Raw genomic sequence first — 72,089 nt, forward strand, 5'->3', positions numbered from 1 at the left:
AATTTTACACTGTTTCTTCAATTTCTCGGTGATTTGCTTCTTTAAAGGTTCCGGCCTTCACTGCTTCTGCTGCGCCACTCTGATGCTCCAATTCCCCTCCAAAGCTAACTCTGATTTTCACTAGGATTCAATGATTCCTCGTGATTCATCTTTGAGCATGTTACGCCCTTGCGTACTACAGAACTCTGCCTGCAATTCGTTACAGAACCTACAAGTTCATAATTCACATGAAATCAAATCATAAACACTCAATTCACGCATATGCACACTCAAAATCGAATTCCTACTCTGTATTAACACATAAAAGTAATTGATTACAATTGAGACTCTCGGTCTCTCTCACAGGCCTGATTCTCAACACTTGTGGCCTCTCCCTGCCCGTAGGCTTACATACATATATATATGAAAACATTGGATCAGATCGTTGAAGGTCCAATCAATCCTCTTACAAAAGCCTAAAGCTCTACATGCATGCATACATGGCAGAAAAGCCTCCTTGAGACGTTATTCTATCTTTTCTCTGTTTGAAAACAGAAAAGCCTCCTTATCGCTCAATGGTCCACATCTATTCTCCATTTTATGCCTAAAAGCTCTCCCTTGCTCCTAGGATCATGGAGCTACTCATGTTCTCATTTATTTGTTTTGAGAGCCTCTAATTAAATCACACTTAAGGCCTAAACATTAAATTGACTTGAGACTTAGGAAACTAATTTCCAAAAAACACATGACCCCCTATGTCTACTAATTACAATGGTTTTCCTTGGGCTGAATGCTCCTGCATCATAGTACAGGTATAGGTACAGGTGATAGTATATGTACATGTACATGTGGTAGTATAGGTATAGGTATAAGTGATAGTACAAGTACAGGTACAGGTGCAAGTGCACAAGATGTGGACTATTGTATTACACCAAATGGATTGGTTAGATTCAGTGACATGATATGTGCACCAGACAATAGTGAGCTCAAGAAGGTGATCTTAAGGGAGTTTCATGCGAAACCATATTCGGGTCACCCAGGTTACTAGAAGACACTTACAACAGTGAAGAGATTTTATTATTGGCCAAACCTGAAGAGGGATGTAGCAGAGTTCGTGGCTAGGTGTTTTGATTGCCAGCGTGTGAAGGAATAGTGTAAGCATCCAGGTGGACTGCTATAGTCGATTGCGATTCCAGAGTGGAAATGGGGGGTCATTTCCATGGACTTCATCACAGGTTTGTAGAGGACAGTGAGACAACACAATTCCATCATGGTTGTTGTGGACAAGTTGACAAAGGTTGCACACTTCGTTCCAATGAAGTCTACATTCTCAGCTAGTGATGTAGCACAGTTATTCATCATAGTTTTGGTTAGACTGCATGGTGTGTTGAAAAGTGTGCAACAAGAAATGCTTGTTGAGAATGCAACAAGATGATGGAGCTTAGTGGAAAGGAGTCGCCTTCACTAAGTGGGCCCGCAGGCAAATTATGGCGCAAGTTCTATTTTTGGATCCCAGCAGGGATGATCACAGCAGGAGTGACCACAGCAGGGATGATCACAGCAGGAGTGACCACAGCAGGAGTGATCACAGTATGAGTGATCACAGTATGGGTGATCACAGTATGAGTGATCACAGTATGAGTGATCAAAGTCTATTTTTAGATTGGCTGTCAAAAATAGAAAAGTCAAATATTATTGTCTCATAATAATATTTAGACTATAAACTTTGTCTTATTCTCTTGGAGCACTTCAGGATGAGCTACGGATGTGGTACATGCAGATCCCATAAGGAAATACGTGGTTACCTATGGGATGACTAATATTTGCATGCAAGACTTCAGTTAGAACTCAAGTGAGTTGAATTTAGTGGACTGGAGGTGCAGTTGATGGAGTTGTGTTCAGTTTAGCTTTGTTAAACTAATTGTATTAGTCTAACTGATCAATAGACTAGAGATGAGTTGGGTGAATTAGTTATTAATTAATTCACAAGTTATTAACTCATAATGCAACTATAGAATACATCAGTTAACTCAGTTGCATGTCAGTGCATGTTCAGTTCAGCAGGGACAGGTGTTAGAGGATCAGATTGCTATCAGTTGTGACTATAGCTGTGCATGATGATTTGCACAATCAGAGGGATTGAGTATGCCAATGAATTGGCCAATACCAAGAATTGTAGCTTGTGCTCACATCCAACACAGTGTGAGTGATTATTTGCAGGTCAAATACGAGTTTGGTAAACCATTCTCATCAATTCTTGAGCAGGTATTGAGCTGTGGAGGCAGGCAAGCAGTGGAATAGATTTGGAGATCAAATCTGAGTTGTATTGTGTGTAACAGGTGGAGCTGGTACTGGATTGCTTGTGATAAGCATTGTAATTTGTAATGTTACATGATTCAATCAATATAATATACAGATAGTTGGGGTTTTTGGTGAGATGCTTTCCCCGGGATACATACTGTGTTAATGAGTTTGATTGATGCTTCTATGTGCGCCTGTGAATGTTTATGCTTCTGTAAATTGATGATCAACGTAGAGGAGGTTATGTATTATGCATGTTCCGCTTATAAGTGTATAATCAGGATAATCTCTGTGAATATGTGCCATATTATTCAAAATTTCTACATGGTATCGGAGCGAGCTGATTTGTAGAAGAAGTTCTACATGATATCAGCGCTGTATTGATCATCATATCTATTATTCAGGAAGTGTTTACATTTTATTTCTTCAGGCAGAGTCTGTGATCGGGCCAAGTAGCCGCTGGATTCATCCTTCTTTTGGAAGGTGAGATATCCGGTGAATGCCCATACAGTCGATCTCTGTACAAGAAATACTTTGTTCTCACGAATTCTAGATCGGAAGCGGTTGAGTTTTGAGCTGGTGGAATTCGAATTTAATTCCAAAGCAAGAGATAAAACTCAGAAACATTAAGTGTGAGAATGGAGACAGTATGCCCCAGTATCTCACGAAGTTCACCCAATGCCGGGATGAGCTGGGAAGTGTGGGGGTGACTGTCGGATGAGGATGGTGAGTTTAACACTCCATGACCTTCCTAAGAGTTGGCATAACTACCAGGACTCGGTGAATGGAAGGGAGAAACTGCCAAATTGGGAACGATTATGGTCGGACTTGATGCAGGAGGAGATTAGACGGCGCACCAGAGACAATTCTTCATCTATGCGTGATGAGGAGAACTGTGCCTTAGCGAGTAAGGTGAAGAAGGGGAAGGAGAAGGGTTCTCTTTCCGAATCCAGTTCTTCCAGTGGTGGGAAGAAGGTTGACAAATCGAAAGTGCGATGCTTTCGTTGTCATGCGGAGGGTTCACGGGTCAAGAACCTGTATGCTCTTAAGGTTCAAGATGCATGCAAAGCCTTGAGCAGCGAGGCAATTGATGGAGAATTGGTGGTTGAGAGGGAGGGTATATTACCTCTCAACATGCAGAGCCAGAAGAAGTCTCAGACGATTGTGGAGGAGCCACGATTGGTGCCGCAGCTTCAGGAGGTTGTGGAGGAGCCACAATAGGGGAAGCTGAGAGGAGATCGAGTAGAGACATCTACTCATCCAGAGACCTCCAGTAGGGGGAAACTTCGAGCCAGGTGGGCTGAGGGATCGCATGCAGCCATACCTCCAGGTAGGAGGTGGGGCGATGTGTATTGATCGTCCCAAGGAGGAGGGGCAGGATCCTTGAGGTACCCAACCTCTTGGATGAGACCTTGCTACGGGAGCCCAGATGTGTAGTAGTAGGAACTGACTGATTGGGTAGAGACAGATGCGGATGGAGCGGCAGAGAGAGCGACAATGCAGGGAATCCCAAGACAGCGCATAACTAGCAGGCTGCAATAATGTGAGAGGCACAAGTGTTTTGCATAGTGCTAGGTGGCACAGAAAGGTGTGCAATGGTGCGAGATGCATGGAGATGTTGCAGTAGCGCAGATGTCAAAGAGGGAGCACTTGTCAGCAACAGGTAGAGCTTCAGCATCAGAGGGTGTTTCTAGCCCAACAGGGAGGTCAGTTGGGAGGTGCAGTGCGGATGCAATGCTGGGAGATAGAACCAGCAGCAGCACGAATGCAGTCAGAGATCAAAGTGACAGAGGCTAGAGCAGTCAGATACTGAAGAGCACAAAGATGCAAAGCCTTCAGTCGACAGAGGCAATAGCAATCAGAGACTTTGATGACAGAGCAAGTGGATCGGCCAAATGTGTTGCATGGAGAACATTCCAGAGTTACAGGATCGGGTTTGAGAGGAAGCCTTTCTTGTTGAGAGGGAGTGTTGAAAAGTGTGCAACAAGAAATGCTTGTTGAGAATGCAACAAGATGATGGAGCTTAGTGGAAAGGAGTTGCCTTCACTAAGTGGGCCCGCAGGCAAATTATGGCGCAAGTTCTATTTTTGGATCCCAGCAGGGACGATCACGGCAGTAGTGACCACAACAGGGATGATCACAACAGGAGTGACCACAGCAGGGATGATCACAGCAGGAGTGACCACAGCAGGGATGATCACAGCAGGAGTGACCACAGCAGGAGTGATCACAGTATGAGTGATCACAGTATGGGTGATCACAGTATGAGTGATCAAAGTCTATTTTTAGACTGGCTGTCAAAAATAGAAAAGTCAAATATTATTGTCTCATAATAATATTTAGACTATAAACTTTGTCTTATTCTCTTGGAGCACTTCAGGATGAGCTACGGATGTGGTACATGCAGATCCCAGAAGGAAATACGTGGTTACCTATGGGATGACTAATATTTGCATGCAGGACTTCAGTTAGAACTCAAGTGAGTTGAGTTTAGTGGACTGGAGGTGCAGTTGGTGGAGTTGTGTTCAGTTTAACTTTGTTAAACTAGTTGTATTTAGTCTAATTGATCAATAGACTAGAGATGAGTTGGGTGAATTAGTTATTAATTAATTCACAAGTTATTAACTCATAATGCAACTATAGAATACATCAGTTAACTCAGTTGCATGTCAGTGCATGTTCAGTTCAGCAGGGACAGGTGTTAGAGGATCAGATTGCTATCAGTTGTGACTATAGTTGTGCATGATGATTTGCATAATCAGAGGGATTGAGTATGCCAATGAATTGGCCAATACCAAGAATTGTAGCCTGTGCTCACGTCCAACACAGTGTGAGTGATTATTTGCAGGTCAAATACGAGTTTGGTAAACCATTCTCATCAATTCTTGAGCAGGTATTGAGCTGTGGAGGCAGGCAAGTAGTGGAATAGATTTGGAGATCAAATCTGAGCTGTATTGTGTGTAACAGGTGGAGCTGGTACTGGATTGCTTGTGATAAGCATTGTACTTTGTAATGTTACATGATTCAATCAATATAATATACAGATATTTGGGGTTTTTGGTGAGATGCTTTCCCCGGGATACATACTGTGTTAATGAGTTTGATTGGTGCTTCTACGTGCGCCTGTGAATGTTTCTGCTTCTGTAAATTGATGATCAACATAGAGGAGGTTATGTATTATGCATGTTCTGCTTATAAGTGTATAATCAGGATAATCTCTGTGAATATGTGTCATATTATTCAAAATTTCTACATGGTGTTCCGAAGAAGATTGTGTTAGACATCGATGCAAAGTTCACTTCCAAGTTTTGGAAGGATTTATTTGCAGGTTTGGGCACAAAGTTGGCCTTCATTACAGATTATCATTGGCAGAGAGATGGACAGACAGAGAGGGTCAATAGGATATTGGAGGACATGTTGAGGATGTATGTGATGCATCAGTAGCAGAAGTGGGAAGAGTACCTTCCATTGGTAGAGTTCACTTACAACAATGGGTATCAGGAATCTTTGAAGATGAGTATGCTTGAGGCATTATATGGGCAAAGTTGCAATACTCCCATCAATTCGAGTGATCCAGTTAAAAGGGTGTTGATTGGACCAGACATGTTGGTGGACATGGAACTAGAAATGCAGGTGATCAAGAAGAATCTAAAGACAGCTCAGGATAGGCATAAGAGCCATGCAAATTGGAACAAGTTGTTCAAGAAGTTCTAGGTTGGGGAATAGGTGTACTTGCATATCAAACCAAAGAAAATCTCCTTACGGATTGTATCATGTGCCAAGTCGGCACCACAGTTTTGTGGACCCTTTAGTATTGTTGAGAGGATTAGGCCAGCAGCCTATCAACTTGCACTGCCTCTGACAGTAAAAGTCCATGATATTTTCGGTGTCATTGCTTAAGAAGTATGTTAAAGATGTTGATCATGTGATTGACTAGTCGGTATTGTAGGTGACACCAGATAGAGAATTCCAGTCAAAACCTCAATGTATATTGCAGAAAAAGATGCTCATGATTCAAAATCCGAGCAATCGAGAAATTTAAAGTGCAATGGAAGCACTTTGTGCCCGATGAAGTTGCATGGGAGATGGCGGATCAAATGTGGGCTATGTATCCTTCCTTGTTTGTTGGTTGAGGCAAAGCAATTTTGGCATGGTTTTTTGGTATGGTGTTTTGGTATATGTCTTTGTATATGCTTTGGTATATGTTTTGGTGATGTTGGTTTTTGTACATATGTATATGGATGTAACTACTGCCATGAGCTATGCTATAAAGCTCCAATAAGCGGTATGGGTGTCATGTCATTATGATGTTATGTTTTCATGTTGTCTTAGTAGGATGATCATTGTAAATACTACAACAAACTAAGTTATAAGGCTCCATGGGCAGTATGTTTTACTTACAACAATCTTGTGGTTATAGGTGTTGTTGAACACTGAGGACGTAACAACTCTAGTGAAAATTTCATGTAATAAAAGTTAATAAAGGAAAAATAATAACCACGGTTGATGGGACACGTATTCCAAGCTGAATGTTGGGAAAAATCTTAGTGATTGGGATCACTTGTGATTGATTAATGGGTAAGGAAAATCGCAAAGGCAATGGCTAAGGCTTTGGAAAGGCAAAATGACATTTTTGGCACATTTATTTATGAAAACAATGGAAATTAGGAGAAAAGGGAGGTGAAAGGTCATAGGTTGCATGTGACGAGGAAAATGAAGGAAAATAATGGAAAATGGACAAAATAGAGGCCTAGTTCATAAATAGGCTTTTGACGATTAGTTGGTAACCTTTTGTCAATTCAATTTTGGAGCTCTCTCATTATTCTTTCTCTCTCTCTCATACTCTTGAGGACTTAGAGTTTTCTTGGAGCACTCTCAGAGGGTGTGACATACTTGGAATTTTGGAGCAAGAAAGCAAAGGAAGAGCAGAAAAGCACAAGAGGACATCGAGATCAGTAGCTACAACGAGATTTTCTTGCGGGTACCGAGTTGCATGTATGTTTTCCTCACTAGTTTTGGCATGCATGGCATATGCATGTGGATTTTTGGTCATGATCTGTCACTGGCATGGAGGATTTCCTGGATTGACAATGGATTGCCTAGCCTTGCCATTTCCTGGATAGCCATGGATATTGTGGGTTTATTTCCTTGTTTTGTTTTGGTTGGTTCTCATGTTTCCTTAGCTTGGGTTGAGTTACTAGTTCTTAGAGCCTTGGTTGGACAAATGCTCTAGAGCCCTGTAACAACTTGGGTTTAGTTACTAGCCCCATAACCTTGGTTGGAAAAACGATGTGGATCCCTTGGTGGGTTGAGTTACTAGTCTTAGAGCCTTGGTCGAACAAACGCTCTGGAGCCCGGTGATAGTTGTGGGTTGGGTTATTAGTCTGGAAGCCTCGGTTGGAACAAACACTCTAGAAGACCTGGAAGGCTTGGATGGAGACCAATTCGATGATCATTTTTGTGATGTCCGGCCGTGAGGTGGAATCATTTTTTTATGGGTTGAGGTGGATGGCCTCTAGAAGCCCTGGATGGTTTTGTTTTATTGATGTGTTCTACGAGATCCCACATTCATGCTTGGAATATGGCACGGGGGTGAATGGCTTAAGAGAGATTTGGCTTGACCATTCTACGGTCGGGTCGAACGTGCAAGTCCCACCTCGAGTTTGGATTTTGCATCATCAATATGAGGTTATTTCTCCTTGTAAATATATGAGTATTATAGTGGCTTATATGAGATTTATATGGTTGTGATTTCATGAGTATTTATGTTGCTATTATGTTGGTTATTTATATGTCTTATGACAATATCTATGTATGTCTCTCATCATGTTTTTACTTGTAAATGAATGATTAGTGTATCTACGACCTAATGGATGAAATGGCATTTGATGTGTTGAGGCATCAATGTTTCTTAGCGATTCTCAGTTAAGTACGAGACCCCTATGCTCAGATTTGTTGTTTACACCTATAGATTACATATTCGTGATATGTTTGACGAAGTGCCTGTCATGGTTAGTAGGGGTCCAGTCAAGGTCTCATTCAATTGATTGCTTTTGGACTGTCATTTCCATGTTAATTTCTCGTTCTGGAGGTATCATGCAATTCTGGGAAGTGACCTGGGTTCTGGGCCTGAAATGTGGCCTAATTCCCAGGGATGCTGGCACAGAATTGAGAAAAAGAATCCCTAGACGCTGGCTTGCCTAGCATGCCCATAGAATGAGAGCATCCAAAGGTCGAGTTGTCCAAAAGTTCAGTGGGACCCAAGCGCAAGCTGCCTGAAGTGGTGGATTAGTTCTTGAGGGTTCTGAGGCTGACGCTGAATGTTTGTATGGTGTGTTTTCGTCGGTTCCACTTCCTTAATGTGACTTAGGAGGTCGAATCATATCATAGTGGCCTCTCGTTGCATGTTTACCTCAACTGTTCGGTTAGTTGGGTAGATGTGGGAGGAGGGTGTTACATCTTGTTTGGAACAATACCTCCCATAATAAGTAATAATTTGAAAGAAGGCCTAGAATCAATAGGTGACTGGTTTGTTGAGGAACTATTTTCCTACGTCAATTTTTTTGGAAGTGAAGTTGGTCCCCATCTTCAGCCCCATTAATTCTCAGAAATACTTGCTTTGAGAGAAGTGGCTAATCAAGTTGTTTTGAATGGGCAAGCCAAAAATTTGAGTAAGCTGCAAAAGAAACTCTGGCCTAATTTTCCAATCAAGTTTGGTGACATTAATATCCAAGACAAAGGGCACATATTCAAAAAATCTGAAGAGCTTTAGAAAGTTTGGTTATTTCCTTTGCCTCATTATGACTATGATCCTAGAGGTCTCATTTGCATTCATTATATAACATTCAATTATATAAAAAATGTATTCATCAAAAACCCCCCTTCGATGAGATTTTATAAATTTTGATGATTTTCAGCAGGTTGTTGAAAGAGGCGAACTCTTAAATAGTCGAATAAGACAACAATTGCAAGAATTTAGGGAGAAACTATTTGAAATTTTCCAAAAGGAAAAGGATCTCCACCTCAACACTTCATTTGAACAGTTAAATTCTACTGAATTTTTGCAGTTTAATTTCAACGAACTCACTTCAAAACCTTCTATTGTTTCTCAAAAGGAAAAGGGGTGGAAATTGAAAAAACAGAAGATTTTGCTGTCACGGATAAAGAAGCTAAAGTCACAACAATAAACAATCTAAAAGAGAATCAAGAAAGTACAACAACAAAAAAGACTCCAGAAAAAGAAAAAAACAACTGAACATGAGATTATTGTGATTAATTCTCCTAAGAAAACAGAGCAAAAGAAACCAGAAACTACATAAGTCAAAGAAATGGAAGTAGATAAGGAGAAATGAAGACATGTATCTACTGAAACCAACACCAAGGAAAATGAGGAAAAAATGGAATCATATAACAAGATGGATACTATATCTAGCCCCAAGGGTTAGCTTAGTTGGTTGAGTTCTTGTTGCTAAGTACCTCGCTAATTGGGAGGTCACGGGATCAAATCTCCTCGACGCCCTTGGGGTTAGGCCTTGCTTGTTTGGCCGACAGGTAGATCCCTTCGGGTTGATCTGCCTAGATTTTTCCTGTGGATGTAGTAGCCACCTAGTGTCCGTGAACCACCCTTGAAAAAAAGATGGATACTATATCTATTGTATCTCCTCAAGCATCAGTAACACTAATTTCTACTAAGGTTCCTTGGGAATCATTTTTGTTTAAACTGATTTCTGACTTAGAGCCAATTGCAATATTGTCCCTTCTTTGACAGATTATTATTTTAATACTCAAACAAAATCAGTAGTTAGAAGAAAAAAGAAAAGGAAACATGATACTCTGGAGACTGTATCTGACTTCAGCTGGCAGGCTTAAGAAGACGTAAAAGAAAAAGCTCATGAATCCTCTCAAACTTTAGGTGCTTTTGTTGATTATGATTGATATCATTTGAATGGGCTTGCAACTTCATATAATAACAATTTACAAAAAAATAAAGTTTTGGAGGAAAAATTGATGAGAAATGAATTGTTCAATGATGAAAGCTGGTAGAGGAATTCTACCACTTTAGTTCAAGGATTTGTTGTAGAAAAGGAAAACCTACAGAAGAATTTTCAGAAAGAATTGAAAGAAGCAAATGAAAAACATGAACAAGAGATTCAGGAATTGAGAAAATTACATGAAGATCAAACCCGCATCTAGAAGCAACAAGCGGAATTTTTTTTTATCACATTATGGTCACAACTTTGAAAGAGAAAATTAAATCTCTTAAATATCAACTCAATGAGAATCAACAGGAAACACAGAGTCTCAAAGTTTTCAAGGATCAAGCTTTACAAATTTGTCTAATTTTAAGGAAGAATCAATCAAACTTTTATAAAAAGATGGATAAAATCTCAAGATTTTATCAAGAAATTACATATTTAAATGAAAGAATTGATTCATTGGTAGAAGAAGACAAATAAATTAAAAACAATTTTTTTTCTATTGTTGACTGGGAAAACGAATTTCAATCTAAAGAAATTCCAAAAGTTTCTAAGAGAGATAAAAGATTGATGCTTGCATCCTTAAGTTGCAGGGAGAAAGAGGAAAAAGAAATCAGAGCATGCATACAAACATCATATGAGCAATGTTTAACAATTTGGGAAAAAGGAACAAACTTTATAGAAGAATTTGACCTATCAGGTGCCAAGTCATTAAAGGAAGCAGTTCCAGGAGAATTAAAACAGTCTACAGAAGATCTTGTTGCCAAGGACCAGGTAGAAATAAAAAACATTAAAGTTTGGAAACAACAAAGTTTCCAAAAATTTATGCAATTGCCTTTTGAACAAATCAATCTTATTGCCAAGTTTGAGGTCAAATATTAGAAGAAAAAAAAAAGGTACAAGAATTAATTGCCAGCTGCCAGATAAACATCAATCAATTTCCTTCCATTTATTACTCTGAAGTGTACCAGATATATTCACAATGGGAAACTTTTATCCAAGTACATGCACCTAACTCGCTACTTAGTATCAATATTGAAGTTTCTGAAGATGAGGAAAGGATGCCTACTTGTTTGCCAAATATCAATTGAACAAACATATTTTTAGAATTGAGTATTTACTTTAAGAAAATATGTTGATTTTCTTGTTTCAAGACCTATTTTATTATTTTTTAGTATTTATAGACCTTTATGCGTTGGTGCAGAGGGTCCATAATCACTGAAGACTACAGACTTGGATGTTTTTAATCAATTTTGAAGTACCAACATTTTTGAAAACCATTTTCAGTGTTCATGTGTCATGAGCTATGGGATTTATGATAGTACATAATTTTAATTACTTAATAAATGCCTCTGATATTACTCTATGACTTATGTTGTTTGATTATGAATGAATATTTGATAATTCTGTTTAAGATTCCTTATGACAATCTTGCGATTTACATCTTTTTATCATCAACAATTAAAAATTTGTCAATTTACTTACTACTAGTTGATCATTGCAATCTAGTATTCAAATATAGGCACATTTCCTCTTGTCTACAAGATGGAATCTGTTATTTATTTGCTTTCAATTGTGCATGCGTAGATATTCCAGAAAATACCAAAAAAATTGTTTGAATAGGATGAAACCCTGGAAATATTTATAAAGTTTCTATTTAAATCTTCAACCAAAACTTATCTGTTCGATTTTTCTGAATTCAATTCTAATTAGGATTTTAAATCTTGTGATATTATACGTAGTGTTATGCTCATTTAAATCCTTTAATTGTTGCTATTTAGATTGGTTAAATCATTGTAGCAGACTGTGTTCATATTTTGTAAATTATTAGAATATATTACATATTTTTTCTTAAATTAATTATAGTTTTTCTTAGTTTAATTTTAGTTTTAGATATGCAACCAGACCTTTGTTACAGGGGGTATACGACCATACCAAATGAAAAAGAAAAAATATAATTGGAACTTTGATTGGCCAAATACTCACTTGTTCCAAGAGGATTTTTTCCACTTGTCAACAATTCCTTATGTAAATTGGATGCAAGCATAGTGGTTCTTGTAGTCATAATTGTCCCTTGATCCTTGTTGACATTGGTAATGCTTATAATATAGCAGACTCATCTATTTCTTATTATAATGTTTATCATTGTATATGGCGCAATGGAGTTACTATTATTTTTAGCACTGTTCTACAAGTTTCCCCAAGAGGGTACATTCCATTAGTTTTTGTTGCAATATTGTTTCTTGTAATGTATGTGTGTCATTATGTCCATGAAAACAATTATGCCTATGATATGAAGCAGAACATGACACCTGATTTCATGTTGAACCTGGGTTCGACATTGCGTGTGCCCAAAGTTCTAGGAGAAGAGTTATTATATACAAAATTAACACAAGGAGTTGGGACAATATTTGCACATTTCGGCAAAAACTTCTCTACCATTTACTATGTTATTGTATTCATCTGTGTCAAGTATTTAGCTCTGAATACAACTGCAACTAGAGAACTCTTCTTATTTAGTTGCATTGATACCAAAGGGAAAAAATGTAGAAATGTATTGCTAGGTATGGATGTAGACACAAACAGACAGGAAATGTGGGCTTTGAGAATTAGTTAGTGAAATTCTAGAAAGACTTTATAGTGTCACATAACATATACACTCATGATATCAATAATTGACCTGAGACTCAAGAAAATAATTGCAATTGTGCACATAGTATAGTATTTTGATAGCCTCTTGGACAGAGCCAAATCTAGTCTTCTTTATTTTTTTTTTTTTTTTTTTTTTGAGTCAGTTCAATATCAAGTTTCTTAATCTTCTTAAACTACACATTTCATTGTTTCAAATAGGTTAAATATGTAACAATAATGGAAACAAGCAATTACGTGAGCTTATTCTTCAGTTATTTTCCAAACCAATTAAAAAAATTATCTTAAAGTCTGGACAATAATCTTGAACTTTTCACCAAATCAATGAAAAATAATAGCTTACACTCTGGGCAGCAGCTTGAAGCGTTGGAAGAGGAGGCCTGTGATCTATATTTTCCTTAAAGTTAAACACAGTCAATAGCTTCTATGGTACATAAAATTCATTTCAATCCTTACCTTTCTTGCTCATAGAGAATGTCGATCGCCAATTGTAAACTGCCACGTGGCAATACACCACAAGCCTGCCAATACAACAGATAGGCGAATGGTCGGGGCATACACGTCTATTACTTCACGGGGTCATGTTGCTCTCGACTCCCAACTTCTCGACTTAGTCGCGATTGGTTCATCTTGAAGATTGTAACTTGCGCTCCCTTCGACCACTCGACCTTCTCGCGACCTCTTGTCCTCCGACTAAGTAGCAGTTGGCACCACTTTTCTTATGCTATTATCCAAGTATTACTTTGTCCTTCGATCTCTCGGTTGTCCATCTGACTGCGTGGTCCCCATAGATAATCCACGTCCAGTGTCCAATCATACAAGAGGGGAATCCCGCTACTCCATTCATAGGCTTTCCCGCCTATGGTCCTGACTACAATAGGATAAGCCTTATCCAATCCTTTCTTTAAATTTGGTGTTTTGCCCCTTTGCTCCACATTAAACACCCTTTTTCTTATTATTCAAGAATGGTTGCGTCATGGCTCTTTAGCTCTGCACCACGAAGAGCCTTCACTAGATATTTCTGCACTCTCCCCAAAGACTAGGTCTACTATTGCGCGAACTACCTCGAGCTAATCCTCTATATTGTGGCCTGCTCTTAGGGATCCATTCAGCGTCTAGATCTATATCAAGCCCTTGTCACTCTGTCGAAGTCATACTAAGGCGTTCCATGATGTTACCCCTTATGAGCTTGGGTGATATCTACATTGAGGGATTACTATCCCGTGGCACTTCTTTGCCTTTAGATAGGGAATTCCTCGCATGGCAGCTTAGATGCTCCTGCATCTCTTATCTGACAAAAGCCTGGCACCACCTTATAGCGGGCTTCCACCTTACCTGCCATACACCAATTATTCCAGAATCCTCACGAACTCTCTCAGCAGCTCCTCAAGATTGCTCATGGGTAGCTGGAGCATTTGGCTATTGGTAGGGGCTTGTGACTCTCATTGCCAAATTCCCTGTGGCGGGAATGGAGGCTTGTGCACAACAAAGGTTAAACCCTATGGAAGTACGACAATATGACATGACTGACCCGATGACATTCCCTTGATCTTTCACATATTGTTCACCTGTTCGCACAACACTTTGTAAACAAATATCTTGATGTACACATTGACTGACTCTAGCAAATAAAGGGTCTCTCTTATAAATTTGTACATTAATACAAAGGGTCTCAGAACCCAATTCTTCTAATTTATCATGGTTTGCAATTGGAATAGATCATTGAGCTCCTTAACTTCAATTATTGAATTATTTATGATACCATTAAGCATTTAGGCAACACTGTTATGGGACTCTTCTCCACTCTCAACATCAGACACTTTGTGATTACTATTGTTTACTATATTAACTTATTTATTTTTTCATGTAAGCATAGGACACATGTACCCATGCATAATCATAGCCACAATCAATATACAAATCAGGAAAATATCCCTTCACAATTGCATCACAGATATATACACAACAACACATATTGCAGTCGTTGTTTATCCATATCTATTACAATGATAATGCAACATAACCCATTAATTGCAAATAGTAATCATACAATATTTATCTTTTTGTCTGCAATGAAACTGAGTCTGGCCCTTTATCCACGTCCTCTTTTCCAAATGCCTCTCTTTCTTTAGGGGCAAGTTTCTTGTCCCTCCATTATTGTTGCATCCTTGCTGTTGCAATCCCTCCATAAATTATGTCCTCTTTTGCTCTTTGTATTATCTCAAGCAAGCATGGGCCTGAATACTTTCCTTAGACCATTTAATTTTAGGAACCAACCTCTTTACTTCATGCACCACTCAGCCTTTAATGTTTGTCGTCAAGTTTAGGTCTCTTCTTTGCACAATAAACTGTATCATCCATAGCAGGAATTCTCCATCCCTAGCTCTAGAATCCATGTCCCAAGACTCAGTCCTTTTTTTTTGTTATTTCAAATATTGCAACATATGTACATTCTTTTTACAATGTGGTTCATACCAGAACCTTGGGTCAGACTATCACATAGATAATAAAATTTTATTCAAATCCTGAAAACTAATAATCACCACAACCCATTTTCTGTTGTTTATTCTTGTTCCCTGATCTGATGTAAAGTGGAGCAAATGTCAAAGTGCTCCAACTATTTTCTTATTTGTTATAAGAAATAAAATTTGTACTAAAATAATAACTGAAAATATCAGTAAACAACCAAACAAAGAAGTGCAATTTTTGTTGTCTATTTAAATAAAAAAAACAAAGACACAAATGTCATTTTGGAAAGAGCTAGGTAAACGTCGTTTTTTGCAACAACAACAAAAAACTTGTTTTTCCATCCCATATAAATAAATACCCAAAAAAATAGGTTTAGTATGATAAAAAAATGACATTATTGAAAGTTGATGTTTTTCTTGAATTAAGAATAATCTATAAAATTACACTTAGAAATTAAAATTCAATATTTTGAAATTAGAAATTAAAATCAAATAGTTTGGAATTAGTTTCAAAATACTTAGGCTTATTTTATCTTTGTTTTTAGGAATTAGTTAGGCCTAAGCTTTCCATTTATTGTAATTGATTTCTTATTAAATTTAGTTATATGTTTTTTTGTATGCATTTAATTGTTTTTCAATCTGTGTTCTCAATTTGACATCAAAGGTATAGCTGAAACAAAGTTCTGTAACTTGTGTGAGTGAGCTTGAGCTATATCTGATGTGTTCAAGACTTATGTTGATATATGAGCTTTCATTAAGCATTTACAATGTAGGTTGTAGTCATGTAGGTGATATGATAATCACCCCCACTATATTCAACATGTTTCATAAATTACCCACTAAAGATATATACAATTCTTGGTAACACTTTTTGTATATGCTATTCATGTTCAAAATTGAGACTTGTGAATATTTTGAGAGGAAAGTAACTTCAAGATGTTACCTCTAAATATTTATGATGAAGTATGGAGGCAACATGTGACAAAAAAATCATATGAAATTAACACTTGACATTGCGTTTCACTGATCATGATGTTCTTCTAGTTGGGACCCTAACTACTAACGTTTTTATTCAAATTTTCTTGTTCTTCTTTGAATTTTTTGTTTTTTTGTTAGGGAGATGAATTTTAATTGGGGGACATTGCAATCGTTTGCGAAATTAACAAATGATGCGCTCCTATATGCCAAAAAAAAAAAAAACAAGTGGGAGAATACTTTCCATGTCTTTTGACAAGTATCCCTCTTTAACCTTTGTCCACTCCCATGATACACTTTAAATTTCCTTCTCTATTCTTCCTTGAGAATACTCTAAACCACAACTTATCTTCAAAATTCTCATTTTCCTCAACTTTTGACAAAACTAATGGATAAAACATGGAAATAAACTATAAGAGATCCCCACTAAAATAATAGCATAGATTCCAAATTTGCTCGAAGTAATCATAACACACGATAATATGATTTGCATCTTCTTCCTCCCAAATGCATCCATTAAATCTCGATGGCCTTATTGTAACATTTTCCTCAAGTCTTTTTCAACAAGATTTTTTCATTGCTAGCTAGCCATAAAAAAGGAGACAAGTTTTTACCAAAATATAGAGATTATAGATGAGAATCTGTGAAGATTATCACTAGCTTTCTTGAAGGAGATTTTATGAATATTATCATTAAGTTTCCTGAATGAGACTTTATGAAGGTCATGATCTTCTCTAATTTTGTAAATTTGTTTACCCACATAATTCCAAAGTACAATATCATTAACAACTTTCGAGGGGAAAAACATTTTAGCAAGTTTTGATTGAATGGTTTGCTTCTCCTTGTCCTAGGAACCAAGCCTTTGTATTATTTAGAGAGATGGAATTCACTGACCCTTAGGAATAATTCATAAAAGGATTCAATCTTAATTACTTTGTTAAACCTTTTTTCCAAGCTTATTCAAATTTGGGGCTGAATCCTTGCCTCATGCCTTGAGTTTAGGAAAGAAAATCCAAAATATTTTGTTGGGGATTTTTTAACACTTTATATTTCTTTTATTATCATTTATAAGTTAGGACCAACTTTACTAGCTAAAAATAACAATAATAGTTTTGTCCTTCTCGATTTCCTACCATGAGGATTCTTTAAAGAAGATTAGAACCTTCAAAATGTTCCCTACTTCTCTTGTACTTCACCCCACCAATTAAGAATATATAATCAACCAACTATCCATGTGCAAGGGATCTAGAGTAAAAAGACATGATATTTATTCATGTTATCTTTTTAAAGTTCTTGACTTTGTCAATACCCATCTCAAGATATCTATTCATGAAGATAAACAAAAAAGAGACTCAAGCTTCTATAGGATTGAAACAAAACTACAAAGACCACCATCAATAAGAACAAAAAAGGAAGGTAACTAACATTTCTCTAGGTAGGAGTTTTTCTGTGGTTACCGTTTTTTGGCGAGGTCTCTATCTTAGGGTTCTAGACAATTCAATAATTGAATGGACTTAAGAAGCTTTTAACGCTACTTGTAGTAGACTTTATGAAGGAAGAGGAGGTAGACTACAATGATGATGTTTCTGGTACTTTTACAATCTTTTACTCTCATTCTAATTTTGTTATTCTACAACAACCTAAGAGGTCTCGTTCCTTGGAGTAATCTAATTTGTTAGTTGTGCCATCCAACTCTCATTTGTCTGCTATTGTTTCTTTAGTTTTTTAAAATTTTAATACTATATAGGATCACGAGTTAGGGAGCCATGTAGAATTACTTGTGATGTGGCCCCCCAATCCTCATTATTTCTTGCAAAATACTCTCGATTACCCTCTCCTAGCCCTCTTGGGTTTGGCATGTCTCCTCCCCCAACAATGTCATGACACTTTTTCCCCAAAAATAACACGATACTCAAAGCCTTTTTCTGTGAATTTTGGCACCAAGTGAAACAAATAGTGTGTTAATGCCAAGAGAGAGACACTTCAAATGGCCTCGAGTGAATAATTTAAATTGGAGAATGTCCCTGTTCCGATGGGTAAAAATGCAATTTATAAATTCTATGGAAAGATTGTATGCCATGAAACACTAAGGAGATGGCTTGAAGATAAATGGCTCCCCAAATTAGGTTATTCCTCAAAAGTTCATGTTTTGTCCAATGGTTGGTTGTGTTTTTAATTTAGAACTAGTGAGGACTTGATTTCTATATTGAAGCATGATTAGAGTTGGAGTTGTTTTAGTTTGGTTTTAAAGGAATGGGAGGTCCGTTTCTACCCTATAAGGCAATTGTCGTCTTTAGTATAGATTATTGAATCATAATTAGAGTTGGGGTCCTTTTCGTTTGGTCTTAAAGGGATGGGAGGTCAATTTTGACCCTAGAAGGCAATTATTTTCTTTAGGATAGTTTTGGTCCATTCTTATGGGTCTCCCTCTTCTTTTTTGGCATGTGGATATTTTGGAGTTTATAGGTAATACAATTGGATGATTCATCGACTATAATAGGATTTGGATACCAAGTGCAACCGCTAATGGCCTTGGGTCCATGTTGAAGTTAATTTGAAGGAAGGTTTGTTGGAAGAAATTGAGTTGGTAAGTGGTAGCTTATCTCAAGCCATGAAGATATATTATTGGATAATACTCATGGCACCCGAAGGTTTGATGATTTATACTTCTATTATGTTATCATTCCATTATTATTTTTTCTTTTTCTTTTGATGAATAAAATTAGTGAACCATGCTCCTCTGAAGCCCAATAGCTCGAGGAGTCTTCCCTTGTGCCTGATGTTGAGCATGTTTAATGCCTCTCTTCCTCTAAGCTCCCTATTCCCCCTCCAAAAGAATTTTCCACCTCAGGAGTGAATGTCCCGACATTACTCCCCATTACTCAGTCTAAGGTGATGCCCATGGTAGAGGATTGGACTAAGATGGTATCCCGTCCTCCAATCTCCTTACCTAGCTCCTTAAATGGTAGCATGGAAAAGCCCTGTTTAAAGTTCTAATATCATCTCTATTTTCACTAGAAACCAAAAGAAGAAGTGGCAATTGTTGGAGGTTTAATTGCAAAGAAAACATAAGGGTCAGGCAAGACATAACTCCCACCCCGTTTTCTCAAATTCAAGAAAAAGGAAGACATTTGATATAGAAAATAGTCCACCATTTTCATGTTTGTGTCCATATCCATACGTAGCAATACATTTCTATAATTTAGACAAGACATAACTCCCACCCCCTTTTCTCAAATTCAAGAAAAAAAAAGACATTTGATATAAAAAATAGTCCACCATTTTCATGTTTGTGTCTATATCCATACCTAGCAATACATTTCTACCATATTTCCCTTTAGTATCATTGCAACTAAATTTTAACAACACGGTACGTAAAATTTGCAAATTTTCCAAATTTACAATAATTACAAAATAAGGCTTAATTTTTTTCAACTAATAAAATTATAATTAACGAAAAATAAAATTAAAATCAACTTAAAAAATAATTTTTATCAGGTAAACATTTTAGAGTGACTAGTAATTTTTTTATTATCAAACCTAAACTAATTTACAGTCAACGCATTACTGGATGCGTTATACCTGAGGGTTCTACCTGCGGCAGGGATAATAATGACAGGGTTCAGCAAAACTGCAATGGGTACAAAACTTGAAATGTGAGAATGACGAAAACCCTAACGCTAACACAAGCCATATCGGTCGCAGGCGTTTTCTCTGCTGTTTCCTTCTGGTACACATGCGATCGTGGAACCCATACAATGCCTTTCGTTTTATTCTTAATTTTGGATCTCCACACATTATTTCGTTCAATATTTGTAGAGTTTGCATATTGTAGTGAACCTTGTCAGTTAATGTCAATACCCTGAAATTTGCAGGTATGGGTTCATGTTCGGAAGGGAATCTGCAAGGAAGGAGCTCGGAAGCAAAATCGAGGAGCTCAGAAATATCGCCGAGGACCGCCAGAATCCATGAATCAATTAATCAATAATGTAGGTCAGGATTTGTATTTTCTCTTTCAAAAATCGCTGCGAAGAAGTTGAAGTTGTTTTCAGTATTTATTCGTATTTATAATGTCTCAGGTGTGAAAGTGTTTATTGTGGAACAAAAGATTATTATGGTGGCAAGTCGCCTGACTAATAGAGGGCAGAAACCCATGCAGTTCATAAACCAAAACGCCAGCACATATTATCCTTCTAAACCCTAAAAACTCCAGAACAAATTTATCGTTCTAAACCGTGAAATCCGCACATAGTTATTCTCCCAAACCCCAAAAATTCCAGCACGGGCTTATCCTTTCCCAAAGTGTTTTGGCAAACCCATAAACACTATTGGGCGACTTCTGCTGCGGAGTGCGTTTATAGTGGATTGAATGTGGTTGTCAAATTAATATATGGGTTCAGGAGCTGCGATAGATGTAACGCACCCGACCTCCTATATGGTCATGTCCATTGGATGGGGTGCTTAAAGGAACGTCAATTACATGACTGATACTAAGGCGGAATCAATTCAATCAGAGAGAATTAATTTAATTACAACCAAATAAAACGAAGCGCAATGCGCATTACGTGCACATATACATACAAACAACCCTTCCATGGATTCCAGAAAAATTCCTATGCATACCAATCTGCCAAATTACTCATTGCTACCAAAGAACTTATAACATAAATACATAACCCAGTGAGCAACAACAACAACATGGATGATACTCTATCTTATATCAATTCACCACCAATTTCCTACAAGTGCAAGCGTTTCCACCCAACATTAGGCACTCTTTCAGCGAGGCCAATCCCTTGTTGGGGTTACAGGGCCAGATGGGAAAATTTCTATGGGCTGGCTCAAATCTCTCTCATTCAACTCAACCAAGAGATCTTAGACAGGGAATTAAAACTATGGTTTTCCTAGGCACAACAACCCCCTTTCAACTAATTACACTCTTGAGTCTTCCTTCTCAATGTGCACAATACAAAGAAAAGAATCCCTTTCTTTGCCACATTGTCCCATTGGCAATCCCCTTTCCCTTGTGTTATGGCGAATTCTCACACTTCTTGAGATAAAGTCCAAAAGCTCAATTGCAAGACCTTGTGTGCTCAGGAGGGGGCCACTTTCACCCCACCAACCCTCTTCCTTTTGTTAGTTGACTCTCCTCCAACTCAAGGGGGGTTCTCCCTTTAGATCATTGGGTTCTAAATTTCTAATGGCCTAGTCAAACCAAGTCAAGAGGCCCCTAAAGCTTCTACTTGCATTACTACTAGTTAAAGGATTGAACTTTAAGGTGGAAGATAGGATTGCTAGTGTTCTTCAAGGTAAATTCCATATTTGAGTTCAAAGAGAAGATCCCCAAAACACACAAAATTTGGAGGCCATATATTGTGCAATATATTCATTAGATTGGAGGTCCGAGTTTAGTTGAAGCTGGTGAAGTTGATCAAAATTTTGAAGCTGATCCAAAAATCCTAAGAAGTCTAAGGCTCCAAGGTTTCCTGAGGTATCAAGATCTTTTGTAAGTACTACAATCTTTGAATTCTAGTCTTGTAGTGAATATGGACATGCTTTGTGTAACTCGTTTTGGCATTAAGGGCATCTTTGTTACTTCATGATCTTCTGTTTAAAAAAGGTTAAGTTGAAGATGCTTTGTATGTGCTAGTATTGGCCTGAGATATGGTGCCATTACTTATATGGCAAAGTTTTTAGAAATATGGTAAGGGTATTCATAAGTTTACAATAAAGATGAGGCATCAAGTTTGGAGACCAAAGTTTTCTTGGAAAGGCCAAGTCATTTTCAGAAATGGAGTTTGTAAAGGATAATTTGTTGCTATTGCTACAATGATTGTTTGTAAAATCTGTTGGTGGAAGAAGAACTCAACAACAAAAGTTATGAAGTAGTCCCACAGTGAACAACTAAAAGAAGCCCCTGCATAAGAATTGGAGGATAGTCTTATTGAATCAGGGTATGCAACCATTAGGGCTTATTATGGTTTGAAGATTTTCAAGCCCATAATCTATCTAGTTTTGTTGATAACAGAGAATGCTAAGAGTCTACTCTTATTGATCATGGTTTAGACTACCATATTCCTTGTCATCTTACTTTTATAAAGCAGTCTTTATTGAAGATCTTGTTGGTAATCACAAGGGTGTTTTAGAGGAACCTAGAAGATTTATAAATATGGCTTGACCTATAGTGCTAGAGGTAGAATACAAGCCCTACAAAAGCTATAATGGACCATTAATATTGATACATTTGCTTGGACTGATATCAAGATGGAACATCCTTGATTGTTTGATGACATGATGGATTTCATCACATATGTTGAGGCATGGGGACTCTATGGTTTTGGACATTTGGATATGGAAAGAAAATTTGCATATGAAAAATTCTGTTGGACTTACAAAAGGTGTAAATGAAAATTGTAAATCTAGGGTTTGTAAACCCTAGAAGACTTGAAGTCTTGGATGTGAAAGCCCTAGGGTTTGTGGATAAAATCCTAGAGCTAGAACTAGATCAATGATTCCCTTGAATGGAGAAACCCTAGCTCATGCAAGGAAGCAAGGAAAGCAAGATGTTGATGAACGAGAACGATGAGTTTGTAGAAGGAAGTAAATGATTTCTACAAGAAGGCAAGAATCCAGAGGGAGCTGACAATCCCCTTCAATCCTCAAAAGATAAGTACTTTATGTCTGTCGTCCTTGATTATTATTGTTTTGCTATTATTCAACGTCTTGCTTTTGTTTCTTTTGCTGGGTTTTAATCATTCTTCCATGGTCTCCTAGTGAGGATTGCAGGTACATTGTGAAGGATGCCAAGGCTCTGGCAACAAATGGAAGTATTGGATGAATGAAGCAAAGTATGTGGCAAGAGGACTCTCCCAGGAGTGATTCGTGTTCAAAAGGAAGAAATTGTACCGATATCTAGAAGGGCTCCTAGTTCAGAGGGAGCAGGCAAACCAACAAGTTTGAAGGAGCTCATTGTACCAAGAGTTCTGGAAAGTCAGCAATGACTTCAAGATAGATTCACAAGATCAAGCATTTGTTGGTAGCATAGAAAAGTGCAAAGCGAAGATTCTTCCAGGAAGGGGGAGGGGGCGTTGAGAAGACATTTGCTCCAATTGCAGTTTGGCAAAGTTGTGAAGCAATGAAGCTTCAGGATTGTTTGATCATGTACAATCATGATGATAAATGATCATGGTATAAAAGGAGTAGTGAGGCTCCTATGCATTTCTATGGCTGAGTCGTTTGTTGAGATTCTCACTGCCCCTGGATGAAGTGGGACAAGCTTGGAGTAGTTGAGAATGCTTCCCTCGGTTAGAGGGAGTGTTGATGTTGTAGCATCAAGGGGCAAAGATTCTCCCTCGGTCAAGGGTATTGACCTGGTCATGGGTAGTGACGGGAGCCATGTAATGTGGCTAGGGAGATTGGCCCAGTGAGCATCAAGGCCCTGAGTGCTCCCCCGGTCAGGGGTTACTTGACCATATTGCCAAGGGTTACTTGGCTAGTGGGTTGAGTGAGTGCCTCATAACATCGGGCAAGTATTTTTACCATTCAATGACATGTGGGAATGGTAAATGGGCCTAGGGTTTCACCATGGGTCAGGGGGTACCTGACATGACTCTAAGTGACGACTTGGTAGATTGGTGATCCAAGGACTAGTCTTGTGTCAGGGGGTACTTGACTAGCCAAAGGGTATTTGGCTTATGGATTACTAGATACCTTTCATGATGTTGATGCGGGGATGCTTTCCACATGGTTCTTGCATAGAACATGAGGTGGATGGATTCATCAACATAACTGAGCTTAATCAACCTTTTGGGATAGAGAAATTTTTTATTCAACAAGAGAACATATGGAAAAGTCATTATGAATACCTCCCTAGCTAAGAGGGAGTGTTGAATTTTGTAGCTATGGCCAGTCTTCATAATACACAAGAAATGATAAATATATATGGATTCCAAGTTAGCTTTAAAAGAAGAAAAAATTGAATTTTTAAATTTTAAATTTTTTCCTCCAAATATAAGGCCAGCCTCAAGTCGGCCCCAGTGAAGGGACACACCAATTCAGAGCTTTCAACATCTATATATTGGCATTCATCCTCTCCATTTGGACATCAATTCAGATCACTTTTGTTCACATGTGGGAGACTAAAGAGGACGAATGTGAGGCAAAATAAGAGGATGAATCTGAGGTAGTCAGTTTGACTTTGTTTTTCACTGGGAAATGCAATTGTATCTCTTGTTGAATTGGACAATTTCTCTAAGAGAAAGTTGCTTGGATTTTCCTTAGTTAGGGTTTTCCCATGATAAATTTTGTGTCTCATGTTTGGCTGTCTTTGTATGATCCTGGCTTTATTGTTTTACTGTTGACGATTTTCTATATATAATTGCTTAATGATGAATGTGACACAAGATAAATTAATGACGAAATCGTTGGAAGTAATTATCAGTCTAGAAAATCTTGAAAAATTAACATTTTAGAGTCCATAACCTCCCACGACATGTGTCTTCCATCATCTTTAGTTATTAACAACCCCTTTAAAAGACCTCGTGTATAAATGGTAACACAAGGAATCTTCCCACCAAGCTGATGTTGCACCACTCTAATTTCAACTGGAATGCGCTTATACTGAAGCTCTATCTCATGACCGTGGTTAACTTGTAAAAGCAATCTGAAAGAGTTGGCTCCTTCTTCCTCGTACCAACTCACCTCCCCACTATGCAAATGTGGATTCATGGTACTGCAAGCATTGTTTATGTACTCCTGAAGAGGGCTACAGAGTAGTCTTCTTTTGCTTCCTCATTAGAAACTCTAATTGTTTCCCAACACGAGTAAGATTGGTAGTTGCCCTAGTGCACCTTACTCCAAGGAACTTAAGCTCATTGTCGTGTTGTATATGGTGTCCTTGAGCATCTTGGTTTTCTCCTTCATTTTGGGAAGGCCTTCTTTAAGATGTTTAATGTCTTGTTGAGTATGTTCCTGGTGACTGTCATTCGAAAGTCCCGAATAAGAGATTTTTCCTCCTCATGAGTTTGTGGGTCTGTGGCTGCCATACAAAGGTTAAATTTCCACACAAGGCTCATCCATTTGCTCTAGTTTGAACCTTACAGTTGCTTATAACTTCCATTCACGTTGTTTGACAACATCTTGTACCAAGTTATAAGCAACTGTAGAAGTGACCTACTTTGTTTTCGTACAACCAATAATAAATATATGATGGGCTGGAAAATAACATCACTTTCATTTGAATCATCAATAATTGTATGCATGATGATTCTCATGTGATCATGAATGCATTTGCCATGGTATTTATTGATAACAGAGGAAATAATGAAACAACTATAAAACAAGATCATGATAACCATAGTCAAGCATAATAAGACATGACCTTACCTCTACCATTAATTTTAGAATCTTGGACCTCTTGCCAAAAGATGGGTTGTCTATTTGATCTAGCCCCTAGAAGATTACCATAATCAGCTGCAATATTTTCTGCATTATATCCTCCTTATAAGGGATTTAAGGTGCCGTAACCCTTAAAAATTCAATCAAACAATGCACAATAACAAGCCTTATGTCTCTATCTTTATGCCTCAATAGTTTGTACTCACCCAAGTGAGTTACCGCTAGAACCTTTGAATTTTTTGTAGCTAAGGTCGGTCTTCATAAATTGATTTAGCCCTCAAAATATGAAAGAGAAGATAAATATAAATGTACACTTCAAGTCGACTTCAAAAGAGGGAAATTGAATTTTTGAAATTCTAATTATTCTTGCCTCCAAAATCAAGTCGGCCAACCCCAAAAGTTCAAGTTGGCCTGACCCTTTGACACACCTATTCGATCTCATTGATTTACTATATAAAGTCAACTTGTTTTCCTCATTTGCACACCAATTTCGATCACTCTTTCATATTCCGTTCATGTGAAGGAGAGAGAGATAACAGATCGAGTTTATGGCCAGACTGAATTTCTAGGTAGACTTAAATCTCTAAGCGGATCGAAACCTTTGAGGCGGACCGAAAATTCTCTATGACATAGTTGACTGAATTTCTGAGGCTACTTATCTTTGTTTGACCAAGTTTGACCTGGGTTTTATTGCGGGTCAGTTTGATCTTGTTTTTGATTAAAAAAGATCATATTGTACCTCTTGTTGAACTGAATAATTTCTCTAAGAAAAAGTCATTAGGTTTTTCCTTGGAAGATGATTTTCGCAGGGTAAATATTTGTGTCTCTTGTTTGGCTGTCTCTTTATGATCCTATTGTCATTATTTATTCTACTGTTGAGATCTTCTGTGTAATTGCTTAATGATGAATGTGAATACATGAAGGATTTAACTAAGAAATAATTAGAAGTAATTATCAAATTAGAAGACCTTGAAAATTCAACATGGTATCAGAGCGTGGGTGAAAGAGCAACCCTGAAGAAGCCAACTTCTTTCAAGTTATACGCTAGGGCTTGTTCTGCCACTAGCCCTAGAAGCCCTAGTCCAAGAAGCATGAAGATTATTCCAAAAGGAAGCCAAGATCTACCTTGTTGTTAAAGATTTACATTATATTCTGCCCTAGAAAGAAGACAAGTCAATGATGTGGATATTGTTTGCAAAATAATAGAAGGATAAGATTCTACATGTTCAAGCTCTATTGTGACTATGAGAAAGGAATGAAGCCCTAGATTAGGAAAAGCCTCAGTTCAAAAGAAGAAAGGACGAAAAATTAGGTCTGTTGCTAGCTACAAACAGATAGAATTTTGGACCTATAACAGTAACCAAAAATGTGGTCAAGATCAAACTTGTGAAGGCCGCAAAAAGGATCTTTGATTGGGCCTTAGACAGATCAATTCATTAAGGTAGTTTGAGGAGTTGTAATAAAGTAAGCAAAGGATCGAATGTTTTGATTATTTAGACAATTCCATTGTCTGACCTCTTGATTGAAGAAGATCAAAAGGTTTTCAAGTATTTGCAATCTCTCGATGTTGATGATTTTAAAGATGCCAAATTAGGATATTCCATTACATTTACATTTCGCTCTAATCCTTATTTTTGAAGAGACAAAGTTGGTTAAAATTTTGTGATGATGGAAGCACAAAATAACATACACTACTCTAAAGTAGAAAGATGGAATGGATGTGACCAATGGGATCAGTCTAGAGAAGGAAGGAAACAAGCAATCTTATCAAGAAGAAAGTTTCTTCACTTGGTTTAGCGAAACCCAAAAGGACACTCCAGATGGAATACACGATCTACTCTAAAGTAGAAAGATGGAATGGATGTGACCAATGGGATTAGTCTAGAGAAGGAAGGAAACAAGCAATCTTATCAAGAAGAAAGTTTCTTCACTTGGTTTAGCGAAACCCAAAAGGACACTCCAGATGGAATACACGATGAGGTTGATTGATGGTCTCTATCGAGTTAGCTATGATGAAGCTTTGGGAAAGTTGTTCTCAAAGAGGCTCTTTTTGTTTGTCTTGGCATTGGACTAGGCGATCACTCTATCAATCATAAATGGAATTGATGGTCTTGATGGTCGATCTCCATAATTTTCAAGTCGTCAAGATTTCCAAGATTTCTTGTCAGGCATGATGTATGGAGAAGGTGATTTGTTTAAGTCGTCATGCTACAACTAGCTATCAAGTTTCACATGTTAGAGCCTACTTGTTGAGTATGATTTTCGTGTGACAAATTTTATTGGAAATCTTTGAGATGAATAACAATAAGGGTTCTTTGAAATACCATTGCAAAAATTTAACATGTGGGTGAGGATCAAGCCAACCTTCAAAAGTGCCTAGAAAATAGCTCTGACTTGCTTCATAATTAACATAGGGCTGAGCTCGGCTTGTGGTGGATTAGTCTCAAGGCATTATGTTTCAATAATTATTTGAAAGGGAACATTTCTAATTGGTCCACCAAGGAAGTTTCTCCAGGGCCAGAGGGAGTTAAGGAGAAAGGCTCCTTCATATCAAGGCATTCCTAGACATGATACTAGTCAACAAAGAGGTATATGGATCATTCCATGTTTGAATGATAACATCATGTCATCACATATATAGAAGCATGGGACTACATGGTACATTTTTTGTCCTATTATGATTTGGATGAGTTGTCCCATTTGCATTAGCATATGATTGATTCGATGACCTTATTTTGCCTTAAGAAACTTGAGAGGTATGTGTTGAATAAAAGTTCTTTTGGCATGCTGTTATCCAAGTACTTGTGTACTATAGGAAAATGTTGCAAGGTCACTACCTCCCATCCAATGAAGATACATCCACTGAACAGTAACATGCAAGTTGTATTTCAAGAGGGATGCTTTCTTTGGAGATACTGTTGAATATGTGTTGTTTTTGAAGGTGCCTAGATTTAAGTCTCTAGAATACTAATACCATATATTGTATTGCTGTGAAAATATCTTGTATGAATAAGGGTTTTTGTCAAGAATTCAAGAGATGCCTTGCATTGTACTGATCATGATTATATTGGTTGAGATATGTCGTCGATATTAGGATGCCATTAGTTGTTGCTAGAACATATTAGTATATGGCAGAGTTTCTCCTTCAAGTATGACCAATGTGATTTGATTCAAGAAAGTTGCTCTAGAAATAAAGGGAGTTGAGAAGAGATGTTAGAATTGGCAACTAGGGCAAAACTTCATGTGGGTCATCTTATTCATGGTTGATAATATTTTTATTAGTTTCCTCTCGTCGAGAGGTGTAGGATTGATATAAAGATCATCCGATTTCGATAAGTATTCATGGAGATATGAATTTATTTTGATTATGGAATTATTATCAAGCCGACCTACAATTCATGTAGGCGCAGAAGCCCAACAGTCGCATCTATTCAAACACCAACATTGTGTATAAATACAGGAGGACTTTTCCTCATTTGGACTCACTCATCTCATCACATCTCTCTCTTTCCACTGCGCAGAAAAGAGTCTCTTCTCTACTGCGCAGAAAAGGGTCTCTCCCTCACACGTGAAGCCGGAAGTTGTTGAAACTGAAGCTGCAACTGCAGAAGTAAAGATTGACCTGCGTGGACTAGAAGATCTCCTCTTCTGAACTGCGCTGTAGGTTCATCTAAACCTCCTCAGAAAGCCACAACTTCTGGTGGTGGAATCAAGTCAATCCGACGGACGGTTTGCAAAATATCGATTGCCCTAGTTTGAAGTCGGAAGCTGCCGAAACTGAAGCTGTAACTGCAGAAGTAAAGATTGACCTGCGTGGACTAGAAGATCTCCTCATCTGAACTGTGCTGTAGGTTCATTTGAACCTCCTCTGAAAGCTGCAACTTTTGGTGGTGGAATCAAGTCAATCCGACAGACGGTTTGCAAGATACCGACTACCCTAGTTTGAAGCCGGAAGCTGTCGAAACTGAAGCTGTAACTGTAGAAGTAAAGATTGACCTGCGTGGACTAGAAGATCTCCTCATCTGAACTGCGTTGTAGGTTCATCTGAACCTCCTCTGGAAGTCGCAACTTTTGGTGGTGGAATCAAGCCGATCCGATGGTCGGTTTGTGAGATATCGTCTGCCCTAGTTTGATGATGAAGCCGCTAATGCTGATGCTGCTGATCTAGGGTTTGCTACTACTGATATAAATCAAATTTATTGTACTATTTCTCTGTGCTGAATTATTGAAGATAAAAGAAGATTTGATCAAAGGGTTTCCCCACACATTGTGGGGTTTGTCCTTGGCTAGCCGCCACATCTTGTGTCTCTTGTCTGGGCTTGTTTTTTGTCGATCGTTTAATGTTCTATCTGCACTTTACTTTATGTACATGTGATTGCTAATATGTGGAATATAATAAGAAAAAGAAGTAAACTGTTATAAGCATAGAACATACCATAACTTAACTTGGAATCAGAGCTGAGGTGAAGACAAAGCCCGAGCAAGAGCAAGAGCAATCACCGAAGAGAAGATTGGCAAGGCTATCCTAAAAGAACGATGGGGTCCTCAACACTCATTCCTGCCAAAGACAAGCTCCGTGAGAAAGCTGACTATCACGGATGGAAGATGTCTATCGATCTAACCCTTGAGGATCAAAGAGTGTTGGATCATGTGAGAGGCAATATTGTTGAGCCTCCATCAAATGCACCTCCTGCTGCCAGGAACAAATGGAAGAACAGAGAAATTAAAGCAAAGAGGATCATCCGGGACTCTATTGACAAACGCTTGGTGGCCTACATCTCTGAACTAGACATCTCCAAGGAAATCTACGATAGACTGGTGAGTTTATTGAAATTTAATGATGCAATTCAAGTTTTGTTTCTTAGAAATAAGCTGAGGGAAATCAAGAAGGGTAAAGATGAGAATATGTAAGCATACTTCTGAAGAATCATCGAGATCAAGAATGGTCTCCTATCTATTGGGGAGACTATTACTGATAGGGAAATAACACTCACGACTCTTGGAGGATTACCATCCGAATGGTACGTGTTCAGGACTACTCTTCTGAACAATAATATAATTCCTGGTTTCGAGGAATTTATGGCTAGATGCATTCAAGAAGAAACAAGGGTAGAAGAGCAAGAAATGCCCATGCCTAAAGGTCCTCCTGCTACCTTTTCTTCTCATGCTAAGAAAATAAATAATTCCGGGACTAAATCAAAAGGAAAGGCTGGACCTAAGGGTGGAAGAAAAGGATGATGTTTCATTTGCAATAAAGCAGGTCATTATGCAAGGGATTGTCCTGATAGAAAGGACTCTCACCGTGACGATGATCAAAATCCCTCTCATGGTAATCGAAGGAATGGAAAATTCAACAACAAAGGTAAAAGGAATGCTGGAAATCAAGGAAGAGGGCAACCATTCAAGAAGGCTAGAGGGCAACCATAGAAATTCCAGGATGTATTAAATGCACCTGACCTCCGAAAGAACCTGGTCTCCATCTCGACAATGGAAGGCAAAGGCTACAAGGTAACCTTCAGCGATGGCAAGGTACGTGTATCCAAAAATAATGTTAAAGATGCCTTTACTCTTGGGTTTCGCGTTGATTCATTATATCAGGTCGATGGAAGTCCGCTAGGTGTCATGTCTTATGACATATCTCTTCAGTCCGAACTTTGGCATCAGAGGTTTGCCCCCCTTCATTATAAAGCTATACTCGGTGTAAGACAAATGGTGACAGGGATGCCCGAATTCCGAGTAGAGAAAGAAGGTGTATGTCCAGGATGTGCCGAAGGAAAGCTCAAAAGGGGACCATTCCCCTCAAGCCTAAGCAAGACCTCCGATATATTACAGTTGGTTCACTCAGGCATATCTGAGGCTGGCATTAAGAGGGAGACTATTACACCACATACTCCAGAGCAGAATGGTGTGGCACCGTACGATTGTGGAAGCTGTCTCTATGGGTAGATGATGTGACAATGCCTGATGTGGAAGAACCGATGGATCCTATTTATCCACCTGAGCCTTCCTCTTCCAGGAAGAGCCCTTCATGGCTTAGGGGGCTACTTGATGATGCTGAAGGAAATGCTGCACCCCGAGGAACCTTCCGTGAAAGTAAGAAACCCAACAGGTATCAGGGATACCTGACCAGTATGAGCACAATCATACAAAATGAGCCTTCATCATTCTCAGATGCCGTCAAGCATCAAGTATGGAAGGATGCTATGACCATTATGGAGAATGATGTCTGGGAAGTAGTTCCCAGACCCCAGGACAAGACAATTGTTACTTCAAACTGGATTTACAAGATAAAGCTATAGCAGATGGAAGTACGGAATAGTATAAGGCTTGTTTTGTTGCTCGTGGTTTCTCCTAGAAGGAAGGTATAGACTATGATGTGATATTTGCACCTGTTGCCAGATATACGACCATCCGCTTGATCATAGCCCTTGTGGCTTCACAAGGATGGAACCTACATCAGATGGATGTCAAGATCGCGTTCTTGCACGGTTCGATCAAAGAAGAGGTCTATGTGGAGCAACCCGAAGGATTTGAGATTTATGATTGAAAATCTCATGTATGCAGGTTGAAGAAGGCTCTCTATGGGCTGAAGCAAGCACCTCGAGCATGGTATGAGAGGATCGATAGCTACTTGATGAAGCTGGGATTCACTAGGAGTGAAGCCGATCCTAACCTTTACTTTAAAGTTGAAGATGATAAACCTCTCATACTGGTGTTGTATGTGGATGACCTCTTTCTAACAGGTGCAGACCCTCTCATTCTCAAATGTAAGAGGGAGTTGGCTTCTGAATTTGAAATGAAGGACCTAGGACTGATGCACTATTTCCTAGCACTTGAAGTGTGGCAGAAGCTAGGGGAAACTTTCCTATCTCAAGGAAAATATGTGGTGAAGATATTGGAAAGATTCGGTATGACGGATTACAAGCATGTGACTACCTCGAGGATCTTAACTTTCAGAAGTTATATGGTAGTGATGTCGGACCAGATTTGGGAATTGCCGTTGAGTTTCAAAAACTCATTCGCGTTGATGTTCTTGGTGAACCTCCGTTCGAACATATGTTTTGCAGTTAGCATTGTGAGCTCATATTTGGTTGAGCCTCACTGGATTGATGCCAAGAATCTTATGAGATATCTTCGTGGCACAATTGCTAATGGGTTAAGATACACTGCCGGAGATGTGAGACTACTTGGATATACTGATGCTGATTGGGCAAGCAGTGTGGTGGACCGTAAGAGCACTTCCGGGTGCTGTTTCACCTTGGGATCTGCTTCGATATCCTGGATGAGCAGGAAGCAGAAGTCGGTGGCTTTGAGCACCACCGAAGTAGAATATATTGTTGCCAGCATGGCCTCCTGTGAGGCAGTCTGGTTGCGAAAGCTCTTTAGTGAGTTGTTTGGATTTACATTGGATACCATTGTGATTCTCTGTAACAACTAGAGGTGGGATTCGATTATTGAGGAATCCCGTATTCGTCGATTTCTCCAGCAGATAGACATCATCTGGGATATGGTAAGTCGATGAGCAAGGAGGCTCCATCGCATTAAGATGATGTACAGGTCAATGCACCTTGTCAAAGCCCCGAGGAAAGATCCAATCTGTGATTTTCCCAAACGACTTGGAGTCGTCAAGAAACCCTTGTACAAGGGCCCTGCATGTTGCATACATTAAGCTTTGAGAGCTTTGAGGGCTTGTGGTTCTTACTGGAGCAACACACGACCACAGGGTGACTCACCCTCCCTTGGTGGTGCGCATTGGAACAAGATGATTCGCTCTCTTGTGGGACAAGAATCAAGATGATTCGCTCTCTTGTGGAACAGGATGATTCGCTCTCCTGTGTAGCAGGATGATTAGTTCTCTTGGGAGGCCTAGATTGATGTGTTCTCCATGGCGTTTGTAACTTTGTAGTAGGATTGATGTGTTCTATTGTGGGGCCTGGATTGATGTGTTCTCCATGGCGATTGTAGCAAGATTGATGTGTTCTCCTGTGAGGCCTGGATTGATGTGTTCTCCATGGCGATTGTAGCAGGATTGATGTGTTCTCCTGTGAGGCCTGGATTGATGTATTCTCTGTGGCGGCCTGGATTGATGTGTTCTCCATGGCGATTGTAGCAGGATTGATGTGTTCTCCTGTGAGGACAGGATTGATTAGTTCTCCTGTCGAGGCATCCTACCCATGTAGTCTGGGACTCATGGGAAGTACCTCTCATCTGATCAATGAGCAGGGAAATGAAGTTAGGGACCATAGTAGTACCGATGGACGCATCGTTGTATCTACCGTACTCCCTACACTAGGATGACCTCCATTGATTTGGGATCAATGATACTGTTCTAGGACCAGTGGTAGGAGTTGTACCATACTATGACATTGACTTCAGGTCGGTTGAGACTGGTCTGGGACCAGTGGTACATACTTTGAGACTGTCTTCGTGTCAGTGCAGTACTAGTCTGGGACTAGTGAGAGTGGTACATACTATGACGCTGACTTCGGGTCGGTTGAGACTGGTTTGGGACCAGTGGTACATTCTCTGACATTGTGATACTGGTCTGGGATCAGTGGTAGGAGTTGTACCATACTATGACATTGACTTCGGGTCGGTTGAGACTGGTCTGGGACTAGTGGTACATACTCTGAGACTGACTTCGTGTCAGTGCAGTACTAGTCTGGGACCAGTGAGAGTGGTACATACTATGACGCTGACTTCGGGTCGGTTGAGACTGGTCTGGGACCAGTGGTACACTCTCTGAGATTGCGATACTGGTCTGGGACCAATGGTAGGAGTGATACTTACTATGAAGCTGACTTCAGGTTGGTTGAGACTGGTCTAGGACTAGTGGTATGCACTCTAAGACTGACTTTGAGTCAGTGGAGGATGATACTGGTCTGGGACAAGTGGAGTTGTACTCACTATGACGTTGACTTCGGGTTGGTTGAGACTGGTCTGGGACCAGTGGTACATACTCTGAGACTGACTTTGAGTCAGTATGATACATCCTCGATCATTTCTTCTTCTTCATAATTCGGACAAAAGCAGAGCAACGCATAACAGAGCAGAGCCGTACAGATCAGTACAGGGCAGAACAAGACAAAGAAGAACAGGCAGAATAGAGCAGAGCAGGGCAAGGGTCAGGTTGTACAGGGCAGTGCATTTGATGGATGAATAGTAACGACCGATAGACAGATTGCAGATGAAGTTCTCCCTAGTTGAGAGGGAGTGTTAAAACTGGCAACTAGGGCAAAACTTCACGTGGGTCATCTTATTCATGGTGCTAATATTTTTATTAGATTCCTCTCGTCGAGAGGTGTAGGATTGATATAAAGATCATCTGATTCCGATAAGTATTCATGGAGATATGAATTTATTTTGATTATGGAATTATTATCAAGCCGACCTACAACTCATGTAGGCTTAGAAGCCCAACAGTTGCATCTATTCAAACACCAACATTGTGTATAAATACAGGAGGACTTTTCCTCATTTGGACTCACTCATCTCATCACATCTCTCTCTCTCTACTGCGCAGAAAAGGGTCTCTCCCTCACACATGTGAAGCCGGAAGCTGTTGAAACTGAAGCTGCAACTGCAGAAGTAAAGATTGACCTGCGTGGACTAGAAGATCTCTTCATCTGAACTGCGTTGTAGGTTCATCTAAACCTCCTCTGAAAGCCACAACTTTTGGTGGTGGAATCAAGTCAATCCGACGGACGGTTTGCAAGATATCGACTGCCCTAGTTTGAAGTCGGAAGCTGCCGAAACTGAAGCTGTAACTGTAGAAGTAAAGATTGACCTGTGTGGACTAGAAGATCTCCTCATCTGAACTGTGTTGTAGGTTCATCTGAACCTCCTTTGAAAGCCGCAACTTTTGGTGGTGGAATCAAGTCAATCCGATGGACGGTTTGCAAGATATCGACTGCCCTAGTTTGAAGTCGGAAGCTGCCGAAACTGAAGCTGTAACTGCAGAAGTAAAGATTGACTTGCGTGGACTAGAAGATCTCCTCATCTGAATTGCGTTGTAGGTTCATCTGAACCTCCTCTGGAAGTCGCAACTTTTGGTGGTGGAATCAAGCCGATCCGACGGTCGGTTTGTGAGATATCGTCTGCCCTAGTTTGATGATGAAGCCGCTAATGCTGATGCTGCTGATCTAGGGTTTGCTACTGCTGATATAAATAAGATTTATTGTACTATTTCTCTCTGCTGAATTATTGAAGATAAAAGAAGATTTGATCAAAGGGTTTCCCCACACATTGTGGGGTTTGTCCCTAGCTAGCCACCACATCTTGTGTCTCTTGTCTTGGCTTGTTTTCTGTCGATCGTTTAATGTTCTATCTGCACTTTACTTTATGTACATGTCATTGCTAATCTGTGGAATATAATAAGAAAAAGAAGTAAACTGTTATGAGCCCTTCTTGGAAGATTTGATAGTCCTGGGGTTTGTAAACCCTAGAAAAATCTCAAAGGATATAATTGAGAAAGCCCTAGGGTTTGTGGATAAAACCCTAGAGCTAGACGTAAAATATTGAAAGTGAATGATTTCTCTGAGTGAAGAAACCCTAACTCATGATGAGGATAAAAGATGATGAGTTTTCAGATGGATTTCAATGATTTCTGCAAAGAAAGCAAGGATCAAGAGGGAGTTGACAAATTTCCTTTCATCCTCAAAGATAAGTACTTTACATTTCTCTTCCTTGATTATTATTACTTTATATTTGGTCAACCTCTTGTCTTTGTATCTTTTGCTTGGTTATAATCGTTCTTCCATGACCCCCTAATGAGGTTTGAAGGTATATTGTGAAGGTAGCCAAGATTCTGGCAACAAGTGGAAGCAATTATTAAGAACGGAGAAAGTTTTGTGGCAAGATGATTCTCCTAAGAAGAAGCATATATCTCAACTTGAGTGTTTTTGCGCTCGAGAGGAAGAAATTGTATTGACATTTATCATTGTACCTAATGAACGAAAGAGCTCCTAGTTCAAAGGGAGTTGCCAGTCCAACAAGTTTGAAGGATGTCATTGTGTCGAAGAGAAGTCAGTTTGACTTCCAAGCAGATCTAAAAGATCTAACATGCAACAAATGGGAACATAGAGAAGTACAAAGCAAGGTTTGTGAAGATTCTCCCAAAAAGAGGGAGAAGATTATGTCAAGGCATGTGCTCTAGTTGTCAGGTACACTTATGTTAGAATTATTATCCCTATGGCTTTTGTTGAAGGTTACATCAGATGGATGTCAATGTGAAAAATCATAGACTCGAAGGAACCCCAACTGCAGCAAATCTGAATCTACTTGACCTACTTGATTTTAAATTACATTCATCAAGTTATTCTTTTGAGTACTGAAGCCAATTACTTCTGCAGGCAACACTAATTAAATATTTGATCTCATGAAACAAAAAACAGAGCAAAGAACAAGATACATAGGACACACTTATTTTTGGACACAATAGTCCCCGGAAAAACCCAATGCGGGAAAACCGGTGCAACAATTCTAAAGGTTTATTATTATGTAGGAGAAATATTTGAATACAAATCTAGGATGCTCATCTAGCAATCCTTTACAGAGAAAATACTGGCGGAAAATCTGAGTGAGTTTCGCTTCACTTCACATAGCAGAATTCTAGCTGATCTCGCACAACACTGGCTGACGCTGGCTATTTCTGCGCTGGCTCTGTGTTACCTTCTCTGCCCTCTACGTCAGCTCTCCCGGCTGTTTCGGTAGTGTGCGACAGTTCTGGTAGTTCTCGGCAGTTTCGACAATTCCCGACAGTTCTCGCAGTTTCGACAGTTCTCGGCAGTTCTGATAGTTCTGGATTTTGCGTGACAGGCAACTTTTCTACTCTGTGCTAGGTCTTCTGGCTCTGCGTTAGGATTGCGTGGGCCTAGATTGGCCTAGCGTTAGCCTTTCCCGGCTACTGCGTTGCCTCTCTGCAAGCTCTGTCCGCCTCTCTGTCGATATTCTTCAGGAAAGTCCTTCCAAATTCTCAGTGCCCCTTTGCTGCTTGAATAATCACTTAGTTCGAATTTCTCATCTTCCTAGCCCTAGAAATTGAACAACAAATCATTTCTCTCTATCTGTGTGTGTTTCCAAATGAACCCCAAGCCTCCATTTTATACTTTTCTTGTTGAGTCTTCAATGACCGAGATTAAGTCTCTAATCAATGATTAAGATTAAAACAATGCTTGATCCGCCTTCTAGATCATTGCCACCCATATTTTGATTAATACCCATTAATATTTTAATTTTCGTAAGTTTAGACTTAGGAACTCCATTAAAAATATTATCTATTTTAATAAAATACAATCCGAGTGGAATTTCACCAATCGGTTTTTGGGTTATTTAGAACTCATGTGCCTTAGCCTCTCCACCAATTTTCAAGGCTAGAGCACTTCTGACGCTACCGAAAACTAACACTCCCGCTTAGCGAGGAAAGTGCTCTAGCAACAATGTCCACCTGCATGCTGCTCTATTTCTGAAGCACCTTCTTTCTGCATTGTTGCTGCCACCAACACTGTGCTGCTGCTACTATTGTAGTGTTGCCCATGACACTGACATTACCACTGCTGCATCTGTACTACAACTCCCTCTCAAACGCTGCATCTGCTATGCTTCTAACAGTGCCACTGCTAACATTGCATCCGTACGGCAACTCAGTTGCTGAGAGAAGCAACTGAAAAACATCCAAAATTAGCTGAACTTAACTGTGTTCAACTTAATACAATGAATGTTGGAGTCTGACTACTGCTGACCCTCTGAATCTTCTGCACTGTTACTGACTTTTGTGATGTGCCAACTGCACTGCTGCCAACCTTGCTCTGCGCTGATCAGTCTCTGGTCCCAAGCTACTGCATCTGTCCTCCAAACAATCCACTGCATCATCTGACACTAAGTCCATCTCGCTACTGTTGAATCTTGGGCTCCCGTAGCAAGGAATTGATCCAAGAGGTGGACTCCTCAAGGATCCTGCCCACATGTAGTCCTCTTGACTACAACTCAATATCGCCCCATCTCCCTCCTGGAGATGCGTGGGCACTCATGGCAAACTCATCCTCGTCAATCTTTGCTGAAGCAACCTTAGGATCATGTTTCTCATCCTTATCCTTTTTCTTCAAAGGACACTGGGATGCATAGTGGCCCATCTCGCCACAACTAAAACATTTCACCTTCGAAATGTCCTTTTTTCGCTTCAGCTTCTGCTGTCCCTTCGATGCTAGAGCTGTGTTTTCCTCCTCCTCCTTCGTCTTTGTGCCACTCCCACTGCTGCCATTGAGGTTGACCTTCATTAGGTCCCTCCTTAACTCCTCTTGTTGAAGAGTCGCCCACATCTCCCATGAAGGTAGTTTTTCCCTGCCTAATATGCTCTGGACGAAAACTTGCCATTCATCCGAAACTCCATTTAGGGCTATTCTCACCATCGCGGTTGGATGAGGAGTGGAACCCACTGCAGCAAGCTGGTCTCTAGTGTCCTGAAGACATTGAAGATAGAGGTTCACCCCTTCTCCTTTCTGCATCAAAGTCCGCTGCAACTTCTGCTCTAAATACATCTTCCGCTGTTTGGAAGAGCCTTCATATAGAGAAGACAAGGCTTCCCACATCTCCCGGGCTGTATCCTTGCCCTGCAAGTATGAGACCACATGATCTCGACCTCCATCGAGAATGAGCCTCTTTCTTTGGCTTCCTCTACTCGACTTTGTACTTCTTCTTTTGATCGTTGTTAGCAGGAACAACTACAACACTATTGACATAGGCCTCGATATCATATTCCTCCAGAACAACTAAGATTCTGGTCTTCCATATGACATAGTTGGAGGCTCCGTCCAACCTGTCCTGATCTTTGAGCCCATGCGATGCCATCTCACCCAACTGTCGAACTAACTCCTCTAGTCACTGCTTAGCACTGGTCAACTGCTCAGCGACTGAGAAATTCAAACTTTCTGGCGGAAAGTTCTCCGAGGAGAAAAATTCCCCTTCTACGTGTCTTTGTTCTTTTCCAGCGGATTTCTGCCCCGACAAAAACTGCGCCCTTGAAGCACTGTGCTGAGGCTAGAGCACTTCTGTTGCTACCACAAACTAATAGTCAAGACCTCTTTCCTCGATGAAGTAATTGAAGAAAATGTACATAGAACTACCTCAGGGTTTTGATGTACATGAAGGAGTCTCATGCTTGCAAACAAAAGAAGGCTTTGTACATGACTTGGTTTACTTGGATTGATGGATCAAGGTTGAACTTGTTATTATATGACTTGTTTCTAATGGGAATAGAAGGACTCAGGTGATAGAGGGAGCAGTAGTGGGAAGAGTATTTGCCTTCATGATAAAGGGAGTAGTAAAGCCCTGCTTCAGTGTCAGAGGAAGTTGACCTCTGAGTTTGAGATGAAGGATCTTGGTTGGATACATTACTTCTTGGGACTAGAAGTGTGACAGAAGTCGAGTGAAATCTTCCTTGGTCAAAGGAAGAAGAGTATCCTTAAAAGATTTGGGATAATGGACAACCAATCCACGACCACTCCCATGGTTACGAATCTAAAGAAGCTGAGTAGCAAAGGGAGCAACCAGGATTGCCACAACAAGATTTGTTTCAGTGTCAAGAGTGAGCACATAGTCCAGGTGATTGGAAAGTAGCCGTGGCACATGTGTTTAGGTACCGACATGGTACACTTGGATCTGGATTGAGATATGTCTAAGATGATGAAGTACAACCGCAGGGATATACAGATTCAAATTGCGAAGAGAGTGCTGAAGACAGGAAGAGCACATCAGGATGATGATTAAGTTTTGATTTTGCTTGGGCAAGAAGCAAACATCTTTGGCACTCAAGACTGTAAAGGTTGAGTATATTGCAACCAGTTTGGTGAGTTGTGAAGCAAGTGTAAGCTACTTGCGGGGTTGTTTGATCTGGTACAGGTGACAGCCGTGATGATAGGTCAAAGCACATTGAGTGCCACTATATCTAAGACATGGTACAAAAGGGAGCAATGAGGCTCCAATGCATTTTAATTTTTTATAGTCGAGCAGGATGTTGACATTCTCACAAAGCCCCTCTGTCCCAGGGTGAAGTTTGTATATTTCAGGGACAAGCGTAGAGTAGTTGAGAATGCTTCCCCCAGTTAGAGGGAGTGTTGATGTTGTAACATCAAGAGGTAGACATTCTCCCTAGGTCAGGATATTGACTGGTCAAAGGTATTCACCGGGGCCATGTAATATGGCTAGGGTGAATGACCTAGAGAGCATCAAGGCCCAGAGTGCTCCCTAGGTGGGTGAGTGAGAGCCTTTAGCATCGGGCAAGAGAATTACCATTCAATTGGCATGCATGAATGGTAATAGCCCAGAGTTTCACCATAGGTCATAGGTGTTGACCAAGTTCCAAGTGATGACTTGGATAATTGGTGACTTTGCTCCAAGTGACGACTTGTTGAGCATGATGCTGATGCAGGATGCTTTCCACATGGTTCTATAATAGAACATGAGGTGGATGGATTCATCAACATAGCAAGCTCTTTCAACCTTTTCTTGGGATAGAGAATTTTTTTCAACAATATATCATCTGAAGAAGTTATTATGAATACCTCCCTAGCTAAGAGGGAGTGTTGAATTTTTTGTAGCTATGGTCGGTCTTCATAAATTGATTTAGCCCTCAAAATATGAAAGAAAAGATAAATATAAATGTACACTACAAGTTGGCTCCAAACGAGGAAAATTGAATTTTTGAAATTCGAATTATTCTTGCCTCCAAAATCAAGTCGGCCGGTTCCAAAGGTTCAAGTTGGCTTGACCCTTTGACACACCTATTCAGGCTCATTGATTTGCTATATAAAAGCAACTTATTTTCCTCATTTGCGCACCAATTCAGTTCACTCTTTCATATACATATTCTTCTGTTCATGAGAAGGGGAGAGGGATAACAGATAGAGTTTATGGGCAGGTCGAGTTTATGGCTACATCGAGTTTATGGCCAGACCTAATTTCTGGACAGACCAATGTCTCTGGGCAAACCGAAATCTCTGAGGCAGACCGAAAATTCTCTATGACACAGTTGACCAAATTTCTGAGGCTACTTATCTCTGTTTGACTATGTTTGACGTGGGTTTTATTGCTGGTCAGTTTGAGCTTGTTTTTGATTGAAAAGATCAAATTGTATTTCTTGTTGAACTGAATAATTTCTCTAAGAAAAGGTTGTTGTGTTTTTCCCTAGAAGAGGGTTTTCCCAGGGTAAAAATTTGCATGTCCTGTTTGGTTGCCTCTTTATGATCCTACTGTCGTTATTTTATTCTACTGTTGAGATGTTGAGATCTTCAATGTAATTACTTAATGATGAATGTGAATAGAAAAAGGATTTAACTAAGAAATCATTAGAAGTAATTATCAGATTAGAAGGCCCTGAAAAATCAACAGAACCATAGTTTTAGAGTCAAATGAGAAGGTGGCTGTCCCACCATTTGTAATTGCATTATCACCTCCTCCAACGAGCTCAGAAGGACATCTTTGGATGGAGACAACTGTCCAAGTTGATTTCCTTCTCTACCAAACAATCTAGATTTCATTGTTAACCTTTCAGGCTGGCAAGATGCACAACTCTGATTCCACTGTAATGTCCCTTTTGTGGGATTATCCAATCAACTAATAGAATAATTCCTAAATGTGCTGAATTAAACTTGCGCAATAATCAAAATGCTCATTGAAACCTTCTGTCAAAGACTTAACATACATCCAACCACTACACTGCCCATTAACTCATTGAAACATTTTGTCAAACAATTTATGAACAACTGCTTTTACAAATTTATTATTCAAACAGTTTGCCTGTAGATAAAAGGGTAACATTAGTTTGACAAATGTTTTGCATGCAAATTTAATAGAAACCCTCAACATCATTTGCACAGTAAATAAAGTAACTGCAACTCAACACTTATTTTATTAAAACTAAAGGAAAGATTGTCATGTCAAATCTGGCTACAAAATATCATAGAAACCTGAGAATGTTTTCTTGTAGAAAATAGGGATCTCTGGGTTTGATTGCTGTCTCTGCACAAGAAGATTTGGTCCTCAGATCTAAGGTATTCTGCCTCCAATTCCCTGAAGTTTCTTTATTATCCTGCTGCGAATGATAACACATTCGACTGCCCAGCAAACAAAGCTACTCAGGTTGGTGGATTATATGAAGTATGGGTTGCTTAAACATATATTTATCTTGTACTGGCTATGGCACAAGGTGGCTGTAGTTTTAAGACAAAGAATGCTGCTATTTAGTAAGTTTGCTGCCAGAGAGAATTCTGCTATCCAAGAGTGATTCTCCTTCCATTACAGAAGTTACCCCTTTAATAATCGATCTCCTAGATAACCAGCACTGCCTCCTTCAAAATATGGCACTCTGGCCTCTATCATATGACAGATTTAGCGCCCATAGAATAATAGGCTAGCCCTTTCTTGCAGTAATGATGTTTTACTCACAATTTATAGATCCTCATTATTACAATTGATCTCTAAGATAAAACCGTTTGCTCTGATGACTCAGCTCTTGGATCAATGAAAACCACAGCCCTCGCTATACTATTATTTATTTCAAATCAGCGCTGCATACAAAATGGAGATCTTCTCATGAATAAAATATGCCATGCAAAACAAATGAAATCTCCTGACAATTAAAACCCCAAAATTGTGGCAAACCTATCTTGCCAATCAATATGCTCCAATGAGAAATCTGCAGTGATTCCTCCTTAGATTGGCTAGGGCATATAGTTTAAACACCAAAACCAATTTTCCTTAAACCATAAGGGCTCAAAATCAAATAAGGGAATCATCCATCCACCCCTAAAGAATGATCTTGAACTCCTTTTTATTATCTTTGGCGATCCCAATACCATGGGTGCAATACCATGGACAAGTATTCCATGGAACCAATACCATGGGCAAGTAAATACATAGTAATGTGACTTTATAAAGTTCATCTTGTTCTCATAGCCACATTTTAATCTGATTAAATTAATTAGAGCATCCTCACCATACCATGCCCGACACTGTGTCATACCAATGCCATCCCACCTGAAAAGATCCTGCCAATGCACACTTGAGATCCTGCTATCCTGGTTGCTGAAAGTATACCTAGACATCCCATGGGGCTTGCACACTTCCTTGCCAAACAATCCTGCCCCTTGGGCTGGCCTGTACTCCTATGGAATCGTGAAAGGAAGTGCAAACTTGGTCACCAATCGAATTCTCTATCAATGTAATCAGAACTCTGCACCCCTGGTAGACCTATTATAAGGTCTACAAATACACTCTCTAATTCTGGATCTAGAGTAGGTAACTCCTGCAATAAGTCTACCGAACAACCATGCCTCAACTTGTCCTGCTGACAAGTCATACACTCCATCTCATCACCTGGCATAACACCCTTGAGGCCTTCTCCATAGAACCTCACTTTGACTTGACTGTAAATGTGGCAATCCTCAGGATCCACTGCCAATAGTGAAGCATGGACCACTCTCACAGTCTTGTCCTTGAGTGTGGACTCAGGGTCTAAGCAGATAATGTTGTCCTCTACTGTATACTCATCATCCTATAGGTGTCCAACCCTCAACCTAGAGGCAAAACTGTTCTCTGAATTCTGCATCCCGAAGTGGGATGCCCAATCTCTGCATGCTGTTGGTCTTCCAGATATAATACCTGTAACAATGTCATTCATGCTCTCCATAAACCCGATAGTGCGCCCCACCACTCTGTCAAGACTCAAAAGATCTCTGTGATCCTGCTGCCTGTGATATCTCACCTTGATTGAATCTGAGAAATACTTGCTACATCAAATGAATCCTGGACACCCCGTCAAACTCTGCCACATGATGACATGATCAACCTGGATCCCACTACCGATTTGAGATTTTGTCATCCCAAATATCTGTGGGCTCCTGCTGCGCTATACCTCTATCTAGAAGTATCTTTCCAAGCATCACTAACTCAGTGGGATACCAGCTCATAATCTCTCTCCATTACAACTGAAATGGACTTCTGAAATAAGAAGTATCAACAAGAATGATATTTTTTTAGAGTGCATAACCTCCCACAGAATGTGACTTCCATCATCTTTAGTTATCAGCAACCCTTGAAAAAGACCTCGTGTATAAATGTCAACACAAGGAATATTCCCACCATGCTAATGCTGTGCCACTCTAATTTGAACTGGAATGCTCTTATGCTGAAGCTCTATCTTATGACCTTGGTCAACCTGTAAAAAACAAACAATCGGAAAAGTTTGCTCCTTCTTCGTCATACCAACTCACCTCCCCACTATGCAAATGTGGATTCATGGTATTGCAAGCCTTGTCTATGTACTCCTGAAGAGGGCTGTTCTGCAGCTCAAGAGTAGGCTGTTTCCCAACACGGATAAGATTGGCAGCTGTCCCAGCACAACTAACTTCAAGGAACTTAAGCTCATTGTCATGCTGTCAAATGGTGTCCTTGAGCATTTTAGTTCTCTCCTTGATTTATGGAGGGCCTTCTTTAAGATGTTTAATCTCTTCTTGAGTATGTTCCTGGTGACTGTCATTGGAATGTCCTGTAGAAGAGATCGGTGAAGTGAAACAACTGTCCTCATGGGTTGTGGCTGTCATATAAGATTGAATTTCATGTACTTACTAGGCAGATGACATTCTAGGTGTCCTTACTCTTCTCTCTGATCCACTATGTCATTTTTTAACCTGTTCGTGCATTTCACCTATTCAAGTTTTTGGCATGAAGCCCCTTTGGTCTCTTCATATTCCTATGTATGTGGTCAATCAAGGGGGTCCCACCACATGGATATCTTTGAGTTGGTGGTGGGTTAGCCCCTTTAAGTTAATTGCCAAACAATTTTGTGGCAGGTGCTTTCCCCACCGTTGATTGTGAAATGAATGAAGTTTGAACGATTCAGATCTTTGTGGGTTTCAAGGGCACCTTTCCTTGAGGGTGCAACTTTAAAACCCTCAACAAGTAGGGTGCCAAGTGTTCTTTTCCACCAAACCTCAAAATGTTAAGGTGTTTCCTTGGATCTTGTCATTGCCATGCACATTCTATATCCCATTTGGACTTTCCTTCGGATCCATGTCTGCGAAATAACCCATGGTTGTTCTGGACTTGTTTTCCATCCACTTTCCTTGCAGTTAACATTCCCATGCAACAGTGGATTTTGTGGGCTTTTCACATTAGTACCCACGAGATTGATGCTGAGGTGGCCAAAAATTCATGTCTCTCCACATTTATGATCAACCCATGGGGATTAATTCATCATCTTGGTGCTCATGGCAATTCCTTGATTCCCAGCAAGGTTTTTTTACCAAACAGTTAGTGTGCAATTTGAAAATTCCATTATGAACATTCCATTTTAGTGTGCAACTGCAAATTCCATTATGAGCATAACAATTTAGTGTGCAACTGCAAATTCCATTATGAACATTCAAATTCTCTTCCCACTATGCCTAGTGCTGTAATCTGGGCTTTGATACCACGTTGTGGTGGACTCAAACTCCTCTATAGTCACGTCGAAGGGATGTTGTACTTGAGGAACACCAATTACACCACTAGCACCAAATAAAATCAATGCAGTCAGTGAGAATTAATTGAACTATACATGTATATAATGAAATGCAATGCCATATAAAATGCATTGTGCACTATATTTGAATAGATATATAAACAATCCTTCAATGCATTCCAGAATGTTTCATAAGCATATTAATCTTGTCCAATTACTCCTTGCCATAAAAGAACTCGTAACATAAATAAATAACAGACGAAGCAAAAAAATATGAATAATACTTATCTGGAATTCACCACCAACTGCCTACAAGTAGAGGCTTTTCCACTCAATTGTTTGTGCACTCTATCCTGGAGGCCATTCCCAAGCTGGAGCCATGGGACCACAAGGGCAAATTCCCACTGTTTGGTGCTAATCACTCTTATTCAACCCAGCCCATAGATTTCAGATATGGAACTAACTCTGTAGTTTTCCCAGGCACACCAATCTCCTTTTAAGTGGCCACACTTTCCCCCCTCAACCTGCTTGACACAAGGAAATAATCTCCTTATCTGCCATTGAGTCCCTCGGACAATCCCCCTTCCCTCCTGTGCTCTGGTGCAGGCAAGGGAATCTCTAATTCTGGGAACCAAAAATTTCTAGTGGTGAGCAATGGCTACTTTTTTGCTCAACATTCACCTATGACCCTGTTCATGGTTTTCACATGTATATGGCTGCACTTCTCAAAAGGTATGCCCTGGTAGCAAGGTCAAGCTGCATGAGAACAGAACAAGCCTGCAGAATAACAAACAGTCCTCGCCACCGCTCCCTGCCCTCCCCTCCCAGCTCCACCTTGCATGCCATCCTATGAAGAGATCATTTGCCTTCACAAGAAGTTCACACATCTCTCTCTTGGAAAACTATTTATCCAGGTTTGTGAATAATTAATGAGCATAGATAAAGGTAGAGAACTTGAGTTAAAGGGTGGACAGCAAGCAAATATTGTTATTTATCTCCTATCTCCTTAGGGCCAGTTTCTTCCATTCTTGTGAAGTCATAGCTCCCTTTTTATCTCTGCTTGCAGCCTTTTAGTGTTCTTTATATTGTAACTATAATGAACAAGTGTTACAAACCAAATTACATGGTGGGGATGGTTACCTGCCTGCTGATTAGTAAATGATTAATGTGGACTGTGTGATTAATCAGATCCTCTTCACTGGCCTTGGACACTCGATTGAGTCTTTTCCCCCATGGCATCGTGATGGGAGCCTGTTTGGTTTTGTCACAACAATGTTACTGGATGCTTCTGAGTAAACCGAGTTGAGTCAGCTAAGTCTGACTTGGTCTTGAGTCGTACTTATAATTTTCACTCATGAGTATGATGTAGATTGGCAAGTCAAATGCCAGGCAGATTAACTGACCATAAAGAACATCTCATTTTGCTGGTTTCTTACAAATTTTATGACAGACAATCGGCACCTTTACACTGTCCATAATCTATGACATTTTGTAGTATGTACTGTCATCTTTGTAGTTTGAAAGGAAATAATATCGAAATTTACCATAAATGGGCGTTGTGAGCTACTTAACATTTGTCCTTAACATTAATTTATTTTTTGTTATGTAAAATTCTGATTTAACTCCCTCATTCTTCCCCAGTCTGACTCGAATCTTACTCTTTTGCCTCGTTGGGTGAGTCTCCATGTGAAATCTGCTGAGTTTGATTTTTTGTTGAGAAAGATGAGTTTTAGTGATGATCGATGTTGGCTGTGTTCATCCATCTTCTGATAGAGTTGTCATGTATGCAGGATTGTGTGCCAAAGTGATGCGATTTGAAGAGAATTCAGCATGCAACCACTGATTGGACCTGGTTATCTAGGACTCTTTTGTGTTCTTTGTAGCAATTGACTGCCAAATTTTGAACTCATTTCAGTTGACCTTACTGAATTTGCAATGATTGTTCAAACTTAATGTCATTTTGACTCATTGAATCCAGCCTACTGTCTTACGTAGATGGTTGCTAGCTAGAGAGGTTTTGAATGATCTACAGCCCAAGATTGAGCCCAAGGTTTTGAATTGACAAGTTTAGCCAAATGTACAACACGAGCGGGAACCCATGTTGACAGTATAGTCTGATCTACAGCTTCCCTTAAATTATTTATACAAATTTATACTCGAAAACATGAGCAGGAAGCCAACTTAAGGTATTTGTTGACGTTGTACTTGAGATTGAAGTGTTTCTTGTTATAAAATATTGGTTACAGTCTCATTCAGAGTGTGAAGTTATTTCGTGAACTTTGTTACAACCTGATTTTGAAGATTGGACTAGGAATAACTCGGTTGAATAATGGGTTCTCCTCAAAAGGTGGATGAAGGAACAGGAGTTCACAGAAAATGGAAGAAGATAGCATACGGAGGTATGCAACCTGGGTACGATGATAATTATACTGATGAATCCTTTTTGGAAGATATGGTAATGAATGCCAATGTTGTAAGGAGAGATACCCTGACTGTGATGTGGGATTCTGTTGCTGTGGCCCAGTACATCTGTATTGTAGCTGTAGTTGCATCTGTATGGACCTACTCTTTGAAAGCCCAACTGGATGAAAATCTGCTTCTTATGATGGATGCAGTTCTGCTGGCACTGGGCTTCTCGGTATTGTTATTGACAGCAGGAAGGATCTCAGTATCACTTCTATGTCAGTATGCTCTCAAAGTTGCCTTTTTTGTAAGTGGTCTTTATGTCTTAGCCCCTATATACCAGACACTCACTATGTCCATCAGTTCAGATACTATCTGGGCACTCACTGTATTTCTTCTGATAATTCACCTTTTCTTGCATGATTATGTTGGCTCTACCATTAAATCTCCAACGACCTTGGATTTGAACCCACACCAGCTTCAAAATTGCTCTACATTGCCCAATAATATTTCCCTGAATGCTTCAATTGTTTCATCAGTACTGATTGCCTCTCGCTTGCCATCCAGGCTCCTTGTATTTGCAGTAATGCTTTTCTCTTTGGAGCTTTTCCTGTTCTCTCCACTGATCACCCTTAGCATAAAGCAATACTCTGTCAAACTGTATTTGTGCTTTTCTGGTTTGTTGGTTCTTATAACTTTGGGCCTGATTTTTCCCTTGCATCGGCTAGTATTTGTTCTTTTTGTGGGCCTGATTTTGTTTATTGTGATCGCTTGCCCCTATTGGTTGATAAAAGCTCAAGAATACAAATTTGAAATCAAGGGTCCATGGGATGAAGCAAAACTGTGCTTTGATATAACAGAATAGGCTGGCTAGAAGGATTTGTCAAAATAGTAAAGACTTTGACTACATTCTACCATGTCAATATGGAGATTGTTGTAAAGGATTTGTTTGGATTTATATACGCCTCCACGCCTACTAGAAGAGGATATGTAATAGGTGAAACATTTTGGTAATCTATCAAAAACATTTTGTCAATCATTCAAAAAAATCATAAATAGCATATGCTATACATTTTGCTGAAAACTTTGCATATTAGTAACGTTTGTTTTTGCTGAAAATCTTATATGGTATACTGTATGAGAGCCTACGATTACGCGTGGGAGAGAAACACTGGGATAGATTGTGAGTCTATGCGGGAAAGCAGACAACTTCCATAGACATAGGAGGCAGACAGACACCCTGGTCAAGAAGCCAAATGGAAGAATCTGACCATTGGCATGAACAATAGCTAGGACAGACCTGTACCATGAATCATAACTGAGACAAATTGTGTAGGAGTACGGTTGAAGGGCGTATCAGAAGTTAGAACCAAACAATAAATTTACAATTGTTAATCTCTGAAGACCAAATGTAGGGCAGACATCAATTTGCTCGTTGCTGGAATGCAGACCTGTGAGACCAATAGGAGATACAGCTCAGGACAGTCTTGAGTTATATTGCAGGCACGCTACTTCAGGTGCCGATCTAGGTGTGTTTCTGTACAGAGATGTGGAAATGTGTGTGGTACAGCTGTGAAATGTGTTTCTGGACTTACCAACACTTCCCACATGTGGGAAAAACGTTTGATAGAGTGAGAAACATGTTTCCTAGCCGTAGTAGTGTCCATATGACATATTTCCAATACTAAATCTGTCTATTTTGACTTGGTTTAACCAAAAATTCTGGTAATTAATGGTAATATATCTCTAGATCTTAGACTTTTGTGATCCATAATGATAATGAGATTGTCTTTCAGATTAATCACATTATTAAGATTTGGTCGACATTTCGAACCATCTAATTTCGTTCATCCTCAGGACAAAGGTAAAAAATTCAATCTATTCAAATGTTTCCTTTGTGCTTCTTTTTTACCTAAATTTATATTCCCATTATCTTTTATTTTATCCGTTTACTTAAATTTTTAACGTTACCATTAATTGTTTCAAGATGTTTGAGAGTGGTTCAAATCTCATTGGACGTCATATGGAGAAAGTAGAATTTCATATCCTATTCAAAATTCAACAGAGTTAACAGTTTTCTACCTAAGTCACAGGACACGTCCTCCAAGGTCCAGTGTCTCGTATTTTACGTGTCGCACACGAAAACGGTCCTAAAACGTGTCGAAAACGTTTTTCATCGTGTCCTGTGAAATGTAAAATGTATTCGCCGGTTTTCGTCGTGTCCTGCATCTGGAAAATGCGTATTCCGTTGATAGAAAATGTTGCCTGCATAAGCTGCAATTTCTTTTGAAAGAAACAAATAATTTTTGAGTGGGGCAGCTTAATGATCAAGTCTAGGCCCTAGTATTGATATGCTATTCATGGTAATGTTAAATTCTTAAAGTAAAAGTGACCTTTTACTTAAATTTTTAACATTACCATGAAATGACTCAGGATGTTTGAGAGTGGTTCCGGCCTCATTGGATTTCATATGGAGAAAGTAGAATTTTAGATTTCATTCAAAATGCAGCAGACTTATCAGTTTTTCAGGATTTCAGGATTGAGAGATTGTAATGTTTCCAGGTGACACACCCTGCCCGGGCTACCCCTGCCACTAGTAGAGGACGTGGTCTACCTCCTATAGCTCCTACTTCTAGTTCTTCAGCTTCTAGAGCATAGCAAACTCCACTGCCAACTCCACCAGCACCAGCATCTACATCTAGAGGAAAAGGGAAAGCTGTGGCATTTTCTCGCAAGAGGGGCAGAGGAAATCAATAGGATTAGACTTTAGTTATTTTCTTCATTTTATTGTATATGACATTATGACATGATGAGATACATTATTATATTTTTTGTTGATATTTTGAAGCTGAGTTGGGACTCAGGAGTCAGGACTTACTATTCAGGACATGATTCAATGTTATGTGTGATTTTAGCACTAGAAATGATATTAAACATCTTATATATTAGTTCTTTTATCATATTTATGTGTCAATGTATTTATTTTATGTTGTAGATGGTTTAGATATTAAGAAAAATTGAAAAGAAATGAAAAAAAAGAATATTTTTGTACCAAACGATTTTTTCCCGATTATTTCCGATTATTTCCCGATAATTACGATTTTTTTCCTATTTTTTCCTCGTGCCGATATTATCCCGATAATGATTAATGCAACATTGTTGTAAACACTGAACAATGATACATTTTGATTTTGATGACTTAATGGAAAATTTGCATTTTATGGTTTTAATATTTAAGTTCTAAATTTTTATTTAGTAGTAAGTACTTAGTAGTTTCTTATGTGCTTGTAAGTTGTACATGAACAATGAACATTGAATATTCAAGAATCAAGACCAAGCATATCACATTCTAATTTCTAAATAGTAAATTTTGATTCTATTTATTTTTTTAAAGTGAACTATGAACTTTGAGAAGTAATTATATTTTAATTTGATTAGATAAGCTGCAACTTGCAATTTAATATGGATAAAAAACTATATTTCGGTATATATATTTTATTAAATATATATAAAACGTGTCCCCCGTGTCTTGTTTCCAGGTCGCTGCATTTCGTATTGAATACTCGTATTTACGTGTCCTTCGTGTCTCGTGTCCTCGTGTCATGTGACTTAGTTTTCTACATTTCAGGATTGTTAGGATTGCAGAATTTTCATTGTATTCTATCATGTATTAGTGTGTGGGATTGGCATTTAATCAAGAACATCAAGCCCTTTATGTGCCTCGATGTTGGTGGTGTTGATTGTTAAACTCTGTCATGGCTTTAGGAAAATGTACCCTTCACTCAAAGCCAAGTCATTGATTAGGCATGTTAAGCTATTTTTCCATATTTTAAGGCTTGGATTAGGCTGTTTCATCAAATTGGGCAGTGTTGACTGATGTCCCTAGAGGATCGAGGAAGAGGCAAAGCTTAGACAAGAGGCAATGGGTGATACTAATCAATCCCAATATGAGTCATGGTGGAACATTTCTTGTCATTTATGTTTGTCATCGAAATGTTTTTGCTCATTTATTGATAATGCTTTCTTTGAAAGTCTCAATATAATGCGCTATTTATAAAATAACACATTTCCAAATTTCTGAGAGTTCGAGTTTCTAGCGCATTTCCATTACAGAAATTTTGATTTGGGGTAGCATCGGATGTGCTCTAGCTATGAAAATTGGTGGAGAGGCTAAAGCAAATGAGATCTCCAAGACCCAGAAATGGTTTGGGGAAATTCCATCTAGTTAGAGAGATATTAAAATAATTAATATTTTTAATGGGTTCCTAAGTCTAAACTTAGGAAAATAAAAATATTAATGGGTATCAATATAAAACTGGGTGATAATGTTCTAAAAGACGTGTATCAAACCAAATCTAATCTTAGCCATTGATTAGAGATTTAATCTACGCTGTTGAAGATTTAATAGAAAAAGTATAAGAGGAGGCTTGAGGGTCAGTTGGAGATACACCAAGATTGATTAGTGAGTTCGATTTTCTGGAGCGGAGTTTGTTGAGAGAAATCAAACAAGTGATCAGAGTTGCAACGAGGGGCAGTGAGTGCATAGCAGAGAGGCAAAAATAGTGTTGAAGGACCAACGCATAGGTAGAAGAGGCTACGTAGAGCCAGCAGGAGCCACGCAGAGGGCCAGAGTGACTGCACAGAGGCTAGTAGGGCTTGCGTGGGTGACGCAGAAGGCCAAAGAGCCAACACAGAGCAGCAAAAGGCTGATGCATGGGGCTTTTGAGTGACGTAGAGGCCATGAGGGCTGACACAAAGCTTCAAAGAAGCGTCAAAGAGATTTTCGTGGAGCAAACTTGTTGAATATCTACTTCCGAAGAGATGTATTACTGCCAGATTGATTTCTCCGTTGAGTGAGCCAGTGTGGCACCCTAGTTGTACTCAACAAAGCTGCTTAATAATAAAACCCTGAGAACTGTTGCATCAGTTTTCCTAAGTTGGGTTTTTTCGGGGACGATTGATCAGTTAGTTCGATTTTCTAGAGCGGGGTTTGTTGAGAGAAATCAAACAAGTGATCAGAGTTGCAGCGAGGGGTAGTGAGTCCATAGTAGAGAGGTAGAGATAGTGTCGAAGGACCAACGCAGAGGCAGAAGAGGCTACGCAGAGCCAGCGGGAGCCACACATAGGGCTAGAGTGACTGCGCAGAGGCTAGCAGGGCCTGCGTGGGTGATGCAGAAGGCCAGAGAGCCAACGCAGAGCAACAGAAGGTTGACGCAGAGGCTAGGAGGGCTGACGCAGAGCTTCAAAGAAGCGTCAGAGAGATTTTCGTGGAGCAGACTTGTTGAATATCTGCTTCCGAAGAGAGGTATTACTGCTAGATTGATTTCTCTGTTGGGTGAGCCAGTTTGGCACCCTAGTTGTACTCAACAAAGCTGCTTAATAATAAAACCCTCAGAACTGTTGCACCGGTTTTCCCAAGTTGGGTTTTTCTGGAGACGATTGTCCAAAAATAACAGTGCCCCTTGTGTGTTTGTCTGTTATTTTCAGTTGATGATCTGTAGATGGTTGAGACTGCATTTCTGTTTATTTTCAGTGTTTATATGGTTAAATAACTTGTCAAGAAATAAACAAGTAGGTGCAATAAACCAGCGAGTGCAAGAAGAATTCCTAATGGGTTAGACTTAGAAATTTCAACAAGAAACCCATACTTGTCTCCCTGTATCATGCAACTCAGTCTTGGCGAGATATGTCAAGACAAAGGATATTCAATGGAGCTAGCCATTGTGCTGGACTCAAGATACATGTAGAAATAAGTAATGTTTTCAAGAGGGAGAGAACTTAGAATACAGGTAATATGGGTAGTTTACAAAGCATCAAGTTTCTAGATGCTCAAAAATTGAAGGGGAAGAATTATAATCTCTGGAAAGACTAGATGATTGGTATTGTTGAATACAGAGAACTTGTGTAGTTGGTGATGAAAAAGATTTTGAGAGATGCAATTGATACAAACAAGCAGGTCGATTATGATTTAAATGCACTTAAGCTAATTAAGTTGTCAAATGCTGAAATCTTGATTCCACAGCTACAAAATGCGAAAAATGTACGCAATTTGGGCAATGTCTGTTATGGTTGTATCAAAGTCCATATAGGGGAGCTAATTAAATTGTCAAATGCATGCTTTTTGATTCCACATCTACAAAATGTGACAGATGTATGCAATTTGTGGAAAGTCTGTGGTGGTTGTATGAAACTTTAAATGTTTGCCCTTTTCAATGAAGTTAGCAGAGGGAGATTTCATTTTGATCATTTGTTGAAGTTAAAGGATACGCAGGATCAGTTTGGAAGCTTGCTGCTATCAGAAAAGAGGTTGATAAAGATGATATGGCTGCAATTGCCCTTAGTAGTTTGCCTCAATCTCAGTCACAAGGTTTGCCAAACCTCACGAAAAATTTGAGGTTTGTGCGAATGTAAATGATTTTTTTTGAGGTTAGATAGTAGGTTTTGATTTAGAGTTTAGTTTCAATAAAATATTAAAGAAATTGGAGGACCAGTGAGCGACATTTCTCATTTTGAGCTTGACCCTCGGCAGTGAGCATTTCTTCACTTCTCCGATGTGTCTCAGGCATCCCTCGACACTGCAGTCTGTGTGTACAGTGTAAACCCTCTGGCGTTTGCTTGAGCCTCCGTATGTGTAAACCCTTCACTTGGTCCATTGCCTCCCTTGAAGCTGCTTGAAAACTTATGCTTGGTCATTGCCACCACCTTCGCCTAGTCACAATTTCCAGTAGGCCCAAGCCCATACTTACCATACTAAGCCTGAGCTGCTACTCAGAAGCTAGCTTGGCTAGACTTACCATAATCTTCAAACTTTCCAAGGGTGAGCACTTTTGTTTTCATATATGTGTGTGTGTGAAAAATGTAAATTGTCAAGCCAAAAGCTGAACCTCATCTGAACCTTATTGGAAAATTCAAACCTGAATCAAATTTAATAATTGCTGAACCCAAACTGTGCGACTTAGGTTTAAGCAATTCCCGGAAATTTTAAATATTGCCTTGGAATCCACTGCAATTTTTTCTATATGGAAAATTTTCTTATAAAATCCCTTTGGCTAAAACTGCTGCACTATTAGTGATACGTATGCTGTCAAAAACACCCAACAGTTGCAGTTGGATTTATCTGCATCCATTCAGGGAGTTTTTGAACCTGGAAACAAATTCATTCACCTTGCTGCTTGCTGCTAGACCACATTCCCACGGGCTTCTATTATGATTTTTTTTTTAGCAATTGTCAACTTTTGTTGAAGGAGCAACGATGAAAGCAATTTGGTGCAGTGGTTGGGTGAATCATCAATGCTTTTGTTTAAAATGATAAAGGCAAATGCAAGCATCAATTGCAATTGGCAGGAAATAGTTACAGTAATTGTTGAGGTTGATTTTGTGCATAGATTTTAGATAATGTAAATCAAGCCTCTGATGCACAAGATAGTAATAGATGAGAGAGCTTAAGCATTTTCCTCCACTTGAAGGAGTTGTTTCCAGGTTGCCTTGATGATTTCAGAATTTATGGGTAGAATAAAATACTGTGCTATTTGTTTTAAATAAGAAAGAGAACTAAGATAAAATTATAAGTAACATCCACCACACGAGGAAGATATGGATTGTAGAAATGAATGAGATTCATATTAAATAGAATACTTCTAAAGATGAGCAACAAATATATAGCCATCAAAGGTGCTGTCTTATTGTAGTTGGTATGCCAAAAGGTCATTGGTTCAACCTTATGACGAGTTATTAATGTGTACATGCATATGAGACAGGCGTTATTTTTTGCTTTCACTGTTTATCTTTTATTTACATGTTCAAATCTAATTAATGCTTTTTATTTAGTAAATAGGCAGTGAAAATTAATTTACAAGGAATTTACTAGGTTAATAAATCGCTAGTGTCTGGGGTTGGAAATTAACAATTAGACATTGAGTTAGAAAGTATTACTTCTTTGAAATTGATGCCATGATAGATGGACTTTGTCTCCCTTGATGAAATGTGCTGTTGCAAGTTTTAAACTCCATCGTCTTTGTAAGGTGAGCAAGCACCTTAAGTACCCGTGGGCCTTATATTTAGACAATTTTTGTAATATTGGTGCAAACATCCATTCAATTTGTGTGATTAACCATGAAATGAAGGGAAAAATTACTGAAGCAACTTAATGGTGAGCTGAGCTTGAGTTGAGAAGAATGATGAAGGGTTATTTGAGTTCGATTTGAAGAATGGGTTAGTCGTCGATGTCAAGGCAGAATGAGCTAGTGTAAGCAAGTTATTTGTTTTTTTGTAGTGGAGTATACTTTGAGCTTGTTGAAGAATGGGTTGGCTACTGACACCACGACAAAATGAATCAGAGTGAGCAAGGGTTTCATTATTTGTAACTAAGGACAATTTCAGTTAGTTGAATTCCATATTTAGGTCTGGCATTTAGGTTCAACAAGCTTGAACGAACTTGAATTTTTATTTTTATTTTTTATTTTTTTTAGAGGTTTGCTGAATTTTGAACTTAGAGGTTTTAATTTGGTGAACCCTATGACATTGGTCACCCATTGATGGAAATGTAATGTTGTAAGTATATGGTTCTAGGATATGTTGGTTGCATGTGGGTACTTGAAATTCGTGCTCAGAACTCCAACATTATCCTAAGACCCACTTTGGGGGTAAAAAAAATGAATATTACCCCTTCAAAACCCACTTTCTCTAAAATGAGTGGCAAAAAGGAGAAGAAAATACCAAAAAGTTAATAGTTGGAGACATTTATTATGTCTTCCAAGTTAAAAAAGACAAGGAAAATGATGTGGCATAAGAGTGGAGTTTAGGAGTGGTTCAACGATGACTTGGCAGCCACCTTGGAAGACCAAGTCAATAGCCTTTATGAGGTTGAGTTCACTGCTGGTAGTGGGGTCGATTTGCTGACATGAAGGGCCGGGTTTCTCTTGAAGTATGCACAGATTCAAGGGATCATATATTAGCTAGTTGGCTGGAGTTTTTAGTGGAGTGCGTTTCCACATTCATCTCCACTTGTCTACATCTGTTGACTGCTAGCAAAGACCAACCTACATGCAATAAGAGGGACAATCACACACAACCAGTCTCATCTCCACGCAACACAGAGAAAGGACACTTGTTGAGGATGAGATCATAGATAGTTGAAGGTGCGAGTTTGAGGGGATTAATTACCCCTAGTTTCTAAATTATTCCACACATGTCAGCCAACAAGAAGACTCACACCATCCAACAGAGATAACACATAGCTAGTCAAGGGAATACACAGGTCAACAAGGAGATTCTATAGCAGTTTGGTCACACACTTGGACAGTCACTCAAACACTTCGCTAATTCGACCCTAAATTGGGATTGGCTACATGATGCCACTTGCTCACGTTTTGCATTGGGATTATCCGCTTTTTTTGTATAAATCAACGTCTTGGGCTCATTGTGTCCTAGGGTTGGAAACTCTATGCTTGGTATTACTATACTCAATTTTTTGCTCATTTGTTTTTTTGACAGTAATGTCCCAATGACTAAGCAAGCGCCGAGACGTCTCGTATTGACCACAAGCTGAGTGAAAACTCCCTGGGGTTGCCTACTCCTTGAGCCTAATCAATACAGAGTAAGCATGTCATTTCAGGGAATTGAACATGGATGGTGAGGAGGTTAACAACACACGTCAACCACTCAATCTACCCTTACTTGACAATTTTTTGCTCATTTGTTATTAATAAAGAAGAAATACTTTGGAGGTCAAGGAAAGGTCTCTGGTAGAGGTAACCTTGTATATTTTATGTGCTTGATTGAATTGCTCTCATCTTGTATGCATAGGTACTTGAAGGGACAATATTGTCTTAGGGAGAGGGTAGTAAGTATTTGCTACTAAACTTGTAAATTTTGCAAGTTAGATTTAAATTGTTACATCTACTTGTTAATAGCACATTTCAACTCATTTCTTTTGCAAAATTCACACCTATTTTTCTAACAATTTGTGGACAAGGTTTTGTAGTTTTGGTTATAGGTTATTCTCTAGTTTGAAGCTGGCCAAATTCTTTGTTGGATCAACTACTTTCAAGGCACCAACGAAGACTTTATCTCACCCATCCAAACATCTCCAAAGGGCCTAAAATATCAATAAAAAATGGGACCTTGAAAGAGCTTCATAGCTCCCCAAGATTGCTTCTCTTCCTTCAATTAAATTCCAAAATCTTTTGTTACCTTTCTTGGGAAATTTCATTGTTTTATCTAGCTCAAAGACTAATATATCCCCTGCTGTTCAAACAACAGTAGATTCATCAAGAAAAGCCAAAGAAACTTGACTTTCTCTTGGTTAAATAGTATAGAAATCAAACTCTTTTGACTTATAATTTTTGCTTGTTATATGGTGGTGATCCTAGGCATTTCTAATTTACTGTTGAGCACTTGCTAGCTCTCTTTTCTTGCTGATTTATAATAGACTTTAGGAGGAAGAGTGTTAGTTGGTTTGCTAACTTGGAGGGATTGGAGCATTCAAGAATACATTGAGATCATTCTTTGGAAAACCATAAAGATTTACCCTCTTCACCTTGATCAAAAGTCCCTTTTCAATCTAGTTTCAATCAAGAGCGTTGAAAATAATACTGAGAGGGGGGGTGAATCAGTGTTATCAAATCAATTATTTTTCATTTCACAATCAGATTTGTATACGCTACTTCTGCTATGGGACACTGTGTATATACGCTACTGTGTCTAAAGGAATCAGCGTATATCAGAAAATTTAAGATTCATTAGATGTAGATCTTTAATCAGTGCATCAGGACTTCATTAATCATAAGAACAATAAACAGGAGCAGTAAAACAGAACAGATCATCACACACATGGACACAAAGATATAAGGTGGAAATCCGATGTGGGAGAAAACCACCTGCTGGAATTTGTCTCTATCTTCTTTTAATTAGAATCTTCTTTTTACAATGATTCTGTACTGGTGCAGTCTTATACCAGTGCGCAGGCTGCTACCTGCAGAAGGCTACAACCTTCTCTCGTTCTCCAGCTTCTCCTGGAAGGGAGCTACAACCCCCTTAGCTTTTGTACTAGCTGAGGTACTAGTATGTAGGTGCTGACCTACAGAAGGCTACAACCTTCTCTTTTCTTCCAGGGACCACGTTTCATAAATTTTCAGACTGGATCCATGAATAACATCAATCAAACATCAAGTATATCTGCATCAACCAATCTCCTTTGCACCAAACAAACTGAATCAAATAGTCACTTCTCTGAATGCTGTACCCAGAAAACAGTAACAGTAACCAGACACCAATTCTGAACCTAGAACACTGCAGCAATAATCAGAAGTAGCTAAAACATATTTCAAGAGACGTACGCTACTTCAATTTGTACAACCTGCATGCATATGCTTCTGAATTAAGGCCAACCTGCATGCATATGCTTCTGAATTAAGGCCAACCTGCATATACGCTGTTTTGAATTACAGAACCAGCGTGTATACGCGCCTTTGCTTCGCTGAACCTGCGTACAGATCTATAAAAGATAATTCATTCTTTCAAATATTCAGACATCAGTTACACCCAGATTATCAGATTTATAGATCAAGTCATGCGCCAAATATAACAGATCAAAATCACACAAAAGATACTACTATTCAAGTCTTGAGTTTTGACCCATCAATAGAACTTATCCATCTTCTTGCGCTCAGGTTCCTCCTTGATTCAGATTCAGCTATGCACCATAAACCAATCACCAGTATTTCAGATCTTGCTCTTCATAAGATATTCAAATACTTGAGTCAATCCTTTGCCAAATGATCTCCTCCTTTTTATAGTCTTAGGCCTTACTCAAACCATGGTCCAAAACCATAGAGAACCAATACTAGGGACCCAATACCTGGGTTCAATACTTCGGACGCAATACCAAGGTCCAAAACCATAGGTCCAAATACCATGGACCCAAAAAATAAGCTTTCCCACATGTACGCGCTTTTTCGTGCATGAAAGTGCGTGTATACGCATACGCGACTTTTGATCATCAATACTGCGTGTATATGCGGCCTGGTTAAGAGGAACCTACGTATATGTATTTTTCTTCCATTCTGAGAGCTTGAACTGTGATCTGCCATCTGAGTGAGTTGCCATCAAGGACAACACCTGTGCCATAGTGCCAAACCTATGTCATAATGCCAACAAAGAGTTCACCTCTAATTTCAAACAATTTTCATATATTTTCTTGAAGAGAGATTTATTGTAATTTTGGCTCTTTAACTATTTCAATTCCTCTTCAAGAGGAAATTACTTGTAACATCCACTTGTAGTTCTTTTCTAGCTTGTAACCTTGGAAGAAGGCATTTTGATCCCTCTTAGGGACCTTATTGTAACTCTTTTTTTTTCAACATCTTCTTTCAAATCTTTTTCCAAAAAAGGGATTCATTTATAACAATTTGGGAAGAGCACCATTTCTCTTTTGAGGGGCTCATTTGTTAGCTCTCTTCAAAATCACTCTTTACCCCTCATCTTATGAGAGGGATCTAAGTTGGTAAAAGAGTTACTTTCTATTGGGACTGAAAGGATTCTTCCCCTAGGCATCCCTCCTTCCCCATTTGGTGAAACATGTTCGTGTGATGCTCGAGTGGTTGCTTTGATTAACTAAATTAGAGTAGATTATAATTTCTTTTATACAATTCTCACTTGAAAGCAATTTGGTCAATTTGTAGATTTACTTATTCTTGCAACTCACTTGCTCATTAATTTAGTTAGTCTTTCATTTCATTGCTTTACTTTCCAAGCATTTTTTTTTAAAATGTTTATTGTGTATCTTGCAAGCAATTTTTTTTTGTTCGTTGGGTATAGGCTTGGTAGTTCTTCTATTTTCTATTAATTTTCCATAAACATGTAGTAATATATGTCTTTCAAAATATACCTGGTGGCCTCAACCTGCCCGTAGGAAACCAGGTCTATTGGCCACCAGTCGGCATCAAAGGCTGTCCAAAATTTAAACAATTTAATTCTTACCATCCAGGCTACATTTGATACTATGTTGATTATATACTTAATACTTGAAAAGGAAATGCTATTCGACATCATAACAAAAATTAACTAACAATATCTCTGTTTCATTCATATGAAGAATCTATTGGAGCCGGATCTTTCGCACTTGACCCAGACACTTCACTTTGCAACATTGTTTGAATATGTTTTTCCATTCTCTTTAAGTTTAAGTTATGGTGATATTGTTGCATATGTACTGATTGGATCTCCTTTTGGATGTCTTTTAAGCTTAGCTCATCATGTCTGTCTGCTTCTGGCTCCTCTCTGTCTTTATACGTTGTCATTGCCTTTGCCAGAAGATTTTTCATGACCGAATATCGTTGAATGGTATGTCGGAATAATGTTTGGCGCTTGCAGGTGTGTCCCAGATTATGAATTATGTGCTCCCAATCAGTTGCTGGGATTTATTCGTTTACCACTTTGGCATTGAGCTCCGCTTCCCATGAAGCTATCACAGCCTTAACCTCTGCTGGGGTTCCTACATGGTAGGCATGCATTAGGTTTTGCATGCTCTCCTCTCTTATTCGTCTTCCTCTTTTCCTCGGTGGTCTACTCGCGGATGCCTCGCTGGTGGTCTTATTTCCCGTTCTTCCTTTCCTTTTCCATCCACGCTCTCATGCTTTTACCATCTTTTCTTGTTTTTTCCAAACACAATCTTTGCTTGAACTTTTCATGTTTGCGTTGTTGGCATTCCAGGGACTGGTGAACGCTTAGGTTAATGATACCTGTAATGTGAACCAGTATTAAGTTATTAAAACCAATAATTATATCATCCATAATATTCTGCCATTGTTTTTTGATTTGGTTTTCTGCCTTCTCGTTCTCAGTTTGCTCTTTAATCGCTCTTTCTCCCTCCCATTGAGGCCTCTCTAATGTTGCCTCACTCCTTTGCTCGCTGCCCTCCCCAAGGCTTCCCCAGGTATCTCCTTCCTCGCTTATGGTCAAACAGGTTGGAGGCTCTCTTGCTATCCTCATATGAGTTAAGGTTATCTTGCCAATCCGCTACTTGGACGAACCTCCACTAGGTCATTTTCCTATCCTCAGGAGATGAAATTCCCCCCATGTCTCCTTTCTATCTCTCCCCTCATCTGGCTTTTTTGCCTCCCCCCTCCCTAGTTCTAGGGGCGGTGGCTTCCCCGACAACTCACAGAGGTTTCGGTTTTCCTTCTAGGTTTCTCACAGGTCCCAAATTCGCCCCCCACCCCTCCAGGATGGCCATCCAAGTATACCCAAACGTTGTCCGCAAGCAATTATAATTGAAACCACTAGATTTACCATGGATTTCCTCTGTGACGAGACCATATAGTCTTATGTTGACCCGGGACCAGCCAGGCCCCTTGCAGGGTTCAAATTGACCCCCCCCAGGAATTCTATCCATTCAAACCCATACATAATAATCAGGCAATTATACTTAAACCTACAGAGTTTTCCATTTCTTTCCTTAACTGACAAACCAAACATTTTTATCTTAAGAAAGACCAGACATTCTTTCCTTATTTTCCACATTCTTCTCCATTTGCAAGGCATTATTACTCTATCACCACAGGAGGGAGCTGTAACTACATACCTGTTTCTGCAGACGAATTCCAGTTGTTGTTTGTCGCCCCTCTTCTCACTACATTCACCACCTTCCTCGTCCGTTCGATCACTCTACATGCAAATGCTTGGCTGCCTTACCACCTTTTCCCTTAACCTGCTCCCCCACCTACCTGTCCTCATTACTGAGGTACTTGCCCCTTTCCCTTTTTTAATTTCCGCCTCCTCTTCCTCTGTGTGAGGTCCTCGGTTGAGGCACCCACCTCCCGTCCATTGATTGCCCTCCGTCATTTCCTTCCTTTCTCCGGCTGCTCTAGCTGCCTTCTTTTCCCCCGTTCCTTTTGCCACCTGTCCCGTCCTCCTTCCATCTGTCCCACACTTCCTCCACCTGCTGGCTCCCATGGCCCTACACACCTCGATTGAGGATTCTGTGCTTTCTCTTTCTCGTTTCTTAGTATTTCTGTGAGGCTATTCAACCCTTCTGTTTGATTTATCGCTTCTCCTGGTATATCCAAACTGCTCCCAGGTCTGCCACATCCCCAGTTTGCTAAGAAATCTGCTGCCACGTTTCCCGAACGACGTACATGTGTCGGGATGATGTAGGCTATTCCTTTTATCAGGCTTCCTATTTCCTGTACTAGTCTTGTTGTTCTCCAACTTTGGCTTATTTTTTCGCATGGGGTTCCTTGTTGAAGTTTTCTCACTGTATCTATCACTAGTGTTGAATCTCCTTCCACTGCCATCTTCTGGTAGTTTTCTCTTTGAGCGATTTCTAACCCTTTTTTTCAGCGCGTAGAATTCCGCCTCATTGTTGCTAGCTATTCCACAATCCATTGCAAACAACTTGATTGTGTTGCCTTGGTGATCTCTGAACACTCCCCTTGAGCCGACTGTTCCCGGATTTCCTTTCGTTGCACCATCAAAGTTTAGTTTAAGAAAGTGCTCTGGGGGAAGCATGAAGTGGGCTAAGGAGTCTCAGCGTATAGGTTGCTGTTTCCAGGAGTTCGGCATCAACATTCTTGAGTTCAAATTTAACCTTTCCATTACTTGTCTCTCCTGTGGTGTGGTTTCCCAATCATCTGGGTACCATTTCTCGGCTAGAATCGTCTCTCGGATGTTTTGAACTGTCATTTCCCACAATTCCATTGCTATTTTTTCCCCTTTGAAGATTCTTTGGTTCCTCTCTTTCCATACTGCCCACAGAAGGAATCCTAAGGAGATATTCTAGGCTCGGTTCAAGATAGGGTTCTGGTATATTTTCTTTCTCCTTGTTTTTTTGGTGCTTGATTGGTCCATGTCCGTGTGGCCGAAGAGAAATTCAAGATTTTTCCATAGGACTCTGCTGTAACTGCAAGCATTCATTGGGTGTTCCATCGTTTCATTTTGTCCTTCACATGTACAACAGATCGATCGTCCCTGCGTCCCTCTTACCTGTAGTTGATCCCATGTTAAGGCGCGACCATGGTGTACCACCCATAGGAAGAAGGCTACTTTCGGCCACAATTTGTCCTTCCATATGCATTCCCATATGGGTTTCCCTTGTTGTTGTTGGTGTTCTTCTTGCAGATAATATCATTCTTTGATGGTGAACATCCCTTTTGTTCTGTATCCCCACCTTATAATATCTGATCCTTCTGCAATCACTATTCTTCTGGTTTCCATTTCTTTGTCATAATTTGCCCACTGTATAGAATCTGGTGTTTCTGGGTAGTGTTGTCTGCTCTTCCATTTTCTCCATTGTTCTCTTGTTTCTGTTTCCTAGAAGTTTCTTATCGTCTGGTTTGTTGGGTTGTTCGTGTTTAGGAATATTTCCGCTAGGTCTGGGTTACTGAATAATTATTCTCTCTGCTGCCAAGCCTCTTGCCAGAACCTTTCTTTATTGCCTTTAATTTCCTAGAAACTATGGGTTCTTATCAGTTCCTTAGCTTTCGCTGCAAGGTTCTAGATTGCCGACCCTTTTATATTCTCCTGAATTCTCAGTATTCCTTCAGTCAACCTGGGCATCCCATATTTTCTACCCCATATCTCTTTCCATAGATCTGTTCCTCCTTGTATCCATCGCCACCATAACTTAGCCCCATGACCTGGTTTAGAGTGTACAGGTCCCTGAGGCCCAACCCCCCTACTTTGTTTGGTTTAATTAGCCAGTTCCAAGATAATAAAGCCCATTTCTTTACTGTTTGTGGCCCTTGCCACAGGAATTTCTTGAATATATTTGTCATCTCGTTGCACACAGTTTTAGGGACTGCTAGGCTTGAGAGCTGGTATATAGGTATTGATTGCAGCACTGCCTTAAGCAGTATGACTCTACTCGCCATGTTTAAAGTCTGGAAAGTCCAATTCTGTAGGCGACCTTGGATCTTTGCCAGGAGTACCTTCCAATTTGCCACTCTAATCGGATGAAGGCTTAATGGAATCCCCAGATATTTTGATGGGAAGGTTCCTATACAAAATCCCATTGTTCTTGCCAGAAATGTTTGGGATTGAGTTGTTGTGTTGAAGAAGAAGATATTCGACTTCTCTTTGTTGATCTGCGTTCCTGAAGCATTCATGAAATCTTGCAAAATGGCGAGGAGGGCTCTGGCTTCCTTAAGGGTTGCTTGGCAGAACATCATAATGTCATCAACAAACTGTTGATGTGTTAAGGCCAAATCATTTCCCCACATTCGTAGGCTTTAAATTGTCCTTTTTGCACCTTCGCTTTCACATATCTGCCAAGACCTTCAGCTGCTAATATGAACAGGAAAGGGGAAATCAGATCTCCTTGTCTGAGCCCCCTTGTTGCGTTGAATGCCTCTGTCAGAGCTCCATTCAGGAGGATTGAAAATACAAGAGTCGATATCAAAGAATAAATCCAATTTATCCATCGAGGGTCAAAGCCGAAGGCTTTCAAGATTCCTTGGAGGTAGGTCTAGCTTAACTGATCATAAGCTTTCAATAGATCTAATTTGATCATCATTCCTTTGGCTTTGAGGTGCTTAAGGGAATGTATTGCTTCTTGAGCTATTACTATCCCGTCCACTATTTGCCTTCCTTTAACGAAGCTAGTTTGCTCTTGGGAAATTAGGGTTGGGAGAATCGGTTTGAGACGATTGACCATGATGGTTGAAAGGATTTTATAAATTACATTGCATAAAGCTATGGGTCTAAACCCCTGCGGCTCTTCGGAGTGGTCAGATTTTGGAATAAGAGCTAAAAAGGTTGAGTTAAGAGCCGGGTGTACCTTTTTTGTTCGTCTGGACTCCTCCACTACTTCTAGGATATCCTCTCCTAGAATAGGCCATGTTGCCTGGAAGAATTCTGCAATAAATCCATCCGGTCCCGGAGCTTTATTCTTTGCTAATCCTTTGACTACCTCTTCCACTTCTTCCATGGTTATTATTCTCATTAGAGCTAGGTTCTGATCTCTGCTGACCAGCTGGGGGATATGCCTAGTTATCTTACCTATCTCCTCTGTTCTGTCTTGATTTGGTTCTGTCATTATATCTTGGAAATGATGAACTAGCAGGTTCTCCATCTCTTCAGTTTGTATTAGTCGGTTTCCTCCCTGATCTAATAAAGAAAATATTTTGTTATACTGTCGGTGTTGTATCATTGCTTTGTGGAAGAATCTTGTGTTCCTTTCTCCCTCCCTTAGCCATTGGACTCTCGATTTTTGTTTCCACAAGATTTCTTCTTGCTGCCTCATTTCCTCTATCTTCGTTAGCGATTGTCCTTCCTCCTCTACTAGGGTTTCTGATAGGCCATTTGTTATTATTTGCTGTTGCACCCTTTTCATCCTTGCTTGAAGCAATTCCTGATCTTTTTGAATATTCCCAAATTCTTCTTTGTTGCATTTTTTGATTTTGCATTTGAGCTCTTTAAGGCGTAACTAGAATGTATGCATTTTGTTCCTCCCTTGTTTTGTGCTTGATCTCCACAATTCCTTTATTTTTTCTAAGAAGGTTGGATCCTGCAGCCAGAAGGCTTCGAACCAGAATGGTCGCTTATTTTTCCCTTGTTTCATATCTACTTCCAGCCTTATTGGCCAGTGGTCAGATCCCATGCATGGCAGGATTGACGCTTCATAATAAACATCTCTACTTATTAAATTCTCAGTTGCCAGGAATCTGTCTAGCCTTGACGCAATTTGACGGTTTCCTCCTCTTCGGTTATTCCAGGTGTAAGTTCCATTATTGGTGGGGATATCTACTAGGTGGAGCTCTTCTTGCAGGTCCCTGAACTGCTCCATTTCAGGTTCTTCTCTTCTGATCCCTCCTTTTTTTCCTCCAAAGAGGTTATTAAATTGAAATCCCCTGCTATTAACCAGAGCTTTTCTGCATGCAGGTGGCTTAATTTCCTAATGCTTTGTATAAAGTTTTCCTTCTCTACAGGGATATGCAGCCCATAAACTACTGAGATTATGATCCATTCTTTAGTTCCTATATTCCGGAAATGACTAGTAAGAATTCACGACATTCCTATCTAGCAGTCTACCATAACCTTTGCAGGGTCCAGAAGTACGACTATCCTCTTGCACTCTCTTTTGCCTCCAGTGCAACTGCTTCAGATCTTGGTTTCATTTTCCGTAGAATCTCCTCTAGTTTTTCACCTATTATCTTTGTTTCTTGGAGAAGAACTATTTGAGGCTTTTCCTTTCTTAGTCTCTCCTGTAGATATCTCTGTTTTCCCCGATTGTTAAGGCCCCTTATATTCCATGATAGTACTATCATTGGTTAAATTTGTTTAGTTGTTGGAATACCGCTGAGAGCGGTACTACCCTTCCAGTGTTTACCAACATCTCTCCCATTATTTGGATTGACTCTTGCAGATTTCTTCTCCCTCTTTTCTTACCTCCTTTACTTCTGTTTTGTTGTTCTTGTGAGTTTTCTTCTTGTTGCATGCCCAGTTGCTCTGCTATCTCTACTTGTCTCTGTCCTTGGTTAGCCTTATATTGCTGGAAGGTTTCCTTGTATAGTTTCTTTTGGTCCTCTGGGATGAATCTTTCATCCAGATGCCTCCATTCATTTAACAGTCTTTTCAGAACTTCCTCTTCCATGCTTAACTCCTCTCCCCTAACTGCATCTACTTCCATTATGGTGAGATCTGTTTGTTCCTGTTCTTCTTTTTCTGTCGGATCCATTTGGGCTTTCCTCTTTGGGGTTGTTTTTGTTTTACTCTGACTGCTTTCTTTTTCTTTGTCCTGGTAGTCCATTGTTTCTGTCTCGTTTTCCATTCCTTCCTCTTCTTCCTGTAATACCTCATATCTATTCTTGCTGTTCATTTGCATTTGATTTTTCCTAGGTTTTTTTGTCCTTTCAGGGTCTTCCATCTTGCAAGCAATTCTTCATTAGAGAGCAATTTGTCATTTTTTTGCAATAATAACTTACCTCCAATTTTTGTTGGTCGAAGTATCAATTTAGGAATCCTTGTTCCCCTATTGCCTCATTATGAGATCGGAGCCTCAACAATTATAAGGTCTGGGGAGAAAGTTCATATGGAACTTGCCCCAGATCTTAGAACTAACCATCTAACTCAAGCTAAAATAAACCAAGAGCAATTTCTATATCCATCTTGCAATTGTGATTCTTTATAGTTCATCTATCTTGAAACTTTCTATTTCCTTTCAAGCAAACATATATCATTTATTGAACATCTTGATTCCAAGTCTTTACATCTTAAATATTTTTCGTTATCATGCATGCTTTTCTTTCCTATGTATTTGTCTTGTAGGGTATTTATCTCTTTAAGCAAATTTACTTTCCAAGCTTTATTTTGAAGTACTTATCATTTGGCACTGGTCTATTTTGCTGACCTTGCTATTTTGCTGACCTTGCAATATTTATGCTTGTGGATGCTTATGTTCATGGAATCAACAATTATGTTTCAAGTTCTTTTGCTGCTTTTACCTAATTGTATTGTATCTTGGTTATCTTTTTAAACTTCTAGAACTTAACTCAAATTAATTAGTTGAGCCTTAGATATTTTTGTAGGCTCCATCCCCTTTGGTTTCAACTATGAGTAAGCCTAGAGGAAGGAGTTGAGAATTGAGTGACAACCTCAACTCGAGACTTGCCCCCAAGGCCACACCAAGTGGAATTAAAGTTTTTCTTCATAATAATCCTAGTTGTGAATTTAGACGACAACAAATACCATTTCGGGCTTAGGTGAAAATATGAACCTTAGGCTACAACCCTTTAAATAAATGGGGAAAACTTTGATCTTGATAATTGCTATTTCTCACAAGAATTTGAAAAAGATATTAGTATGGTAATGGCCAAGGAAAAAATAAAGTCACTAACTTAATAAAAGCCAAAATGACATCAATAGTTACAAAGGGTGCCTAGATTTTGTGTAACGAGTGGTAAATCATCGCCTAGGACTATGCAGAGATCCCAAACAATTTTCTGATTGGAAAATGAAATCAAGATAAAAAGCATGAAATGAAATTGTAAAGGAAGAAAACAAAAAATTGAACCGAACCCAAAGATTTCCTATGCTTAATTGTATATTTCACCTAAGGGTGTTAAGCAAAGACATATTTCTGTTGCAGCATCTCCTTAAGCAAATCCAAAAACTTGTCTAAGTTTGTATTTCCTTTATTTAGTTGCCAAGCTGGTTGCGTCTTTTTGTGGAGCCTCTCGTTTGTGCCAAAAGTAAAAGGAGGTCTGTCACAATTGAATAAGGATTTGTGGAATATCAAGCTTTTATGAATCTTATATGCATGAGCCCATAGTTGTATTCATTGTTAAAATATCCTAAAACTAGCTATCTAAGCAACCATATCAGATCTACTTACTTGTGGAATTATTAACTTTTGCATGTAGTGGAAAACGAGAAAAGCAATCACGCATAATGCACAAATATTTCTGCCCTTTTAGATCAGTTGATCATTCAAAATTATCTTCATAACTAACAAGTGCTCCCTTATATGGAAAAAATGGCTTTGAGAAATTAATCAAACAAACAACAAAACTAAGAATTATAGTTTGCACGAAAATCGAGGCAGCGTACCTTCCAACCTGCATGGTTATACAATATTAGTACGGACCACTGTGGGGCCTGCTCTGCTGGGTTGAATGGCTGCTCTTTTCCTTGCTGCTGACCGATTGTGTGTCCTAAATGAAGATTTACTACCTTCTTTTTGTTGAACTATTGAAATCCTCACTAATCGCTGAAAATCAGGTCTCTGATTTCCTTTTTTGCCCACATTACCTATGAAATGAATGCTTTGTGTCTTTGTCCTTTGCCCTCTCTTTCTTTTATAACTTTGACATGAGTCAAAAACTTGAACTTCAACGACTGAGATCTAACTGTGAGATCAATGGCTCTCTTTTAATTAAACTATTAAGTAACTCACTTTAGCCACTTTATTAATTAATTAATAAAATCAACTTACGAAAAAACATAAGATAATTTTAATGAAGATTTCCATAAGTAGATACACTCATGGAAATACTTGTTTGAGCTACAAACAATAACATTCATCATCACATTCAGTCATATGGTTATTACTACACTTACCTAGTGTTGTGTTATTTTTTTTGTATCCCCTTCCAAGCCATTCGATTTTAAACAATGGGGGAAGTCGATTATTATTATAATTGCCTTATGAATATGTAACATCATAGGGAACAATATGTCCAAACACTGCTTATACTAGAGATTCCCCATCTGTGAGTTATGGATTATGGGGGGTCAAAGATGATATTTTTGTTAGTTGAATTTGCTCACAATGAGTGGCTTAAACAAGTCTTAGAATTTCCCGGTTGTCTACCCTTGCTTTTGATTTGTTGCCATTGATATGTGTAGTGTTATTTTATGTTTCTGGTTGCACATGTCTTTTAATTATGGGTTCGTCTTTCCAAGTCTAAATATGCTAGAATACAAGTTGTTGCTTTTGTGGTGAGAGTAATTTCTAATTTGTTTCCTCGAGTTACAAGCATGATCATCTACAAGCTTTATTCATTACTTTGACTAAGCTTGATCCTAAACCATACACTCCACTAATTATGAACATTGAACTTCTAGTTTCAACTCACGAGTTTGCTTACAACCAGAAGTTGTCCAACGACCTAGAGAAGGCATGAGGGATAGGATTGTTGATGTTGAAAATTGGGTGATGAATGCTTTATCCATATCTTTCCAGCACACTTGGATGTATTTGCTGTGGTAAAGTACGATTGGAGATCCTGGACTCAAAAAATATATTTTAATGATAAGATTGCTATGTTTTCCGCCTCCACATTATAAATATTGCAAATTGTGGAAAAACCAAAAATTTTCTTGAGCTAAAAGTGGTCACTAATAAATGGGAAATGCATGACATGCATGATGCCTATGGTCCCAACTAAATCTGAGTGACATGCATGATACATATGGTCCCAACTAAATCCAATGGTCCAACCTTTCTCCACAGTTTCTGAGCTATTCTTGTAATTGGAAAAATGGGAAATGTGTGACATTTACCTATAACTTGAAAATTGAAAATTGCCTCAAGGCAAACTTACTTAGCATGTCCCCATTGGAGTTCCCAATTTCTATTTACATTGACTTTGTGCACAAGATTTAAAAAACATAACTCCAGCCCGAGTTGCACAAAAAGAGAGTAACGAATGAGGCAATGCTTTAAGGGCTTTGACTTGAGATTGCCATTTCATGATCTGTCTGAATGTTTTTAAACTTATGCCCTTAAGGTAAAAATATGAAGAAGCATATTGCAGAAACAAAAGAGATTCATATTAAACAAAATAGAAATGAAACATAGGGGCGATAAAGATCCAACTATCAAGGAAGTACCCTTAAAGGCGGGTCAACCTGGAAATATGAGAACCTTCTTTGAATTAAAGTTATAGGAGAACAAAATACATGATCATACTCTTATGTCAAAAGATATTTCACAAAACATGAAGAAAATAT

General features: G+C 39.2%; 1 protein-coding gene across 3 annotated transcripts; it reads left to right on the forward strand.

The window, feature by feature from the left end:
- Window positions 1-19,886: 19,886 nt before the first annotated feature.
- LOC149225188 (phosphatidylinositol N-acetylglucosaminyltransferase subunit C-like) lies at window positions 19,887-51,542 on the forward strand. 3 transcript variants are annotated; one of them, XM_089376985.1, is made up of 4 exons: window positions 19,890-20,078; window positions 20,224-20,337; window positions 48,029-48,948; window positions 51,204-51,542. In XM_089376985.1, exons 3-4 carry the CDS (start codon window positions 48,568-48,570, stop codon window positions 51,297-51,299), a joined length of 477 nt encoding a protein of 158 aa, XP_089233111.1. In that variant the 5' UTR covers window positions 19,890-20,078; window positions 20,224-20,337; window positions 48,029-48,567; the 3' UTR covers window positions 51,300-51,542. The 3 variants fall into 3 exon arrangements, with proteins under 3 accessions (XP_089233110.1, XP_089233109.1, XP_089233111.1); XM_089376984.1 differs by lacking the exon at window positions 51,204-51,542 and having other exon boundaries at window positions 19,887-20,078; window positions 20,224-20,341; window positions 48,029-50,044; XM_089376983.1 differs by lacking the exon at window positions 51,204-51,542 and having other exon boundaries at window positions 19,889-20,078; window positions 48,029-50,044.
- Window positions 51,543-72,089: the final 20,547 nt, after the last annotated feature.

This window comes from Pinus tabuliformis, chromosome J, assembly GCF_031772625.1.
Source record: "Pinus tabuliformis cultivar Carrire ecotype Pingquan chromosome J, CPIR1, whole genome shotgun sequence".
Taxonomy (NCBI): Eukaryota; Viridiplantae; Streptophyta; class Pinopsida; order Pinales; family Pinaceae; genus Pinus; species Pinus tabuliformis.

What these genes read in the sequence shown, in the direction of transcription:
- LOC149225188 (XM_089376984.1), top strand. Translation starts at nt 48,568, where the DNA reads ATGGGTTCTCCTCAAAAGGTGGATGAAGGAACAGGAGTTCACAGAAAA.